The following is a 70,156-nucleotide window of genomic DNA, read 5'->3' as shown; positions in this document are numbered from 1 at the left end:
GTCGCGGGCTAGCGGCGTGGCACGGCTTGCGCGGGCGGTCGGGTGCCAAGGTCGTCGGTGCTATGCGGCGAGGCGATGCGGCAGCGCTCGAGCAGGCGTGGCGGGTGCGCGGGCTGGGGTGGAGCACGGCGCGCGGGGCGAGCGAGCAGAGGCCGGGCGCTCATGCGTGGGGGCGGCTGGTGGCGGGTCGAGCGACGTCGCGGCGCGCCGTGCCGAGCGCCGCGTTCGTGCGCGCGTGTGCGTGCACGGGGGGGCCGGGGGCGGTGCGCGTGGGCTGGGCAGGCGAGGTGGCGGCGAGCGGCGTGCATGACCGGAGCGGCGCGCGCGCAGGAGCGGGGTCCAAGGGGAGGCGTGCTCGAGTGGAGGGCGACGGGGCCGGCCAAGCGCGTGGGGAGGGTGGCGCGGCCGGGCGGCGCACGGGAGCAAAGAGGGAGGAGGGAAAGAAAAAGAAAAAGGGAGGAAGAAATGGAAAAAAGGAAAAAGAAAAGGAAAGAAAGGAGAGAGGGAGAAAGAGAGAGAGAGCGGGATTCGCGGCGTCACCGGCGCTCGGTCGGCCACGCGCGGCGCCTGTGCACGCGTGAGCGCGACGCGCGGGTCGAGGGAGTAACAGGGTGCTGGATACGGGTGTCGGGTCAGGTCCTTCGGGGATCGGAAGATTGGAACAGGGAGGTTCCCGGAAAGCTGGGGTTAGGGTTTTAAGGAGGAGTCGAGCTCAACGACGAGAGATAGTTTTAGCGCACGATTTAATTTAGTGAGTTTTCGGGATGTTACAGCTGGCCCGAGCGCCAGTTGCGCCGGGCTGGTGAAGCCGGAATGTCCGGGTTGCGTCTGGGCGAGAGGAGCTCCATGAGGTAACCATTGTCGGTTGCTCTGAACTCGAGACTCCCGAACCAGATCACGTATCCTGCTGGGAGCGGATCCGAAATGCCCATGGGGTACGGGTTGGATCTGCTCGCCATCCCTGGAGATCAAATGGGAACAAAGGAGAAAATGTCACGCAGCGAGCCCCTACCTGGCGCGCCAACTGTCGGTGTCCTGACCCGGCGGTTCGGATCCCAACTAGTAATGCTGTGTGTTTCCTCGTCCCAGATGTTGATGCAAGAGGCAACATAGTAACGCACGGGTTTATCCTAGTTCCGGCCACGGGGCCGTACGTCCAGCAAGGGGGTGTGCGAGGGCACTGTATTATCTTGCACCGGTGGTGCCTGTAGTAGGGGGATACAGGCATGGCGAGAGAGGGAGGGAAGCCCCTAGGTCTCTACTAGAGGAGACGTCGATTGAGGCGAGTGCCAATATCGAGTGCTGAGTGTCGTGTTTGCGTGATGATGATTGCGACGTCAAGGTGACGATCCCTCTTAAAGGAAGCACGTCTCCTCCTTTTATAGTCACAAGTAGGGATGGATCTAAACATCCGAATTCTTAGAACAAATTTGATATTTTAAAATAGATATATTTAAAATTTTATGCTAATCTTTTTTTATATTATCAAGCATATTATTACACATAAGAATAAAATTTTGTATAAATTTTTTTATGTATTATTTGCTCCCTATAATTAAAAAGGTGAAAAAAGATTCGTATCCGTATCCGATCCGTATTCGAATTTTTATATCTATTATTTGAGAATATATATGATGAATTTAAGGTTTAGTTTTTATGAATCTTTACAAGATCAATGTTAAATACAAGGTTATGAATTTACTATGTAAATTCTATATCTTATTTGTCCATAATCGAAGAAAAATGACCAAAAATCTGAGATTCGAATAGACATCCGAATCCATCCTTAGTCACAAGGAGGGGCGGTGTACATGAGCAGGGGATCGTGGAAGTCATCGTTTTCCCCCGAATCGCGGGGGTGCAGTGGTCGAATACCGTAGGAAGTACACTGTGGGGCATGGCGTCGGGCGTGGCAGTCGTCCTGGGTATCGTCCTTGGTCTTGTGGAGATCACGCCGGCATCCTGCCAGCCCCAACAGGCGGCGTGGTCGTCGATGTAGGGTGTACAATCCTCCAGATGTGGCGTGGTGGCGCTCCGTGGGCCCTGCAGGTCAAGGTCTTGCGTGCACCAGCGGTAGCGGGGTACGCGGCGGTCCCGGACCCCCCTGAACGGAGTGCTGGCGCGCGCACTAGGAGGTCCGGGAGACACACGGAGATCCCGGACCCCTCGAGGGGGGTCCGGGACTCCAGCTGCGAGTGCTGAGCGTCCCTCCTTGAGGGGCACGTGGCGACGCCGAACCCCTATCCGGGCAGGGGGCGGGTCCGGGGCCATACATGTGTTGAGGTGGAGTTCGGTCAGCCGAAGTTGGCAGAATAGTAACAGAAACTGTGCCGAGCACGTCTTATCCCGCGTCGCAGGTTCCCACAGTGCCGCCACAGCGTCCAGGATGGCGGAGCAGTGGCCGGAGTTGGCGGACGGGACTCCGGTCACAGCCACTGTGGGGAATGGCGGCCTGAGGCCGTCTATCCTGGGCACTGTGGAATAGTGGTTGGCATTTGTCGTGGGCTTTTTAGGGTACCCGCAGCCGGGTGGCGGAACGCACCCGTCTAATCCCAGAGGGGGAGTACTCGGGGAAGTGCTAAGCTATTAGGCCGATCTAGCTTCGGGGCAAGAACGCAAGAACACACGGTTTTGGAGTGGTTCGGGCCGCCGGAGCGTAATACCCTACGTCCACTGTGTGGTGTATTGCACTAGAAATGAATGAGTCTATCCTCTGCTTCCCAGTCCTCCTTTTCTTTTTTTTCCTCCCCCTTCCTCCAACGGGCGTCTCCTTTTATAGAGCAAGGAGGATGCGTACACAGGCGTCGGACCCTGACAGGTGGGCCCAACAAGGATGTATATTTTACTAGACAGTAGTGGTGCTACAGTGATGGAGAATCTCACGCCGGATACACTTCATCGTCCTGTAGACTCTCTGGCCGAGGGGGGTCTTCTCCTGTCTCATCGGCGAGGCACCCGTTGAGGCAGTGTAGGTTGCGGCGTAGACTGTTGGGTCTACCGTGTAGGCGTTATGATACTCCGTCGCCGAGTTGTCGCGTCTAACTGGTGTAGCAGACTGACGTGCGTGGCGTGACTTTCGCCAGCGGCTGCATAGTGTACCTTGGTAATGCGCGGTCAACAGTACAGCCTGGCGAAAGTCTCCTCGGGCTTTGCTGTGGCAGAGCGCTCTTAACGCCTCCCGCATTGAATGCGGTAGGTGGCCAAGTCTTCGCGAGGAAGCTTGGCAGCCGTGCGTGTATCCGCATTTGCGGACACGTGGCGGCTCCGGACCCCCCAGGTGGGGTGTCTGTTCCCTCCCTGCCGAGGGGTCCGGATAATATATGGGGTCCGGGACCCCGTGGGAGCTCCGGGACCCCCGGCTATTTTGTCTGAGTGCTTCCTTCTCCGGGACACGTGGTGACACCAGACCCGACCCCGAGCGAGATGCGGGTCCGAGACCGTTGGTCCGGTGAGATGGAGTCGGACCCCAGGGGTCCGGTTGCTCAGCTCCTTTGGGCGTAGTTACGGATAACTACGAGTCTTGACACAGCGAGAGGGGGTACCCTAGTCCAGAGGTACCGACAGCATTCAATGCCTCCGTACGACGGGCGGGTGAGCGGCAGGGACGTTTGTCTTCTTCATCGAGGGGTGGCCTCGAGCAAGGCAAAGGTTCGCTACCCTCGAGCGAGGCAGAGATGTTTTGCCCGCTCGAGGGTAGATTCGCTACCCTCGAGCGAGGTAGAGATGCGGGGCGTAGTCGAGGGTCCCGATGGGCGCAGATGGGCCGCATGCTGGGCTTCTTTGAGTTCTTTCCTTTCTTCCGGATTGGAAAGAGGCCGTGGGTCTTCGTGGGCTCAGTCGCCTTCATGGGCTCAGTCGCCTAACATGTATTTGCATTTTTTAGGGTGATCTTAGTACCCAGATTAGGGTGTCCCTAATGGTGGTGCCCGACACCTGCCATTGACGTGTGGGACCCACATGTCAGGGTTGTCTTCAACCTCATGCCACTCCCTTCCAGCTCATGGCCACCGCTGCAAATGTCCAGCAGCTTCTTCCTCGCCGCTGCAGATGCCCCGGAGCGCGCCCGCGTGCAGACCCACCTCCGCGGCGAGCTGATTCCGCCGGCGGTGAGGATGGCCGGCGACGGGGCGGCATGGAGTGAGAACGAGCGTGGAAAGTTAGTGAACACAGTGGAACGTGGAGAGCATCAGCTTTAGGAGATAACTTACAGTCGATTTGAGTCGTTGGGTTGGCGAAACGGTGGCCGGAGGATGGAGTTCGACGGTGAGAGCGGAGCTACTGTTCATGGCAGTCTGCAGCTTCGATTGCCGTTAATTGGCCCGAGAAGGAGTTCGGCTAGGGGTTGGAGAAGCTGGAGGAGGAGGTGGGGAACGTCTGGGCGCAAGAAATCGAGGCAAGGCGGCCAGAGGGAGGAGATCGATGGAAGGGGCGGCGGCGGTCTGCTCTGCTCGAGCGACTCTGTTCGGGTGGCTGCTAGTCGACCAAAGGAAGAAGGAGATAAGGTCGGGCCCGAGCGAGAGCAGAGAGAGACAACGCGGATAAGGCAACAGCGTGACGCGCTCCGCGGCCTCCTTCCCCTCCACGGCCGCGCATCGCCGGAATTCATGCATCATCACCCCGCGCCGCCGGCCGCCGGGGCCACGGACCGGCCGGCCTCCGTCGCCGCGCGCTGCTGCGTGCAGGTCAGTGCCGATGCGAACGCCGCACCGAAGTAGGCGCGCATGTGCCAGCTCTTCGCGTGCCGCCCCGTGTGTGCGCTGGCGGCCGGCCGCAGAGGCGCTCCTGCGCATGTGCAGCGGAGAACGGGGCAGGGAGGGGCAGCGGCAGTTGAGGGTGATGGCGCCCGCGGCTCGGTTGGGGCGGAGCTCAGGCGGAGAAGGCTCATCGACGATGGGGGTCAGGTCGTGGCTGAGGAGCGCGGGCGCCCCAGTCGCAGCTGAGGAGCGCTGCCTTTGGAGGAAGAAGGAGGTGGAAGAAGATGTGTGGATCCCACTGGTCATAGAGGTAGAAGGAGAGAGTGCACCGTGTATTGGTTTAAAGCAGGAGTAAGAAAGTCTTTTCGCTTGTCCTCTCCGCGCTGGCCAGCTGATCTGCCGTTGCCCTCGCCGCTCGGCTGCCCCCTCTTCACTTCTTCAGTTCCCACCGCAGCCGGCTCGCAAGAGCACCCCGCGGCGGTGGAGAGGTAAATCTCCTCCGGGCGCCAGCGGCGGCGGATCAGTCGAGGTAAGGCCTGCTCTGAGTTTTAATCATCGGATCAGATAGACGGCAAGAAACTGAGGATGCCATTGAACGCGGTAGTACGATTTATATGTGTAGAAGGGTTCTGGGGTTTAGTGCATGTTCCCAGATCTTGGTTCCATACTGCAATGGCTGACTGAAGGTGTAATTGGGTCTACTGACACTCATAGTCATAGGGTATTGGAGAAGAAATGGGAAGCAGAGAAAGGCGAGTGGTGTTTGTCACCGTAGGAACTACATGCTTCGATGCTCTTGTCAAGGCAGTAGATTCCGAGGAAGTGAAAGAAGCCTTACTGCGTAAGGGTTACACCGATCTCCTGATTCAAATGGGCCGAGGCACATACATGCCATCTAAGGTAACAATTTTCTCTGTACTCTTGGCAAGTTCTATTATATAATGGAATACTGATAGACTAACATTTTGTAGCCGATGAGTTGAGATTAGAGATCTTGTAGCTGATATCCTAGATGGTAGTTGTTCTTCACATGTGGAATCAAATTGCATTAAGACATTTTGATGATAAATTATGGCATCTGAGGAGAAAATGATGCGGAGAAAGACAGTAAATGCATTGGGATAAAAAAACGCCAGAGGAAATTCATTCATCCAGACTTTGATTATGTTGCATTGTTTTAGTTGAGTTTGTCACTGTTTAATCTTTATATTTTAGGTTTATAGATGACAAAATTGAATTGATGATCTGTTACATGGATAGCTGGTATATATAGCCATAGGACATGAAAGAACATATCTACCAGATTGGCAGATTCTCTGGATTGTTCTACACTAGGAGGTAAAAGTAAATTACTATGGGATATTGAAGGATTTGAAGGAGAAATGGCTTGCTCTTGTGATGTTTACTAGTTCTGATTGCGTATTAAAATTTTCCAGATGGCCTTAGTTCTTTGCAATCATAGAATTAGCTTGCAATAGTAAGTAGTAACATCATTTTTTTCAATTAATAAATAAGAAGAAGGCATACTTACCTGGTAATCCCCTTTGGCTGAATTATATTTTGCTAATCCATTGTTAGTCGTATTCATAAAAATGACTTCAGTATTTGACCATCTAAGGAGCTTCTATAAGTTCTATAGGCATTTATGCAACAAATATTTACAAATTAAAAATGCTAAAACCATCACCTTACAAATTAAAAATGCTAAAACCATCGTAATGTCGCTTTTCAAGCTGGTGGAGGAAAACTGTTGCTGCAGCTCCAATAGAAGCTCGCAAGGGCCTTAATTTCTTAATAATCTTGGTGGCTTGGGAGTTATGGAAACATCGTAATACTTGTGTTTTTGAAAAGAAGAGGCCAAGTATACAGGATGTTCTTAGGTCTGTTAGTATGGAAGGGAGCCTTTGGTGTTCTGCTGGGGCTTCCTGGCTCCAGGAGTTGGTGTCTAGGTCGTTGACCTCCTTGGCCTAAGCCTGGGGTCGTTGGGTTGTTTCCGGCATAACTTGTGGCGCAAATGTAATTAGTTGTAAGCGGCACTTTTATTGGTGTCGGGTGTGGTCTGTCTAGACCTTTGTTTTTTTTCTACCTTAATGAAATGACGCGCAGTTCTCCTGCGTGGTTTGAGAAAAAAAAATGCTAAAACCATCACCTTAGTGCTAAGTGCCACGCTATTGTAACTAGCATTCACAATTAAGTTTCTCAGCATTGTACAATGAGCATTCACAAATAAAAATGCTAAAACAACACATAAGTGCTAAGTGCCTTTGCTATTGTCAACTCTGGTATGGTAAACTGTGTGTGTACCGCATAATGAAACTGACTATTGTTTTTTTTGTCAAATTAGGCCTTTATATTTGAGAAAATTTTGTGTTTTTACAATTTTCTTTATTTTCAATACTGCTTACCTGTAAATCTTTTGCTGACTTAATTTTATTTTAAGTGGTGGCTTGTACGGCAATCCTATTGAGTCTGTAGGCTCATTGCGATTATATGCATGTAAAACTGTAAAAGTAATGAATTTCTTCTTATTAAATATAGGACTCAGGAAATTCAACTCTTCAAGTTGATTATTTCACCTTTTCACCAAGCATTGCTGACTACATAAGAGAAGCATCCTTAGTCATCAGTCATGCAGGTGATAATCAAATTATATAGTGGTTGTAACTTCTTAACCCATTGATGTATTATCTGATTGTGAATTGAGCTATTTATTTGGTTGTTCTACGAATATTGTAAGTAGATGTATAGCACTGAATGTTGATTTCTAGTCAGGTCAATGGTAACAAGCTTTATTTTAACAGGATCCGGAAGCATATTTGAGACCCTACGACTGGGAAAACCTCTAATTGTTGTTGTGAATGAAGATCTTATGGATAATCACCAGAGCGAGTTAGCGGAAGAACTTGCCGACAGGAAGCACCTTTTCTGTGCCCGTCCACAAACACTGCAAGAGACTGTTGAGTCAATGGACCTGAATAATCTCCTGCCTTACATGCCAGGAGATGCCAATCAAGTTGTTTCACTGATCAACAAATTTCTTGGTTTTCCAGTCGACTGATTGTCTCCATCATTGCTTACTCATCATGAAAATAGAGGGATCTTGTGCGCTAGTGATTTAGTCAGAAAGTGCTGGGAGAATGTCAGCTCTAAGCTAAGAGCATTGGACTGCGCACTGCTTTCATTTGATCATGATAAGCTGAAATGAACTGGCCAAAGAGCCATGCTGATATGAAATGGCCAGTATGGTGGATGGATCAACTGACCCTAACCCAGGGTACGGTGTGATCTGTTCTTTTGGTTCTACAATCCTGGCTCCTGGGAGCAATTGATGTAGCTTGGTGGAATCAGCAACCTTACCTATTGTTTCTATTTTGATATCCTTCATCTAACTACTTACCATCTCTCAGTACAAGGGAAATGTTTCCCAAATTGCATGAAATGTGCTTCCCCTTTTCTTTGGTATTGGAGGGTGCATAGGTAGCTGCTCTCCACAGGATTGGGATCCACTTGAAGGCATGGTTTCAGTTGCGATATATGAACTCAGTGCTGCATCGGAGAGTTGGTGAAAGCAAACCCATACGGGCCCTTTGATTGGTATTTGCTACATTCCAGAATGTAACTGATGTGAGGATCCATGTCATTAAACATAAGCATTGTGGTTTTGACCTTGATTGAGGGAAGCCCCGTTTAGCAATCTTGCTGGGATCAATATGCCATATGCTACCATTATTTCACTCCTTTTTGGACTCCCTGAAAGCCATCTTGGTGATGATGTGTGTTGTACTCCTGCACTACCATTGATTTCCATATTTCAGCTTTGTTTTAGGGGACAAACTATTAGTAGTGGATGTTTGAGGGAAACTCACTTTACTCCATTGATGAAGCATGCATGAGACCCACTTGACCTCTTAATTTTCTTTTGGATATTTAACCCTCTCTTCGTTGAATTCTTGGCAGAAATGATGCGGAGCCTGTCCTTGTGCTTCAACAGAGTTGTTTGCTTCTCCCAGCGCTTAATGCAGTCCATAGTCATATGAAGTGGTGTCAAGCCGTTGAGGCGGTGTAAATATCTTTTAGGGGGTTTTGTCTAATTCAAGCACACCTAAGTTTTTTTAAAAAAGAAAAAGAAAAAGCACACGCAAGTGGCTTTCATGACTTCTCAGCCTGCTTGATGACTTGGGGTCTTGCTATCTATTAGGACTTAGCTAAGCCTAGTATTAAGTAACTAACCTAATGGCCTAGGCCAAACGGCTTAAACTAACCCCTGTCGTAGTGTGGCTAAAGAAAATAAAATCTAATACAGAAGGGACAATTTAAAACATACCTTTACTTATATCTTCCTCCATGGTCACCAAGAGTGCAATCCTAATTTTTAGATAGACAACGACCATGTTCGTGCGTTGTTACGGGCAGAAAAATTATAGTACAACACAAAAGTAAATATCATGAAATATTGAATATTATGAAACTATATTATATATAAAGTAAGTATAAAGGTATACCACAAATAGTTCATCCAATTTGTATCACAGTTCTGCAGTTGGAAATTTCACAAACCCTTGCTCTTCTGTTGCCTGAAAATGAAGGATCAAAGATGTAATTTCTGGTAGGTGCTTTCGGAGAACTGTGTCCCATGCAAGTTCCAGAACTCAAAATATTTCACCAGTCTGCTTACATGTCCGAAGTCATGAAAGAAAAAATGAGAAGGGATAAGGCATGTTAGCTACAAAAATAATAACTGGAAGAAAATTATTTCCAGCGTTCCCAAGTATTCAAGGTCTAGTGTCAAAATTGTTTAAGTGTGGTTTTTCGGGGTGGGCTAGTTTATGGTCGCCCGTTAGTTGGCGTCCGTACGATCGATTTCCGACAACGTTAATATTTCCTTTTTTAGTAATTTTTTTGTCATTTTCTGCTAAATATTTTTTAGAGAAATTTTTCAGAGAGAGAGAAAAAAGTTTGATCAGACAAAATTTGACAGGAAAAGTTTTAAGATAAAATTTGAAGAAAATTTTTTTTCATCCAAAACAAAAACACTCAGGGTAAAAAAACTTTTGCAAAGAAGTTTTGAGATAAAAATTTGAAGAAATTGTTTTTCATCCAAAACAAAAAAACTCATGGTGAAAAAAAAAATTTGCATCTCCAAAAACTAAAAAAACTCTGGTCAAAATTTTTTGTTAAAAAAGTTGCATCAAAAAATTAAAAAAAAACTTACCTAGGGCTCGCCGCCTCCCTCCGGCGAGCTGCGCCGCCCCTCCCCGCTGCCAGCCCGCCGCGCCGCGGCGCCCCTCCCCGTCGTGCCGCCCTCCTCGCCTCCGCTCCCTTCCGCCACCACGGGCCCGCCGCACCGCCCCTCCCCGCCGCGCCGCGCGCCTCGCCTCCGCTCGCCTCCACCACTGCCGCTCCACCCCTCCCCGCTGACGGCCCGCCGCACCGCGCCGCCCCTTCTCGTCGTGCCGCCCGCCTCGCCTCCGCTCCCTTCCGCCGCCGCCGGCCCGCCGCGCCGCCCCTCCCGCAGCCATCGTGCCGCCCCTCCCGCAGCCATCGTGCCGCCCTCCCCTTCCGCCGCCGGCGCGTTGCGCCTCCCCTTCGCCACGGCGCGCCACCATGAAGCAGGAGGAAGGGTGGGGGAGATGAAAGAGAAAAAGAAAAGTAGAAGGGGAAAGAGACAGGTCACAGGAGGAAGGAAGGAGACGCCTCCTTCACGTGGGCATGGTCCCACCACGTGGAGTCGTCGCCCGTGAGTTCGCTTCCGTCCGGCGATTGGAAAATCAGCATTGGGTGGTTTTTCTAAAGCAGAGTCCTTTTGCACTGGCCATGTCAGGCCGCAGATTCCACTGAATGTGGATGGACAATTTGAAGAGCTGTTAACTGGTGTGTTAGATAAAAGAGAATGGCTATATAATGTTGTATTGTGTTACTTAGCAGAAGTAGATGATCTGAGTGCCCTGAATCTACTCAAACAAATTCTGAAGGCTGGAGAGGATTCTGATCATCTCAAAGAACTTGCCCTAGCTTCAAATGCTTACTGAAGGTGCTTCCTATGCACGGAGAGACATTGCCAATATGCAGAATGTGAACAAGTGGCTAGAGTTGCAGACTTGTTGCTTGGTGTCACGCTTTCTAATCAAGTTAGAAGTGTCTGAAACAGATAGAACTGCTTGGCAGTGTGAGGCACTGGGAGTGCTAGGGAAGGCTGACAAGAAGATGCACAGGAAAGATTTTTCAGTATTGTACAGTCTCAGCCTTGAAAATGCCGAGCAGAAGAATAACCTGCTTCTTTTATGCAAAGAAGCCGGAGAGGCCACGACAGGCGGCGAGGTAGGGCGCGACAGGCGCCGGAGGAGGCCGCGACTGGCGGCGAGGAAGGGCGCGACGGGCGACGAGCGCTGGAGGCCGCGACGGGCGGCGAGGTAGGGCTGCGCCGCGACAGTCGGCGGGGCAGAGTCGTACCGCGACGGCCGGCAGCGACGATGGATGGAGGCGACCGCTCCTCTCTGGGAGCCGCGACGTGCGGCAAAAACAGAGAAGGCGACGCGCGCGATGAAAAACAGGGGAGGCGACGGACGGCGGAAGGGTGGGAGGAAAAAAAATGGATCGGGATTGGATTAGTTTAGTCTAACCCTAACCCTAATTTTTGCTCTGATTCCATGTTACTAACCTTGGAGATTAGAGAAGACAATCTGCCATTAGGGATGGAGAGTCTCTATATTGAGCCAACATGGGCCATATGGGCCTTTGATATACTGTAACACTGAGGAGTTGCACTGGCTTCTTTTAGCTCAAATACTGAGTGCTCAGAAGCAGTTCACTGATGCTGAAACAATTGTTGGTGCTACTCTAGATCAGACTGGCAAATGGATTCAAGGGGATAACCAAAGCCAGAAATCAGGCTACATATGGGCAATTCGGAGATGCAGTTGAGACATACACCCAATTTCTTTGAAACATCTGCTTTTGAACATGGCATCTGTAAATTACATATTTTTGCTGATCTAAACATCAATAACATAGCATGGCAATGTGATAATGAATTCGCGCGCCTTTCAGAATTTGACACCCTTGCTGCGAATTATTCTATTTGTGTTTCTTCCTATTTTCTTTTTTCTCATTCATTTTTTATTTTCTTTTTCTTTTCCGGGGCAAGCGAAGTGACCAAACTACCCTTGCCTCTTATCCTCGGGACGCAAGGTTCACGGGAGCCCAGACCCCAGGGCACGGCGCTCTCGTCACAGGAAGAAGAGGCGGCGCCGGCCGCTCCCGCAACCAAGCCCAGCGCCGGCGACGGCCCTCTCGTCGCAGGAAGAAGAGGCGGCGTCGGCCCCTCCCGCCCCCAAGCCCAGCGCCGGCGACGGACGCCCCCGCCCCCAGCCAAGCGCCGACGACGGTCGCTCCCGCCCCAGCCGCGACTGGGCCCAAGCCGCCGCGCCGCAGCGGCTGAAGGGAAACGGGTAGGCTACGCTAGCATCACTACCGCATAAACCCAAGATACTTGCGAGTAGAAGATCATAGATCGTTACCACTAGACGCGCAGCGCAGCGGAAGAAGTCGCGCGTCGATGTAGAGGAAGTAGTCGATCACGTCCCACGAACCGAGCTCCTCGTACTTGATCCCAGCAGCCGATCAGCGCAGCAGTCGCAGCAGCGCCTCCACGGAGTCCACACGTACGGGGATGAAACACCGGGCGTCGGTGTGCTAGCACCGCACGCACGGCAAGGGCGGCGGCCGAGAGAGAGGGAGGGCGGCGGCTAGGGAGGTGGCGCGGCTCAGGTCATCGCCCCCCTAGCCCCTCCCTCATATATATAGGGCGTACTAATGGGCTTCTATCTCATAGGCCCATTAGTAACCCTAATCCCTCTTGGATCAATATCCACTTGGGCCTTTAAACCGTATTGCGATGATGGGCTCTTGGGCATATCACCAACAATCTCCCACTTGCACTAGAGACAATCATACATGCAAGCTTTCCAACATTCCAAACCCCTTAAGTGTGTGACCCGTTAGGTTCATGTGTAGGTGGTCGTGATCGGAAATCATTTCCGAATCACAAGTCAATAGCGGCACCTAGCAGGGCATAGTGACTCACAAATACACATAAAGATCATATCGGCCGAACCATAGATATACTCATACACCGATCCCTTTGCCACACGATATCAGTCAAGCTCAAAGCGAGATGCGTGCCACCTTTGTGATAGCTCGACCATTCTCTCGATCTAATAGTGGATTCTATTCATAACTAACCTTTAGTCATCATGATTAACTCTTTAATCACTTTGGCATGGCCATGCACTTTCAAATCCAACTATCTCGAGGGGCCCAGAGATATCTCTCCCGTTATCTAGGAGGGGCAAATTCCATCTTGATCCGCTCACATCCCATTCCATGTTTCATGACATACCTGTAAGCTGCTTTTGTAACTACCCAGTAATGGAGTAGCGTTTAGTAGCCCCAAGATGCACCACTACACACAGTGAGAAACAATGGTGATCTCAGGTCTAAGGATTCAGTAGGTATAACACTCAAGAACAACTGATGGCACATACAAAATAACAATCCCAACATTGTCTTGGAGTGGGTCAATCCAACACCATGTTCACCAACATGTGTCCACATCATTAATTCGATATCTCCATATCCATGATCCGTGAAACATGATCATCAATTAATGCATGTGCTAGTCTCAACGTCGTTGTTGTCCCACACAACGACATAAACTAGGGATAATTTAGAATCATATCATTTTCAACAAAGAGTTTCACGAACAAGTCACATACTTGATAATCAATGTAAAATAATCATCCATGGAACAAATAACAATTATTTATCATTACATAAACATACTCATGACACAAAATCTCCCACGCACACTAGAATCACTGATGTAAGTATCTAATACCCATAGATCTCATGTGCGCCTCATGCTTTGGTTGTGGGAGAGGCTTCGTCAACGGATCAGCAATGTTTGAATCCGTGTGCACCTTGCAAACCTTCACATCACCTCTCTCAACAAAGTTACGGATGAGGTGATACTTCTGCAGTATATGTCTGGACTTCTTAGTTGTTCTAGGCTCCTTTGCTAGTGCAACGGCACCACTATTATCACAATAGAGGTCCACTGGACTGGACGCACTAGGAACAACACCCAAGTCAGAAACAAACTTTCTGATCCAAACAGCTTCTTTTGCAGCTTCGGAAGCTGCAATATACTCGGCCTCTGTCGTCGAATCAGCCACCGTATCTTGCTTGGAACTCTTCCAGCTCACTGCCCCACCATTGAGGCAGAAAACAAAACCGGATTGCGATTTGGAGTCATCTTTGTCTGTTTGAAAACTAGCATCGGTGTAACCCTTTACAAGGAGCTCATCTTCGCCTCCAAATATTAGGAACATATCCTTAGTTCTTCTCAAGTACTTAAGGATACTCTTTACAATTGTCCAGTGAGGTTCACCGAAATCTGACTGATACCTGCTCGTAACACTTAGAGCAAAGGAAACATCTGGGCGCGTGCAAAGCATAGCATACATGATCGACCCTATGGCTGAAGCATAAGGAATCGTACTCATCCTCTTTTGCTCATCAGGTGTCGTAGCACACTGACTCTTGCTTAGAGTAATGCCATGTGACATTGGCAAGAAACCTTTCTTGGAATCTTGCATATTGAACCGATTCAATATCTTGTCAATGTACGTGTCTTGGCTCAATCCAATTAGCCTTTTTGATCTATCTCTATAGATCCTAATACCCAGAATATAAGCCGCCTCTCCTAAATCCTTCATCGAAAAACTCTTTTTCAATGAGGTTTTAACGGCTTCAAGCATTGGAATATCATTTCCGATCAGTAATATGTCATCCACATATAGGACCAGAAATACAAGTGCGCTCCCACTAGCCTTTTTGTAAACACAAGGCTCATCTTCATTCTTGATGAAGCCAAACCCTTTGACTACTTCATCAAAACGAATATTCCAACTCCGAGATGCTTGCTTCAATCCATAGATGGACCTCTGAAGCTTACATATTTTCCCAGCATTTTTAGGATCGACAAAACCTTCAGGCTGTGTCATATACACATCCTCACTTAGATGTCCATTAAGGAAAGCGGTTTTGACATCCATTTGCCATATCTCATAGTCATAATATGCGGCAATTGCTAGGAGAATCCGAACAGACTTTAGCATTGCGACGGGCAAAAAGGTTTCCTCATAGTCAACACCTTGAATTTGTCGGAAACCTTTCGCCACCAATCGTGCCTTATAGATGTGAACATTTCCATCAATGTCTAATTTTTTCTTAAAAATCCACTTACAGTCGACAGGTCTTACACTGTCAATCTAATCGACCAAGTTCCAAACTTGATTATCATGCATGGATTTTAACTCGGATTCCATGGCTTCAAGCCATTTGTCGGAGTCGGGTCCCATCATTGCTTCTTTGTAGGTCAAGGGCTCATCATTTTCCATCAATAATACATGGCGCTCCTCCGTAATAAGGAGGTTGAGCTTGTCAGTAGCGCGACGTGCCCTTATAGACCTTCGTGGGGCTGGTGCCTCAACTACGGGTTGTGCAACATCTTGCACATCCCGTGGATCTTCAGTGGGTGCTGAAACAGTTTCGGGTGTTTCCTGAATTTCTTCAAGTTGCACCTTGCTCCCACTAAATCCTTTTGAGAGAAACTCCTTTTCTAAGAAAACACCATTGCGAGCGACAAACACTTTGCCTTCCGCCTTATTGTAAAAATAATATCATTTGGTTTCCCTAGGATACCCCCACAAAGAAACATTTGTCTGACTTTGGAGTGAGCTTATCTGACATCAAACGTTTGACATAAGCCTCACATCCCCAAACTTTGAGAAAAGATAATCCGGGACGCTTCCCAGTCCATATCTCATATGGTGTCTTCTCAACAGACTTACTTGGAACCCTATTCAGTGTGAACGCAGCAGTTTCAAGAGCATAACCCCAAAATGACAATGGAAGATCAGCTTGGCTCATCATGGACCTAACCATGTCCAACAAGGTTCGGTTCCTCCGTTCGGATACCCCATTCCATTGAGGCGTTCCGGGCGGAGTTAGCTGCGGAATAATTCCACATTGCTTCAAATGATCACCAAATTCAAGGCTCAAATATTCTCCTCCACGATCAGATCGCAGAAATTTAATTGTCTTGCCTAATTGATTTTGTACTTCATTCTGAAATTCTTTGAACTTTTCAAACAATTCAGACTTGTGCCTCATTAAGTAGATATAGCCATATCTACTAAAGTCATCAGTGAAAGTAATGAAGTACTGAAAACCACCTCTGGCTATTGAGCTCATCGGTCCACATACATCGGTATGTACAAGTCCCAACAAGTCACTCGCCCTCTCACTCTGACCAGTGAAAGGCGCTTTGGTCATCTTTCCAAGCAAACAAGACTCACATGTGTCAAATGATTCAAAATCAAATGAGCTTAACAATCCATCTTTATGGAGTTGTTCAATGCGTTTCTTATTTATATGACCTAAGCGACAATGCCAAATAAAAGTGGGATTCAAATCATTTGGTCTAAGCCTCTTAGTATTAATGTTACAGACAGATTTATCCTCAAGATCAAGAACATATAATCCATTCACCAATGGACAATGAGCATAAAAAATACCATTGCAAAAGATAGAACAACGTTTGTTCTCAATTACAATCTTAAAATCACCAACTTCTTCCAAACATGAAGAAGAAATAATGTTCTTGCTCAAAGCAGGAATGCAATAACAATTATTTAATTCCAAAACTAATCCGGAGGGTAGAGACAAGTGGTAGGTGCCGACCGCCAACACCGCAACCTTTGCGCCATTGCCGACCCGAACGTCCAACTCGCCTCTTGCAAATCTTCTAGTCTCACTTAGACCCTACAACGATTTGCAAGTGTGAATCATCGATCCAGTATCAAATACCCATGATTCACTAGAAGATAATGCAATATTTATTTCTATAACATTTATACCTGAAGTGGAAGTCTCACTTCCCTTCTTCTTCTTCTTTTCTTCCAAGTACTTCTTGCAGTTCCTAGACCAATGTCCCTTTTCATGACAGTGGAAGCATTCATCTTCAGAAGTAGGGCCAGATTTGGCCTTAGGTGCTGGCTTTAGCTTAGAGCCCGAGGACTCACCACCGGAACTCTTTTCCTTGCCTTTACCTTTGGGATTAGGAGGCGTCCAACGCTTCCTCTTTTTGTTCCCCTTCTGAATCATCATCACATGATTGGGATTCTTCTTAATGCTCTCCTCTGCTGTTTTTAGCATCCCATGCAACTCACTCAATGTTTTATCCAAGCCATTCATCTGAAAGTTCATGATAAAAGGCTCATAGCTCGCCGGGAGCGACTGGAGAATAACATCAGTAGCCAAGTCTTGGTGAAGTTCAGAACCAAGTCTATCCAAAGTCTCAATGTAACCAATCATTTTGATCACATGAGGACTGACTGGGCTACCTTCTGCCAGCTTGCACGCAAACAAGGACTTTGAGATATTGAACCTCTCAGTCCTGGCTTGGTTCTGAAACATCCCACGCAGCCCCTCGATCATGGTATGAGCATCCGCATGCTCATACTGCTTCTGCAGATCAGGGGACATGGTGGCGAGCATCAGACAGCTGACATCAAGTGAGTCATTGCAGTGCTTCTCATAAGCTCTGCGATCAGCAGCAGTTGCATTGTCAGGGAGATCATCAGGATATGGCTGCTCAAGAACATACTCCTTTTTCTCTTGCCTGAGAACAATTCTCAGGTTGCGGTACCAATCAATAAAGTTTGTTCCATTCAACTTTTCTTTCTCAAGAACAGAACGCAAATTGAAAGCGGAATTGTTACTGGCAGACATGATCTACAACATTAAAGTAAAGCAAGATTTCAGCACTAAGTTTATGTAAAGACTTTCATTAACTGATTTAACAAAAGACAACCTACTATATCAAAGTCATCTTCCCTCTAATGACATATAGTGGTTCAAGATCCATAATCACTAAAATTCTAGTGAGCTTTAGCATCACGGCTAGAAAAGTAGTGATACAGGTAAGTAACAAATTACTAATCACATCTCTATGCGACTCTTGTTTGTTGGGTGGCATCCAATGCCCCGGCCCCAACCCTATGCCTTAAAGCCCAAAACTGTTTTGATAGCTTTGCTGAGTAAACCAATACTATACTTGTGAATGTCCAACATCCACCCTATACAAAAGTGATAGCTGAGGGTACTCTACTTTGGTAAACCTACCACACAACGATCAAAATTTATAGGTGCAGCTATTGGTAAAAGGCATCAAAAACTCAAACTTTTCTGAGGGAAGTTATTCTATCATGATTAAAGCATCCACCATATGTAAAAGCATGAAAGAATAGTATGACAGGAAAATAAACATCACAGGCATATAATCATATTATATTGTGAATAGTATGGCCTCTTGCATCACAATGGGCTCCATCGCCATGGCTCCAAGGTGACCTCCATTGCCATCCATCCTGTCTTGTGGTGATCATCATCGCCATCATGATTGAAACCTCCATGAAAAGATACTAAGCTACTACATCTAATAGCTAGTGAAATAATTACATGAGGATTCAAACATCACAAGTCGACACGCAGGTCATTATACAATAATGGTGCAACCTCAACCCGATTGTGTTAACTTGCGACACGCAGGCCGCACAAATCATCACATACATCATCACATGACATTGAGGCCATACCATTCACATCACACCCTGCAAAAACAAGTTAGGCGTACGACGTGTTCTACCAAAGTAGCGCTTGGGAAGCCGCTACAGCGAGAAAGCAACGGCGGTCCCGCTGCCCTGAAAACCTCATGGAATTACACAGATCGCATCTATGGAATCCCTATGAAAATCTCATCAGAGTGATCGCATCACCTCAAATCCGAGCCATTCATAATGCCTCAATTTTCACTAGGTCAATCACCTTGACCGTGCAAACTTTGCACTTGAGAAGACTGCATCTACACATGACCTTGATCTGTTGGTTCAATCTGCTGACTATGCACACAGTTAGTCCCGATGGTGATTCCAGCCGGTAGGGACATATCGTATGCATAACAGAGAAAGAACACAAACTAATCTTTTGTCACATGCCGCGCAATCAACTCGCTCCAGTTTTAACCCCTTATGACCAATTGATCTAATCAAACCGTGCAAAAGTAATAGATCCAATCTACTACAACAACATATCACCTATATGCAAAAGATCCAGACCAAAAACTACGCAAGATGGCTCTGGTACCACTGAAGGGAAACGGGTAGGCTACGCTAGCATCACTACCGCATAAACCCAAGATACTTGCGAGTAGAAGATCATAGATCATTACCACTAGACGCGCAGCGCAGCGGAAGAAGTCGCGCGTCGATGTAGAGGAAGTAGTCGATCACGTCCCACGAACCGAGCTCCTCGTACTTGATCCCAGCAGCCGATCAGCGCAGCAGTCGCAGCAGCGCCTCCACGGAGTCCACACGTACGGGGATGAAACACCGGGCGTCGGTGTGCTGGCACCGCACGCACGGCAAGGGCGGCGGCCGAGAGAGAGGGAGGGCGGCGGCTAGGGAGGTGGCGCGGCTCAGGTCATCGCCCCCCTAGCCCCTCCCTCATATATATAGGGCGTACTAATGGGCTTCTATCTCATAGGCCCATTAATAACCCTAATCCCTCTTGGATCAATATCCACTTGGGCCTTTAAACCGTATTGCGATGATGGGCTCTTGGGCATATCACCAACAGCGGCCCCCTACGGGAGGCGCCCCCAGGTACCCGCGGTGCACCAACGGGTCGGAGCCGTCGGTGCCCTCGGGCCCGAGGATCCCCGCCGCGGAGGTGAGCGCGAGCTTGAGGTCGACCACCCACTCGAGCGCGCGCTGCGTGCCGCGCCACGCCACGACGATGTCCCTGTGGCCGAGCGCGGCGGCGCCCTCATCCCTGGCCACGGCCACGTACCCCATCCATTTGCACTCCCTGGCGCGGCCCCGGCGGCAGAGCGGGCGGAGCAGCACCTTGCCGCGCAGGCCCTCCCAGTGCCTGCTGCCGTGCAGCTCCCTCCGCCGCCCAGCCATATCGCCGCCGGGGGACATTGCCGCTGCAGCGTGGCAGCCGATCTCACACAAGGGTATCTCACAAGGGTGGGGTGGGGACGGGTGGGCATCACCATACCGGCACCCTACGTCGCGAGCTGAGAACGGCAGAGAACAGAGAGAACAGTGTACCCCAGGGGTGGTTTGGTTATTTCAGGTGCTTTGGAAAAGAAAAAGAAAAGGGAAAATGGATGAAAAGAGAGAGAATGTGAAGAAACACCTGAAATAGAACAATTCACAATAAGAGTGTCAAATTCCGAAAGGCGCGCAAACTGAGTCCCTAATTCAGTGAGGCGCGCGTATTAGAACCTAAATTTTGAAATTCCTCATGAAATACAGCCATGTAAAGCATATAAAAAACATTAAGAAAAAGGGAGCCTCCAGGAGAACCCTTACGTCTAACTCTTCAAGAACTTCCTGGCAAATCACCTGAAATAGCAGCACCAAAGGCTGGGATCAGGGATGGCCCGCGATGGCATAGCCTCTGGCTTGAAAGCAAGTGCCAATACCTGAAAGCCTGAAACCGGGAGCTGCGACGCCAGTTCATGATCCCAACTCCCGTCGCAGCGACGCCAGCAACAAGCCGTGGAGCTGCGACGCCCGAACAGAGAAGCGGAGACGTCTTCGCCGACGCCGGGGAAGGAGCAGCGGACGATGCAGGGAATGGAGCGGACCTGGGCGGCGGCGGCGATGCGGTCCGGGCCGCCGGCGTCGATGAGGACCGGGGTGCCGGCGGCAATGCGGACCTGGGCGCCGTGGGTGATCTGGACCGGGACCCGGATCGGGACGGAGCGGACCGGGGGGGGGGGGGGGCGGCGGCGATGCGAACCGGCGCGGCGTGGGTGATCCGGACCGCGGTGCCGGCGGGGATGCGGACCGGGGCTGCGATGCGGACGACGTGCTCCATGCAGCGGAGCAGATGTGCCGGCGGCAATGCGGACCGGGGCGGCAATGGGGACGACGTCGCCCAGGATCACGGCCTGCGCAGATCACGGCAGGATGCAGGCGCGCTTTATACGCGTTTTTGAATTCGAATTGGACTGTCGCACGATGGAACTCCGATCGGACGCCGCACGGAGCACACAAGCTGGACTAATGCTGATCGGACGCATGGGATGGGATGACGAAAGACAACGTGTGGATCACACGACCTGGACAGACGACGGAAGGTGGCGTCCCGCTTAGGGGATTTTTAGTAGAAGAAAAAATAGGTAGATAGGTAGAGAAGAGATAGAGATTAGTAGTGTGTAAAATGACCTTGGTATCCTCATTTATTGACTGAATGAGCTACGCCAAATGAGTAGTTTTGACCAAACTCCTGCCAAAACTTCCTCTATTCGGGGTGGTACTCTATCATCATGAATTTTAAAGTAGTTGTCACTTCATCTGCCACGTCGGTCTCTCTACCAGATCATACCTCTCTACTTTAAGAGATCCACCCTCTGTCCCTCTTTTGTCGATATGGGTACCACCTGCTTGTTAGACCAGTCGCGCCGCCGTGCGCCTCTATTCACACTAGTGATGCATGCGCGCAAATAAATGCACACAAATAAGTGTTACATGGAAGGTGGTTATCGTGAAGATGATACGTGAAAGGTGAATATATTTATGAGGTACCGAGTAATGGCAATATATTACATATACAGACAACATGTTTTCTAATACAGATAACAATATTTGTATACTTTCTCCGTCCAAAAAATAAATCATCCTAAGAATTTTAGGATAAATTAACAAGAAGATAAAATGATCATATTTGCCCCCTATTTAATTTATTACCTATATTTAGCACTAATTGAATCTTGCAAGCACATAAATTTCTAAATAGAGTAAGATAATTTATTTTTGGGACAAATTTTGAATCATAGAATGACTTATTACGCATAAAAAGATTATAAAAAAGTAAAGCACGAAGCGGGGAACCCTAGCTTCAACAGCAACCATAATAGAAAGTGTCAGCGTACGAAGCAAGAGAAGTTGGAACATGGTGCATCAAATTGCTAACGCGAACAGAGTTAGGAAAAAAGCCAAGAGCGGAGCGACGCCAAAGGAAAGCCACGCGGCACGGACGGAGAGCAGCAAAGCAATAGAAGAGCATGCGGCGCTTGAAAATCGAACGTACGCAACGGCCAGTGACGCATCCGATGGAGATCGCTCGGACGGCAGCTTTCCTGCTGACGTGTCCTGTCCGGGCGGCCGCCGAGCCCGCCACTAATGTTAGGCCTTGTTTAGATCCAAAACGCAAAATGCAATTTTTTTATAAATCACTTGTATGGTGTACTAAATGTAATAAATCGCATTATACAAATAGACTGTAAATCGCGAGACGAATCTAATGAGCCTAATTATGATGTAATTAGACACTAAATTGCTACAGTAATGCTGCAGTAAATATGCTCTAATGATGAATTAATTAGGCTTATTAGATTCGTCTCGTAGTTTACAAACGAGATCTGTAATTAATTTTATGATTAGTCTATATTTAATACTTCAAATATTGAAAAATACAAAATGCAAAGTGATCTAAACACACCCGTAGTGTAGATTTCCCAGGAGCACTACAAAATGCAAAGTGATCTAAACACACCCGTAGTGTAGATTTCCCAGGAGCACTACAAAATGCAAAGTGATCTAAACACACCTGTAGTATAGATTTCCCAGGAGCACCAATCATCTCCACCAGGCGCGTGGCTTCATCGCTACCTCTATCCACCGTTGTATGCCATCTAATTATTTTCTCTTTTTGTTTTCAAATCTAGTGTCACTTTTTTTAATCCGAAGGCAATTGAGCCTCCTCTCTAGCCCCGACCATTTTCGAGGAAGAAGTAGAAAGAAAAGGGAGAGAAAGAGGAAAGGTAGGGGAAAGAAGGAAGAGACGGAGAATGAGCCCCTTTTTAATCCTTACCTCCAACTAGTAAAGTGCCTGTGCTAACGCCACGGATAAAATGTAGATTACGAAAAAATACGGGTTCCAAATATCCAACCGTTACTACCCATGAGTCCATGACTGGCGGAAATGTTAGCATTGCAATGTAAGTCGATTAATCTAGTTCCTTTCGTGAGACACACGGGCCGTGATCGACATCACCCACGAATCCTATACCAAGAAACAGAATAGTAGATTCATGCTTCATTATCAAGCCAATCTCAAAAGAAAGAATACGTGGAGAGCCTAATTACTCTACATTTTGGGTATGCAAGCTACACTTTGGGCACGCAAATTACAGATAAAAGTGGTTATCTCAGTTTCCATGTGATTTTTAAATGATAAAAGTTCAGCCATCCTGCATCATTACTTGAAACCCGGTGGCTTTTTCAGGCATGCTTCATCAAAATTAAACTTTGAAAGACAAGGCAGCAAAAAAATAGTGCTTTGTGAGCCACTACAGTGAGATATGTGTGTAAAACTCTGAAAGCTAAAAATGAAACGGCACTACATAGAGATTACAGAGATCTCATCTTCCAGTTGCACCGGCCAATAGAAAGATTATATTAGTATTATTTTCTAGGCAGACAAATAGAAACAGTAGACATATATCCATCATCACTAAACAATCTGAATCATAAAACAATTGCAAAAATTCAGGTTGACAGAAAAAATCAGTAACAACATGTTGATTATTATGTCTCACATTGCCATAGCTTACAGATCAATTTCTGAATATCAACAGATCAATGCTCCTATTAACTGAGAAGTAAGTGCGCCCGTGCTAACGCCACGAGTAAGCAAAGAAATGCAGCAATGGCTAATATGGAGCAACTGTAGTGGAAGATATTTGGTCCAACTTAACCATATGCTTTTCTTACTTACAAGGACAACACCACTGGTTAAATTGTTAAATCATGGTAATTTTAAAAACTCACCTCCTATGGTACGAGAGTGCAATCAGATTGTTGACAGCCATCCACAATCCCCTTGATAACCTTCATAATCATAAAGATGTTTTGAGCAGAATTAAAATAGCCATGAGCAAAAAAGCAGCACAATAAAATTCTGATCAAAGTACACCTAGATTGCCAACCTTGATTACCTTTCCTTTGTTGTTTCCTGATAGAGATTCCTTGCAGACTAAATTCTGATCAAAGTACACCTAGAAAAATCGATTAAAATGTTCAGTTCTTGGCAAGAGGATGTGAAGTAAATCTTGCAAGACCACACACAAATTCCTACGGATGTAAACAGATGAAATGAGCTGCATGAGATAATTACATGCCGTTTATTTTTGTGGCCTGGACGCAGCACTTCATCAGACCGAAATGTCAGCAAAGTTTCAGTTGGTTCGGTGCCATATATTCCATTGCCTTGATGGTAGAGGAACAAAGGAGCAGCATATGCTCCTGGAAAAAAAGGAGCAGCATATGCAATACTACACCATACACCAAAAAGTTTTAAAATAATGCAGCCATCACATGAATGTTCTATTGGAAATTCATATTCATATAGCGGGATGCATTGAACAAACAAGCTTCTTACTAATTATCACAGCAAAACTCGCATGTGGAATGTGTAAGTCACTCCGCCATAGAAACATCAAGAAAACCACCACAAGAAAAATCAATAAGTTCAGCACCTGGAGTTCAAAATGTATCCATCTGGCATTACGTCTGCTAGATCGTGGAGCACCCCACGTCCTGGCTACAGTTCGATATCCCACAGGGAATGTGGAATTATACTTCTATTTAACAAGTCTGTAAAATTGTTTTACCATTCAAGCATTTCAATGGTTACTTAGTAAGGAAGCCTTCTTAAGTTCTCTGATCAATGAAGAACTTTCATGTGACACCAGCAGGAGTTGAGCATATCAGTATTAAATCTAAAGCTACCTAGACATTATTGGATCTAGCATTCTCGCTTGCACATTTATTCACTTCAGTCAATCCAACTTCACATTTATGACATGCTCATCTTACACAAATAAAGTTAAATTTATGACATGCTCAGAATGGAATGACACTTTGCAAAAAAAAGTTAAATTTATGACATGCTCATCTTACACAAATAAATCATAAGAAAGCCACAAATATCTCAAGATATTCTGAACTGTAATGATACTTACAGAATGAAAAATCCATCTTGATGTCATCCTGCGATGCATCCCTAGGAACACCAAGAATTTTGTAATAATCTTTTTCAATCAAACAACAGCGACCTGACAGAAGCACCAATAATAAATGTTAAATTGCCTTAGACATTGCAAAAGTAATTATGACAAGAAGAATAGTTTAAACCGAGCATATTAACCTGTAGCATGAAAACTCCTGCTCGATATAAATGATGACAGCATGAATTGGCTATAGTACTTATCACCAATATACATGCCAGTAGAGCTGCAAGCTGCAGAACTCCAGATGAAAACAAAATCAACAAGGATAAGGAACAGAGTAGTGACAAGTAGAAAATGGTACTCTAAGATAATAGAGCAACACTTTGGAATTGATTGCTACCAGTAAATGTATATTTGATGTAAACGTACATCTGTCAACTGCAGATATCAAAAGTTATCTTGTATCTGTAGCATATATAATGTTCCCCAACGATATACATCGAAACACACCTAATATAGCCTAAGAAGTTGTTCCTATCCAAAACATTTACCAGAAATGCACAAGTATGAATTGGTTATGCTATGCAGTGGGACTGGAGGCGGGAGTGGTAGGAGGCGGACTTCGCGCTTCCGGTCGGCGTAGCGCTTGAACTGGCGCGCCTCCATCTGCGCGACGACTTCTCCCGTTGCAGGCGCTCAATCATGAGCATGGCCTCGCTGGCCGCCGTCTCCGCGGAGGGCTCCACGGCCTCCTCCCCCGCAGCCGCGCCACCGCCGCCGCCTCCAACTCCTCCACCCGCCGGATCAGTTCCTCCCCTGCCGCCGCCACCCCTTCTCCCGCCTTCGGCGATAGCTCCGGCGACTGTGCGGGCGGCCGCTGCTTGAGCGACTGCCGTGACGGCGAGGGATCCGCGGCCGAATCCATGGAGGCATGTAGCACGCCGCTCCCTAGTCCCAGCCTCGGATCCCGCTATCGCCGTCGGCATCTAACGTCTTCCGCGGGCGCTAGGGTATGCGGCGGCCAAGCTAGTTGCAGCCGCACGTCCCGGCGGCGGCGGCCGAGGTGGGTTCACCGGCGCGTGTTGGGGGGGGGGGGTTCGGCGAGGGGGCCAACGCAGGGGAGGCTTCAGTGCTGGACGCGGCCGCCGGCACAGGGGGGGGTCGGTGGGGGTTGCGGCGGCCGGCGCAGGGCGCTTTCGGCGGGAGGTGAGGTTCGGGAGAGGCGCGCGGGAGGGAAAATTGTTTTTGCTGCGTTCGCTGGGGTTCGAACATTGGCTGGAGAGTTGTTGCATCTGGCGGTCCGCGGGTGGAGGTGGGACGGGGTGTTGAAGCCGCGGATCCATATAACATGGACCGTCCGATGCATTGATGTTTGGCCAGTTGGATTTTGAGCCATCGTTTTCAATGGAGTAGAAAATCTGGGTACAATTTGTTAGGTGAAGTGCTTTCCAGCTCTCTCAGCGGGGTGCAATTTTGTTGGTGGCTTTAAGAAAACTTATTTAGTGCTTTAGGGGTAGATATTATCGTAACATCGTAATACAAGTAATCCGTTCGTCTAACCCGGGTCTTAATAGTGTCGGAGCATGGTTTATCCTCGAATTTTTTTATTACTTTCTTCTGGTGATGGAGTTACTTTCTCCCATATATTTTTTGAAAATAATGAGAAGAGAACATATCAGGTGCAAAACCTTTTCATGCAAATCGTGCAAACTTTAATCAGAGCCACCAGGTCAACATCAAGAGGCATGGGGATTGGGTAATTTTATAATTAACCGTCTGTCTCTAATAACACTTTTGCAAATTCCCTCTCCCACTCCCTTGCGCATCCGATTAGATGTTGATCCGGTGATCCAAATTTAAATTTGCATAGTTTGCCCAAAGATATTGGTTTGCATTTGATATGTTCGCTAATAAAAAATCTCGATTTACCATTAAATCGAGAGGCCGCGTAGCTTATTTTTGTTCGCCCGCAGGTGGCCTGCGGTTGCAGGGAGGGATGAAAACGGACGGGAATGGGCGGGAAAACCCTTCAACCGTTTTGTTTCCATATTTTTATTACAGAAAACTGGAGAAGGAGCAGAATAACCGGGAACGGGGTGAAAACAGGATATACCGGTTCCGGAAATGGGCGGGAACCGGAAAATTTACCGGAAGACGTTATTGTTTAATCTTCATTCACTTTATATGAATATAACACTATAAACTCCTTTATGCAAGTTATTTTATTTTAAAAAATATGATTAAGACTTCATGTTTCCTATATTTAAATATGAAGTGCACCAATTGATGTTGTGGAACGAGAGAGGATATATGATGTGCCTAATAATTTTTTTCGGATTTTATAAATATGAAATTAATATAAAATCATCCTGGTTAAAAAATGAGATCTCGTAAATACGGACACGATATACCCTACTCAATTTCGGTTTTATTTTCGTATTTATCCGTAAATACGGAAATAGACAAAAAAATATAGAAATATGCGTGTGGCCGTGTGGGGGAGCTGTAGCCCCGTGAGCGAATATCTGCGGAGCTGGCCCACCTATTTCACCCCAAAGTAGGGCTCGACCGCTCGAGAGTACAGCTCGCCGCCGCCGCCGCCGCCGCCGCCGCTTCCGCCCTCCCCCTCCACCGCTCCCGTCCGCGGCGGCAGGCAGCGGCCGGCTGTGGAGGGCGGCCTGGAGCAGAATCATCGACAACGCCGTACTACCTACCGGTAGGGAATCGAAGAAATGATTTCCTCCATCTCAATTAATTCCGCATCGCCCTCTCTGTGTGATTAATCTGCAGTTTTTGATGGTTCATCTTGATTCCAGGGAGATTCGGGAGAAATGAGTAAACTCGCCAACATGTTTGCGGTTCTTAATCTGGACGCCGAGGACGACCGAGAGGAAGCGGAGAAACCAGCATCCAGCAAAGCCGAAGCTGATGCTGCCCACAGAAAGCCTGGTAAGAGCGCCCTTTCCTCTTCCCCAGCCAGAGGCTGCCAGCATGCCCTGAATGGACTTTATCGAGCAAAGTATTTCGGGGGCCTTGCTGCTCTCCACCATGCTTCGCAGTTTGTGAATTAACACGTCCATAACGTTACAAAATCCTGATCGCCTCACCGTTATCTGTTTACTGATTAGTGTCTGCCTTAGCCACCATCCTTCTGATAGGCTAAGCCTTCAGGAGAAAATAATCTCCCTAAAAGGTTTGTTACTGAACTTTAATCTAACCGAACCAGGCGAAATAATATCACCAAATTGTGTTTCAGTTTTAGGAGAATTAACTGGTAGTTATATCCTCACAACTAATAGTCTCCATCCTGATCTACTGGGTCAGTAATGGAATCATCAAAGTCCAAGTGAATCTGTCCTGCAGGTTACTAGATAATTGAACAAAGTAGTAAAATGGTACGTGAACCTCAGCTGTGTTCCACTTTATGTCAGAACTAAAAAGTATGTTTGTTTCCTTCTTTTCTAAATGGATTTGCTAATTTGGCTACTGTTCACTTGAATATATTTAATAATCAATTCCATTTTTCAGAGAAAAGCAGCCAGAGTAAAGCAATGGTTGTAAATTATGATGGAGAAAACATTGCTTCATCATCAAGTGATTACAGGATGCCATTGGTATGGATAGACTTGGAAATGACTGGTGAGTCTTTCATCCCTCCTATTATAAATCACATGTTGGCTGGAGTAATGTACCTGCTTCTATTTTAGCTGCTGCACTTCTGCAAAATAGTCGGTCCAGATTTATACTGTTACAGTGTATGATATCTGCTCTATGTCTCTACCTAAACAATACTCCCTCTGATTCCAAATGAAAGTTGTTTGGGGCATTAACACAGTCTTTAATATGACACAAATAGAGAAAGTTAGATACCATGATTATCTAGTTATATGAACCATGTTTTGTCATATTCAATACATGTAACTTTTCTATATTTTAATGGGCCAAGTTAAATAACTTTGACTGACTAGAATCCTAGAACAACCTACATCTGGAATTGGATGGAGTAACTGCAAATTATTGATTTCCTTGGTAAGTTGGTGTAATTAGCAATGGAAACATTTTTTCTATGTTCCCACGTGGCCACGTGAACTTTGTCTTCTTGGGATTTACTTGTTGCTGCTGCTGCTGCTACTGTTATCTACATTTATTTCTAGATACATCAAAACTATAGTTGTGCAGCGTCTGTTCAAACTTGTACTGATTTTACGTCATGTTAAAATAATGACTGATAGACCACAGTACTGGTTTTTCATTGTCTAGGTTTGGACATCACTAAAGATCGCATACTGGAGATTGCTTGCATTATAACAGATGGTAAACTTACCAAACGAATAGAGGTTGCTATTGAAACAAAGTATTTCAGTTGGTTTGAATGTTATGATTATTTCTCTGTTTTTTATTTATTTTTTGCACTCAGAGACATCATTTGGCTGTATGTACTTGGTTTTTAAGTTTTGAGGGTGAGCACCTTAGGATATCTGTCTTTAAAGCTGATTTGTTGAAGGAGCACAATCTATAATCCTTAATTAGCAGGCTGAGTTGTTGACTCATAATAGGAATAATGAAATTGCTTTGTCTCCTTAATCAGCAGGCAGAGATTTTGTTGACCCATAGCTTATTTGAAATTAAGCTCAAGGGCATTGAAGCAGCTCGAACCAGTTAAATAAGATTTCCAGGAAGTCCACTAGGGCTCTGACTGTTAAGCTAATTTGCTTCTTACAAAGTATCTGGTTTAAGAGTTTGTGCAAATATAAAAAAGGGCAATTAGATTATGATGGAATGCTATTTGATTTAAGCTATGTGTTTATTTGGGGCTATGAATATAGTGTTGCTTCATCATTTGCTTGTTTCCAACCATATGGTTATTGTAGAGAGAGAATTGTGCAACACCACACACAAAATGAGGTGGGGTGATATTATATATATATAGCCGATGGGCTTTGTATACAAGGAAAGGAATCACAGTATACATGTACAGCACAATTACAGCTATATCTAATAGTTATCTTCTGTTGGCATCTCATCCCAGGCAGATCAACATAACTAATGTTACCTATTTGTTTTGTAGGGTCCAGACTTGGTTATAAGACAGAGTAAGGAATGCTTAGATGACATGAATGAATGGTGTCAAGTCCATCATGTGGCAAGTGGTAAATATCTTATCATTCTGAAAGAGTCATATATATCTGTTGTAAAAATCCGTCATCTGGCAAGTGGAATGCTTAAATCTGTTGATATTTCCAATTTAGGACTCGCAGAACAAGTACTAAAGAGTGAGATTTCTGAGCGTGATGCAGAGAAACAAGTATGTTATTCTTCTCCTTTTGTTACCTTTATAGTCTGAACTCTCTGAATGTGCCCACTCTATTATTAATTAGCCTAAACATTAAAGTTTTATTTTGTTCTCTTTATTTCAGGCAGCATATTGGTTACTTCAAATCTTGAGTAAAATGCACTAGGGGTCCTTAAACTAGTTGGTCTGTTCTTAGGTCCATGAACTTCGAAAATGCATTTATAGGTCCACAATCTATTCAAGTGTGTCATCTAGGTCCAATTCAGCCACGCCATACCCTAGAAGCTGATGTGGCAGGTTGACTGTGCGGTGACGTGGATCCTTACATGTGGGGCCCTTATGTCGGCCTCCTCCCTTCTTCTTCCTCCCCCGGCCTGCGCGAGCCCCTGCGCGGCGGCGGGACGGCGGCCATGGCGCGCGGGTGCACGGCGGGGTGACCACGGCGGCGAGGCGGAGCTCCGCGCGTGCGCGGGCTGGCGCTAGCCCCTGCCCCCGGCGGCGGAGCTCGCGGTGCCCGCTCCTGCCCCCCGGCGGCTTGGCTCCTCAAGCGAGCGGCTTGCGCGGATGGCGTTCGCAGAGGGCGGCGGGGAGGGCGGCGCGGACAGGATCCCGCGGGATCCGGCGCTCCTACCTCCTCGGCGGGGATCCGGTGGCGCCACCTCCTGCCTTGGCCGGCGCCCCTCCTCGCGGCTCGGCGGCCTGCGACGGGGGCGCCCCCTCGCTGCTCTCACGGCGGGCTGGAGCAGAGGGAGGCCCGCCGCCGCCTCCTTGACACCGCCGTCTTCCGCACCTCCTCTGCGCCGCCGGTGCCAGCGCGTGGGCCAGCTCGAGGTGGGGAGGGGCGGCGCGGCTCACTGCTCTGCGTGAGCAGGGAGGACGCTCGCCCGCCGCGCGTGCCCGGCCCTGCTCGCCACGGAGTAGGGGCCGCGGCGGCGCCCTGCTCTGCCCCCCCCCCCCCCCCGTGAGCTCGAGCGGGAGGGAGAGGGAGGGAGAGGGAGAGGGAGGGAGGAGGGAGGAGGGAGGGAGAGGGAGAGGGAGGGAGGAGGGGCCGCTGTTGCCATGGCCGCGCCATGACCCGCCATGGCCGGCTGCCAGAGAGACGGCCCGAGCTCGGTCCGCGCTGCCAGGGGCGGGGCAACGCCGCGCCGCGCGTGGATCCGGCCGGCGGCGGGGCGCCTCCGTGGCGAGGGAGGAGGAGGAGGACCGGGGCGGCGCGGCGAGGGAGGAGGGGAGAGGCCGCGGCAGCGTGGAGCTGAGGCCGGAGGAGGAAGAAGAAGGGAGGAGGCCGACATAGGGGCCCCACATGTAAGGATCCACGTCACCGCACAGTCAACCTGCCACATCAGCTTCTAGGGTATGGCGTGGCTGAATTGGACCTAGATGACACACTTGAATAGATTGTGGACCTATAAATGCATTTTCGAAGTTCATGGACCTAAACAGAACAGACCAACTAGTTTAAGGACCCCCAGTGCATTTTACTCTCAAATCTTTATTCTTTGCCTGTATGGCATGTTTATTGCCCTTTTTTATGCGCCAAAACCTATCCTGGTGCTTGTGCTTCCTGTGCATATATGCCTGTATGTGCATGTGCAGGAGTGTGTTTGTGATGCTAATAGTTGTTAGTATTATGATAATTGAAGGTCCTTTTTGCTGTTCTCTCTATATCTTTATATGGACATTAGTATTATGTTCCTGAGAAACATCCTATGTATGTGTTCTGATTCCTTTGGTTTTCAGCTATCTAATGAAACATTTCCTAACAGGTTTCTTGTGTTAGCCATTTTCAGGTGTTAGACTTTATTAAGAGGTATATAGGTTCTGCTACTCCATTGATAGCTGGGAATTCTGTGTATATGGATTTACTATTTTTGAAGGTTAGTAAGAATCAGGTTCTGTTATCTTTTTGATGAATCTTAAATGGTCTTATATGATTTGATTTAGATTAGAGGCTTTGAGATGCTGCAATTTAGGGGCACGTCTAAGCTGGGACTTTACTCTGCATCTGGCAAGTGGAATATATTTGGAGTCAAACAATATAATGTTTTTCATTGTTATGTTGTTTTATCAGCAAAGAATGAGGAAATGAGAATACCTGGCACACTGCTTATTCTGTTATGATGTAGGTCTCACTAGTTTTTTTTAGAGAAGTACATTTTCCACTACGTACTCAATAGTCAGTTTCTTACTGTTAGTGCATTGGCATATTCTGTTGTACATAGGATTATAGAATAAATAGCATCATTTATTTACTGTCTTTTTGCTGACATTTCTCTCTTTTTTTGTCCTCCAGAAGTATATGCCACAACTTGCAGGCATATTCTCTCATGTGATAGTTGATGTGAGCAGTATAACAGCTTTGTGCAGCCGCTGGTTCCCGAAAGGTAGCTATTCTTGTTACTAAACCACATTGCTGAGTTATCATTTGATTCCTCTGCATTTCTTTATCACTTCTATGTGTCTCATTTTTATCCTTCGCCTAAACTTGCAAGCAAGGCTAGCATTAGTCCAGACTTGATAAGCATGCATGCCTGTTTCAGTAGTCTAGACTTGCTTTTGTAGCAGCAGATATAGTGATATACACAAACTTTTAGTGCCCAGCAGCAAAGATCAGTTTCCTGGGCGTCTTTTAGCAGAAGTGACACGTTTTGGGTGTCCAGTTGCAAATCATATAGTTGAATAAGAATAATAATGTTTTATAGATGACTTGACCTTAGCTAAAACGCTCAGTAGTCTAAATATATGAATCATCTCCAGCACTTTACTGCAAGTTTACTCAAGTATTTTTTATTTGAATTTAATTTAAAGATAAGACGGTAGTTAGTGGCTTTATATGGCAACTTTTTCCAAGTAGTGGTCATCTTTAGTTTTAAACACCCCTTGCTCAATTGGAGCATATAGGCGAGCCTTCACAACATTGCCAAACAATTGGGTTTGTAATATGATTTAGTATAGGGTTGGGATGTTTTCTTCACTGCAGGGAATAAATGCTTAAATTGGGATGGGTAGTATGAATGTAAAATAGTGTAAAAAAACTAAGAATGAGTAGACCAAAAATTCATTTCCCTGTTTAGAAGAATTCTTAAGTATGAAATATAGCACTGTTCATTAAAAGGTTAAATTATTTCAAATCAGCATCTCATCTTCAGATCTGCTGCTCCACAATTTTGTACATAATGGTATCAACTGGTGAAGCATCATTGAATAATGCATGATTATCTTGCCTTCCTTATCCTCTGTCGTTAGCCTAGATAGATGTTGGTATTTTGCAGCAAAATATCCAAGGGCATAAAAGTGTTCAGGATCATAGCCAATAATTCTGTTTTCACTCTTAGGCACAAGCACAAAATTCCGAATGACATGACTTTGCTGATGTTTGGCTGCATACAGAAAAGAAAGCTGCTCCAAGAAAGGAGAAAAACCATAGAGCGTTGGACGATATCAGAGAAAGCATCAAGGAGCTACAATACTACAAGGAGAACATTTTCAAGTCACGGAGATCTTAGTAGCTTATTGTGGTGGATTGTGAACGCATCCTCTAGTCATGTAACTTGGTGATTTGCTGAAAGTTTGTGTATGGGGAGCTGGTGTAAAGTTGTCGATAATTCCATGCTAGGGCCAATTAAAATTTTTAGTTTAGTCAATGTATGATTATTGACCTTTGTTACGCATATTATTAAAAGAGTATCCTGGACTAAAAATTGTCATCTGACCATCGCGTAACTGCAGAATGCATGTTGTCATAGCTCTCTTTCGCAGTGACAAACGGCTGATGCTGCTGCGCTGTCTAAGGTTGTATCATCTTGGGCGCTCATTCATATATATCTACATCCATATCGCTGAACCAAACCGTGGCCTGCAGAGCCATGTGTTACTGTTACCACGTGGGCCTGTGGCATGTGCTCTACATCCATATCGCTGAACCAAACCGTGGCCTGCGGAGCCATGTGTTACTGTTACCACGTGGGCCTGTGGCATGTGCTGGCTGCCATCACACGTCATCCTTCCAACGAACGTGTCGCCTCCGTGTTCTGCCGAGCAGAGGTTGCGTCCATCCTAAGCGGAAGCCTGCGCGGCGTTCTTCACTGCCAGAAAATCGATCACGCCAGGTTATCTAGCCGGACGTCCTCACCTCGCGGTCGACGACGCTGTCGTAGCTGCAGTCCCCCTTCCGCTCCGACAGGTTGTAAGTTGCAACTGCAATGCTCTACATGTTCTGGTCGGTGATTTAAGCCATCTCCAGCAAGCGAGCCATCAGCAGCAACCCCGGCATTGCTGATTCACGTTGCTATCGTCTCCTCTGCCAGAGGCGATTCGCTCGCAACCTCCTGCGGCAGCTACTCTCCACACGCCTCGCCGTCGCCGGAGATGGTCCGTCTCAATTCTGCTAATCAGGTCTGAACCACCTGACCATATTTGTTCCTCACGCGTGAGTGTCAATTCTGGGTACAGCTAGCTCCCCTCTCTCCTTAAATGGTGTAGTAGTGGATTGAAACCATTCATGTACCCTCTTTTCTATCCCAAATTCATCGGCGACTACTACTTGTAGCCTTTTGTGTGCTTATGACTATAGGTGTCGAGCAACCAGCACGCAACCAATCCCAGTGAGGCATCACGGGTGGTGAATTGACCTGCAAAACAACAGAAATGTAGTCAAGTGAAAGAGCATGTTACAACATATTACAGGTAGGCTATCTATGCACTATAAAACAACTAAATTCTTTCGATTCAAAGATATTGGTCTTCCAATTGTCTTATTATCATCATGGTATAAATGTGTCATTTTCATATTCCTAAGGTTCTAAAATCAGTTTCTTTTTTCTTAATAACTGAGGATGTATATGGTACGTTGTTTTACTCTGAAACCTACCATAAATGTTGCACCTCAATTCTTATACTTTGCACATCACCTCATATAAAATCATTTTTGACTTTGCTGTCAATATTGGGAAATCATCTGAATAATTTAGCCCACATTTGCATGCTAAACAGGCTATATAGTTTAGCTATGAAAGCTATTTACTTCATTGTTGTTAATTTTCTTTCCCGTCAAGTTGCTTTGATCCCTGTAATCTCATTTACCTCTGCTTACCCAGATGGAACAGGGACCACCAACATCGACATAAGAGAAAGTTACATGTATCAATTTTTTCCATAGTTGAGTAGATCGTGCTTTGACTTGAGCTTATTTTGATTTCCATTGAGTCTTTTCTTTGTTAACATACTTTGACATATATTGCAGCTCTTTGTGCTATTCAATGTTCTGAAAAAGCGTTACAGGTCTAATTCTATCTCAATCTGTGGTACCCAATGTTCTGAAGTGTTCTAAAGTTGGCATATATGATTTTAGTATACTAGAACTTCATAACATAAAAAGGTACATCAGTTTAGTTTAAGCATATATACTCAAAGTGTTTTTCCTTCAGAATTCACATTTCAAACCATGCATGATAAGTCTGTTCACCCCCAGTAGTACCAGATTATTTGTTTAAAACATTGGATTCAGAATGTTGCTCAAGGCACCCAACAAGGCATCAACCATATGTAGCGATGTGCTTTTTTCTTACTATTGATTACTAAATTAAGGGGTTATTGATTTCATCTACCGATATTCCTTTATAGACTTTACCCCATGAATTGTAATTCCAAAGAGTGACAACCATGAATATACTTTTTTTCTATTTTAAAATTTTAGGTGCAATCATGAAATTGCTATGTAGTGATAGTTTCGCCTTTGATTCTAAAGGTTTGGTCCTTTGGGTGATAGGTTTCTTTTGTTTTCTCATTGCTGGCTTTTCTTGCATGTTTTTTTGGTCCTATGAATTACGGTAGTAATATTAGTTCTTGATATTTGAACGGTTACATATCTCTCACAATTCCATAGTTTTTCCTCTCATGTTGTCTCCTTGCTGAAAGTATTGATGTCAAGATAAAATAATGTGTCGGCTCTTCAACAAATTGAGTACTAATTCATTTTCAGTTATCAGTTTAAAAGTGGGCAGCCGACAACCGGTGGCCACTATCTTGCACAAGCTGCTCAGAGCCTCAGATGACCCACTACATATATGCAGTTATTTGTGCTTTATCATTAACATTTGTCATTGTCCTATCTTTATTTTATATCTTTGTAATGAATGATTGCATGCCGTGGCCAGTTCTTGACTTCTATGCTTTGGCGTTACTTGATACCTGTGTACTGTGTATTACTTTGCCGGCCGTTAAAAAAGGTCTTTCTTTTTGTTGTATAGACTGGACAAGATACACACCAGCGCTCACAAGCAGCACCGGCGCGGCGAAGCGCGCCAATCTTGCTAGTTTGGGATATGAAGAAGAGATTGCAAGGATTGTGATATCTTCACAGCTCAATTCTGTGAGTAGATCGGTGGATCAGTGGCTGACATCCGTTATACAGCCATGTCGCCCCAGCTGTGCAATGGACGGTAGAGACAGTTTGGATCAGTTAGGTGGGATGTTCATTGGTGTGAGAACCGCCCAATTTGCACTCGGTTTAGGTGAAATTATTGATTAATCCTTTAAGTTGAGGGCTAGCACGTGTCCGTCTCTCGACACGTCACGCGCTAATCCACACCATAGAGGCACTTAATCAACACAAATCACCTAGAACGAGAGCAAACCCGGTAGTCCCGGTACGTGTTTGCCACTTGCCCAGGATTAAGCACACGTACCGTTGTACAAGCGCGTACATTGCCGATGATCCACAAAGAGCACTTTTACACACTTAAAATTTCAAGTTTGATATAGGAGGGTTCAGCTAACTTCCATTACAAGCCTGGGGCTCACGAAAGCCATCTTCTAAATAAAGAAATTTAAAGATTATTATATTTACCTGCTCTCACGGAGTTCGATTACGATAAAACATACCTAAGATAATGATGCCTTGCTCAAGGACATCATCACAGCCACAACGACCTACTCCTCCCCCGCATTAGGATCGGCGGGGTAGAAGTGGCCGAACACCACTTTCGGCTCATCTGCAACTAGGTTTAGAAAGCAACCTGAGTACAAAAGGTCCTCGCAAGATTTACGCGATTAAATAAACAAGTATCATGTAATGGCTCAAGTAAAAGCTTTAAGGTTAAGTATTTATTGCATAAGCATTAGCTCCCTACACTATCACCTATCAGGATTAATTAATCTTGTCCAACCCCAAACACTTTTAGTTGATTAAGAGAGTAATATAATCCATAACTGATCATAGCTGTAACATGGACCATTCTCATCATAAACGAAATTCTACGAGGAGTTCATGGGATAATGAGCTTGCTCATAACCGAGAGCGCGGCAATTCGAATTGATTATAACCTTGCAAAGGTGTACTACTTTACCCACACGACGCGAGGACCATGCGACTCATCCAACTGGCCAGAGTTGGATAAGGGGATACTCGCGTCAGCCGTTTCCAACAAGGCTCGATCATTGAACCTCACACCTAGCTTACGAGTAGAGACTTAGTTCCACCAAGGGCATCTCTAAACTTTCCTACACATAGGTCCATCTGGGGACACACTAAGCCTCTTTGCATAGCCCGTAGCCACGTAGCTAGGACTGCACATCAATGATCAAGTCAAAGAAGGTAATTGGCTTATCCGTACCATTATATTGGATATGTGGTAGCACGGAAAGGTTCTCAAAACCAACGTCGTCCACTCGGTCCTTAATCGATCTAAGCGGACTATGCCCATGTGACTTCATTCTCTAGGCCCTAACATTCCACTCGAATCTCGGTATTCCCACTTCATCACCACCCAAATCGAACCAGTGCGATCAAGAATTATCGGTAAGTGTGATCCTCCAAACCATTCCTGTCTAGCGAGCAATAGAAGTATTCTAAGCAGGGCTAAGCATCTAGTCAAGTTAAGTAATTCACTAACTAACTAGTGTCAAAAATAAGGATAACAAATCAAGGAAGGATTATGCATAAAGATAAGTATAAAAATGCAATACATACATACTATACATATATAGCCCACAATACCCAAGTGGAATAGCTAAATTAAATCAGATTAGACATGTGCAAGGAATATGCTTAGCTGCTTGTCTTGGTTAACTTCGGGCTCGACCACGAACGGGACTCCGGGTTCAGGCTCGACGGACTTGGCAGGCTCAACGGGTTCGTTTTCCGACGGTTCAGTCACTATAATGCATGAATGAGATGCCAGAATTAGCATGATGCCATGATTGTGCAAGAAATGCTATGCATGAAATGAGATGCATGCATTAGTGTGATACCCTAGACTATGCAAGGGTGATAATTCATGCATAATGAATGACACATATGCGATGATGCACAAACGTAACACACGCGACGACAAACAATCACTATCGTACACACGAACAGAAAAGCTAGATCAAGAATTAGCTAATAAACTTATACAACAAGCATAAATCACAAATTAAATTGAACATGCAGAGGACATTACAAGGAACTCATGAAAATTGGATTTACAGCAAAAGCATTTTCCTAGAATTAACTATTAATGTTACAAGTTTCAGCTGTCCTATACAAGTAAATTCGGAAAAGTTATGCAAACTTAACTGAACAAATCTACAAAAATTACCACAGAAGCTAGACAAGAAAACAAAGCTAACAAAACTTGTTTCACCATTTTATCATTTTTGTGCAAGAAGTTACACATTAAACAAGCTTTTGGACAGAGCATATGAAATCACACTAAAACCTTAACAAACAGCAGGGAAACATATGAGCAAGTTGCACCACTGGAAACTACACTTCACAAGGAGTCTAGTAAAATTTGGTTTGACATTTTTAGAACAGTACACAACTAACTAAGCATTTATCTCACTTTTTCAACATTAAAGCATAAGTAAACCTACAGCAAAGTAACATACAAAACAATATTTTTCCTGAGTAGATCTAAACTAGAGGAATCCAACAAAATAAGTTTCACATTTTTCGGAGCTATGCACGATTTTGTACTCATTTTGCAAATTTGCAGCATAAATAAACTCGTTTGAAAACGCTAGACGTACATTGCAGGGCCAGCCCAGGCGCCGACAGGCGGGCCCCATGGGCAGGGGCTCCCCAGGCCAGGTCAAGGCAGGCCGGGTGGCCTTGACCCGGGGTGCGCACGGCCAAAGCGCGCCGTGGGCGCGGCCACAGCGTGCACGCGGTGCGACGCGCGCGCGCACAGGCGCGCGGCGGCGGCGGCGGCGCGAGGCGGCGCGGAGAGGCGGGGCCGGAGTGGGGGAAGGGAAGGCGCGCACGGGGTGGAGGGAACGGCGGCGAGCCTCACCGGCGGCAGCACAGGCGAGGAGCGGCGACGGACGGGCGGCGGCGGACGGCGAGCTCCGCCGAGAGCCCAGCAGGGAGGGGGAGGAGGCCGGGTGAGGGCCCAAATCGGTCGAGGATGGGGAGGGCTTGGTGATGCGCGCGCTAGATTTGGGAGTACCTCACCGGCGGCGGCGAAGCTCGGGGGCGGCGGCCATGGTGGTTTGGGGCTAGGGTTTGAGGGGGAGCGGGGGCCGGCCTCGATAGAGGATAGGGCGAGCGAGCGGATAAGGAAGTGTGGGGGAGGACGAGCGTGACACGACGCCCAAGGATGGCCGGCGCGTGTCTCGGAGATGGCCGGCGGCGGGGCGACGCGTGTGGTGCCGAAACAGAGCAGGGAGGAGGAAGAGAAGGGAGGCTGACGGGTGGGCCCGGCTAGGGATTTTTTTCTTTTCTCTTTTTTTTTGGGCTGTGACAACTCTCCCCCCCCCCCCCCATTAAGAAAATCTCGTCCCGAGATTTAGGTAAGCAAGAGGGGAAGGATAGAATTCAGACTAGATTGGCCATATTCACCTAGACAGGGTAAATATTTAAGAGATGTTGCACAAAGGCAGGGATGATGTGGTGTGATGAGACAATCCTAGGGCTTCCGTGATGGTGATTGTGTCCACATATATAACATTTAGAACTATGAACTTCATCAAGGAAGTGGGGGAGGTGGTAGAAAGAAAACTTACTCATCGGAGAAGAATTCTAGGTATTCTTGACGTAATCGATCCTCACGCTTCCAAGTGATTTCATTTTCAGAATGATTGCTCCATTGAACCTTGACAAACTTCACCATACTACGCTTCACCTTTCTTTCATCATGACCAAAAATGGCAATTGAGTGTTCTTCGTAGGTAAGACCCGGTTGAATATCAAGTGACTCCAAGTCGATGGCGTCGGTTGGAACATAGAGACACTTCTTTACTTGAGAGATATGGAAGACATTGTGTACGGTGGAGAGTGATTGAGGAAGTTCCAATTGATAAGCCACTGCTCCAACTTTCTTGGTAATCCGAAAAGGTCCCACATAGCGTGGCGCTAGCTTTCCTATTATTTGGAAACGATGAGTGCCCTTAAATGGGGAAACCTTGAGATAAACATAATCACCAATTTTGAGGGGGAGTTCTCGGCGACGACGATCAGCATAAGTCTTCTGGCGAGATTGAGCAATGCGAAGATTCTCACGAATAATTCTAACTTGGGTTGAAAACAAAAATCATGGCTATACAAGGTGAATTTCAAGGAGCTCGGAAAAACTGAAAAGAAAGGGCATCAAGGCAAGTTTTTCTCAAGAACATTCTTGCTCGATATTGTTTATTAATTGAGTTGCATGATGCAAGATGCACAGGTTGACATGCCAGTTAGTGTACTAATACCCCTAGAAACTCAAAACTAAGACAACCCATTCGTATCGTTATTCGTCTAGGGCCTACCCCCTAAAAAAAAGATGAGGTAGAGAAAAAAAACATTTTAAGAGTTGCATGAAATGATAGTTGCAGTAGTTCATATCCACACGTACTTAAGCACCAGCGCGCACCCAGTGGCACGGTCGTATGGCTGCAGTCCATACGATGCCCTAGGTTCCGTCGCGGCACTATAGTTCGTGGAACAATCACCACTACACAAGAAAATCATAGGGAGCAATCCAAGTAGCACAAATTGAGAGAAAAGTTTTTCAAATTTCAAAAACATCAAAAGCGTTACGTAGACATACGGAACACATAAAATTAGTTAGTCTATCACACGGATTTCACTATGTTAGACTCACACCCAAACAACATGTGATTATGCAATGCAACAAATATGCGACCTTATTCATGTTTATTTGAGCAAGAATGTAAACAGATCGGAGTTAGGTGTATGAATCAAAGCGATTAGAAATGAACGAATATGAACACTAGAAGAACAACATGATGCTTCTAGTCATCAAGAATGATCGGGATGGATTATCGTCGAGCATTCGAATGTATGACCGAGAGACAAGGATGACCTGTAGATTTCTCCAAAATGTCCTTGAAGCTAACATTTATGATGGCAAGAAATGTCAGAAAAGGTTATAGAACCTTAGAAAGTGAAACTTAGATTCGAAACTCTGCACGTCCTACGTTTCTAACCATACTAGGTCTATCAAAAGTGAGATGTGCAAATGTGTGAAGAGACTTATACGAAAATATTAGCAAACACCCAAAGCAACACAATATGTATGATATGATGCATGCATGCGAAATATGAATGCAACATGACGTCTCCTCACATCGTGAGCACGCCTTAACGTTCTAGCACTCACTCACGACCCAAAACAACTGCATTGTCCAGCAGCGCTACAACCCTCCTAATAGCACTTTAGACAATGGGTGATTCCCTCCCTCTCAACCCCGGTAGATAGCTCAACAGGTTTCCAGCAGGTGAAAGGGTTTTCCTACGCGCCCACTACTCATAAAGACAAGAGGAGTTAAGTACATTTTAATTAAACGAGTGAAGCAATAAGGGAGAGTCAGCTCTAAGACGAAGGAAGAAAGGTAGCATGTCACCTTAGGTTCAAATTTTTAACAAAAGTAAATCTTAGTGCAAGTGATCAAATTTTATTTGACTCTCACCCCACTAAGCAAATTTTAGATTCACTTCATGGAACCTCAGCTCTGATACCCGTTGTGAGAACCGCCCAATTTGCACTCGGTTTAGGTGAAATTATTGATTAATCCTTTAAGTTGAAGGCTAGCACGTGTCCGTCTCTCGACACGTCACGCGCTAATCCACACCATAGAGGCACTTAATCAACACAAATCACCTAGAACGAGAGCAAACCCGGTAGTCCCGGTACGTGTTTGCCACTTGCCCAGGATTAAGCACACGTACCGTTATACAAGCGCGTACATTGCCGATGATCCACAAAGAGCACTTTTACACACTTAAAATTTCAAGTTTGATATAGGAGGGTTCAGCTAACTTCCATTACAAGCCTGGGGCTCACGGAAGCCATCTTCTAAATAAAGAAATTTAAAGATTATTATATTTACCTGCTCTCACGGAGTTCGATTATGATAAAACATACCTAAGATAATGATGCCTTGCTCAAGGACATCATCACAGCCACAACAACCTACTCCTCCCCCGCATTTGGATCGGCGGGGTAGAAGTGGCCGAACACCACTTTCGGCTCATCTGCAACTAGGTTTAGAAAGCAACCTGAGTACAAAAGGTCCTCGCAAGACTTACGCGATTAAATAAACAAGGATCATGCAATGGCTCATGTAAAAGCTTTAAGGTTAAGTATTTATTGCATAAGCATTAGCTCCCTACACTATCACCTATCAGGATTAATTAATCTTGTCCAACCCCAAACACTTTTAGTTGATTAAGAGAGTAATATAATCCATAACTGATCATAGCTGTAACATGGACCATTCTCATCATAAACGAAATTCTACGAGGAGTTCATGGGATAATGAGCTTGCTCATAACCGAGAGCGCGGTAATTCGAATTGATTATAACCTTGCAAGGGTGTACTACTTTACCCACACGACGCGAGGACCATGCGAATTATCCAACCGGCCAGAGTTGGATAAGGGGATACTCGCGTCAGCCGTTTCCAACAAAGCTCGATCATTGAACCTCACACCTAGCTTACGAGTACAGACTTAGTTCCACCAGGGGCATCTCTAAACTTTCCTACACATAGGTCCATCTGGGGACACACTAAGCCTCTCTGCATAGCCCGTAGCCACGTAGCTAGGACTGCACATCAATGATCAAGTCAAAGAAGGTAATTGGCTTATCCGTACCATTATGTTGGATATGTGGTAGCACGGAAAGGTGCTCAAAACCAACGTCGTCCACTCGGTCCTTAATCGATCCAAGCGGACTATGCCCATGTGACTTCATTCTCTAGGCCCTAACATTCCACTCGAATCTCGGTATTCCCACTTCATCACCACCCAAATCGAACCAGTGCGATCAAGAATTATCGGCAAGTGTGATCCTCCAAACCATTCCTGTCTAGCGAGCAATAGAAGTATTCTAAACAGGGCTAAGCATCTAGTCAAGTTAAGTAATTAACTAACTAACTAGTGCCAAGAATAAGGATAACAAATCAAGGAAGGATTATGCATAAAGATAGGTATAAAAATACAATACATACATACTATACATATATAGCCCACAATACCCAAGTGGAATAGCTAAACTAAATCAGATTAGACAGGTGCAAGGAATATGCTTAGCTGCTTGCCTTGGTTAACTTCGGGCTCGACCACGAACGGGACTCCGGGTTCAGGCTCGACGGACTTGGCAGGCTCAACGGGTTCGTTTTCCGACGGTTCAGTCACTATAATGCATGAATGAGATGCCAGAATTAGCATGATGCCATGATTGTGCAAGAAATGCTATGCATGAAATGAGATGCATGCATTAGTGTGATACCCTAGACTATGCAAGGGTGATAATTCATGCATAATGAATGGCACATATGCGATGATGCACAAACGTAACACACGCGACGACAAACAATCACTATCGTACACACGAACAGAAAAGCTAGATCAAGAATTAGCTAATAAACTTATACAACAAGCATAAATCACAAATTAAATTGAACATGCAGAGGACATTACAAGGAACTCATGAAAATTGGATTTACAGCAAAAGCATTTTCCTAGAATTAACTATTAATGTTACAAGTTTCAGCTGTCCTATACAAGTAAATTCGGAAAAGTTATGCAAACTTAACTGAACAAATCTACAAAAATTACCACAGATGATAGACAAGAAAACAAAGCTAACAAAACTGGTTTCACCATTTTATCATTTTTCTGCAAGAAGTTACACATTAAACAAGCTTTTGGACAGAGCATATGAAATCACACTAAAACCGTAACAAACAGCAGGGAAACATATGAAAAGTTGCACCACTGGAAACTACACTTCACAAGGAGTCTAGTAAAATTTGGTTTGATATTTTTAGAACAGTACACAACTAACTAAGCATTTATCTCACTTTTTCAACATTAAAGCATAAGTAAATCTACAGCAAAGTAACATACAAAACAATATTTTTCCTGAGTAGATCTAAACTAGAGGAATCCAACAAAACAAGTTTCACATTTTTCGGAGCTATGCACGATTTTCTACGCATTTTGCAAATTTGCAGCACAAATAAACTCGTTTGAAAACGCAAGACGTACCCTGCAGGGCCAACCCAGGCGCCGACAGGCGGGCCCCATGGGCAGGGACTCCCCGGGCCAGGTCAAGGCAGGCCGGGTGGCCTTGACCCGGGGTGCGCACGGCCAAAGCGCACCGTGGGCGCGGCCACAGCGTGCACGCGGCGCGACGCGCGCGCGCACACGCGCGGCGGTGGCGGCGCGAGGCGGCGCGGAGAGGTGGGGCCGGAGTGGGGGAAGGGAAGGCGCGCACGGGGTGGAGGGAACGGCAGCGAGCCTCACCGGCGGCGGCACAGGCGAGGAGTGGCGACGGACGGGCGGCGCGGCGGCGTTGGGCGGCGGCGGGCGGTGAGCTCCGCCGAGAGCCCAGCAGGGAGGGGGAGGAGGCCGGGTGAGGGCCCAAATCGGTCGAGGATGGGGAGGGCTAGGTGATGCACGCGCTAGATTTGGGAGCACCTCACCGGCGGCGGCGGCGAAGCTCGGGGGCGGTGGCCATGGTGGTTTGGGGCTAGGGTTTGAGGGAGAGCGGGGGCCGGCCTCGATAGAGGATAGGGCGAGCGAGCGGATAAGGAAGTGTGGGGGAGGACGAGCGTGGCACGACGCCCAAGGATGGCCGGCGCGTGTCTCGGAGATGGCCGGCGGCGGGGTGACGCGTGTGGCGCCGAAACAGAGCAGGGAGGAGGAAGAGAAGGGGAGGCTAACGGGTGGGCCCGGCGAGGGATTTTTTTTCTTTTCTCTTTTTTTTTTTGGATGTGACAATTGGAGCCCAAGCTTGTCATGCTAGACATCGCAATTTAGTCTAAAATTGATTGCCATTTTGTTGGATACCCAAATGGTGAAAAGTTGCAGAATTGGCAGCTAATTTGGCCATCCGACTTTTGAATGTCTGCGCCTTTGTTTACCTTTTTATGGTTACTTTTTGATGTGATTCGCTGGGTACGGACGCGCGTCTATGATCCTCAGATGGGTGTAAGAATAACCACTGCATGCTATGGGCCTGGTTGGGGGCACATGTAACCAACTAATCACGTCCTAAGTTATTCATCACGGTTCACACAGACATGAAGCAACAGCAGTTCTGTTAGCATAGCTGCTCTCGATCTTTCATCAAAATGGAATGCCTACGAGTGATGGCTACATACAACTTACAACATGACCTAACTACCAACTACATAGCTTCATTACAGAAAATGCCAAACTTACAATTTGCTAGTTCATGTAATCCATCAAGATTCGTCTATCAAATTCCAATTGAATTTCAGTACAAGAAAATAAATGCAAATAAAATATCCTGCAAGCACATAGGTCACACAAAAAGTGAACTACTAGATGCAAATAATGACATCAAAATTCTGTGAGATTATTGCCAGAAGTTGGAAACAAAAATCTTAGACAGTTGCTCTACTTGTGTAGTTTAATCATTTTCAGGGATGGGTACACGACATAAGACTTGGTGAAACAAACAGGTGTTCGTCAACAAAGATTTATGACACTCTAGCACCCTTTAGTGATTTGCAGAAAACTGGGCCTGCAGATGTACGCATTGTATGCTCACCGAGAATCGCTATGCACTTATCCGTTGTTTTAAGATGCGGCTGGACAGATTCCCAAATTTTCTTCTTTTGTACCTTAACGAAAAAGAACGATGCATTAGCCGTTGCTCACAATTAATTTCAGCAATAAGAACCCTAGTTTTCTTAGTAGAACTAGTCCCACACAGTGAATACAGAGCTTCAAGCTAACTCTATTATCTTCAATAGGATTAACATAATGCACCCATGTCACTACTATGTATAGTTTAAATTGCTAGAAAACTCAGAATGTAAATAATCGCTTGAACAGTTACTAGAATTTTTTTTTAAAAAAAAGAACATACACAGACATACTAAATAAATAGTTTGGTAATGGACAAGGACGGCCAAATGAAATCAGGCGCAATAGTATGCATATCATGTAGAAGCATCAACACAATTGCCTAGACAAACAACTTAAATCTGCGTTGTGAAGTGATACCTGATTTGGTGATGCAGGGTCTGATTGACGATCCTTTTCTTCTTCCAAACCAAACCATACTCTTTCACCAGGAACAGATCCTTCCGGAGGTGTGAGCAGCTCAACATTCTCATGTGAAGCATCAGAAGCAGCCATGAGCATGCCATTCGACTTGATGCCACGCATGTTCCTTGGTTTGAGGTTAGCAAGAACAATCACACTGCTGTCCTGCACGGATCATGTGCCATGGCTAGCACCATAAGTAACCATGAAAAAAGTAATAATTATAAGTTATCTTATAACATGGATATAACCATGAAAACTCCATATGCTCTACTTGTTGGACAGGCCCGTATATTATGCAGTGCAACTGGAACTGCTGCGCCGGCCCCCAAAAATGAGGGGCCTCCTAATCAGTACTTATCTAATTAGCCTATATACTGCAATACAAACTTCCAAAGGCCACAGGCGCTTGAATCAACAGAATTGAACGGACATAACAGCGGCAATGTACAGACTTGGACAAACGAGTACGCGAAGCAGACGCCTTGCCTTCGCCCCTCGACAGAGCCACACAGGACCGGCAGGGCACACCGTGATCGCTGCTGGCATTGACACCGCGAACCTTTCCAAATTCGAGTGGAAGCTGGCACGAAAGTAGATCTGTGGATGCTTAGACTTTGTTTCAATTAACCCTCATGCCATCATATTTTGTATTAAAGTTCGACTAAAATCAAATTTTCTTATTTTTTTTTAGTATGAAAGATTCATCCTTTTACTCTTTAGCATCACTGGTCACTGCTTATGGTACTTCTTAGTATTGCTGTTAAGTCATATAATAAAATTCAAAAATATTTTTGGATATTTTTATTTTCTACATATAGGGCCACATTTTGCATTTCGTACCCGGGCCTCAAAAACTTGACTTTGGTTCGGGCGTGTTGTTGGATCAACTTAATGCCCAAATTCTCAGGATGTTGACGGATCAGTCTGAACTGGCCATAATTGAGTTCGAATTTAGTGTCTTGGGCTATGTTCTTCATCTCTTGTCTGATGCATAATCTCAGTAATATGTAACATATAACAATCAAACATAAGCAGATATCATCCGACATGGACGCATTTCGCAACGCAATGTACCTGGAGCTCTTCGATTGGGATGAAGTTGACAAGGCCGCTGCAGATGGTGCGGGGCTCCGCCTCGCCTACGTCCACCTCCTCGACGTAGAGCGTGTCCGCCTCCGGGTGCCTCCACGCCTTCACCACCCGCCCCACACGGATGTCCAGCAGCCCCGCCAGCTCCTCCACGGTCGGCTCCGCCTTCTCCCCGCCCGGGGCCGACGGCTTCGTCTCCTCCGCCGCGGCCTGCGGGGACGGCGGCGCTACGGCGGCGTCCGCCGGCGAAGGCGTCGAGGAAGAGCAGAAGAGCGCGAGGTTACGCGAGGACCTTGCGGCCGCCGACGGCGACGGTGCGGGAGCCAAGAACGAGACGGCGCCGGCGCGGGCCCTCACTAAGGCGAGGGTCGAGGGAGAGGATGGGAGCAAGCGGGCGCAGGAGGCGAACGCCATTCTCGCCGCGGCAAGCATCACGGAGGCGCTGGTCGGCGGGTGCGGCTGGGGCGTCGGCCGCCGTTCTATCGGATGGGTAGGGGGAGGGAAGGATGATGGGCCTCACCACACACTACACAAGGCCCAACTGGCCGCCTGTATGTTGTTTCCTTTGTTTTACTACAGCAACGAACTACAAATTCTTCTTTTTGGGTAAAACTACATATTCTTTGGGGGGTAAAACTACAAATTTCTTTAAAATTACATAGAATTCTCACAAGAATAACTTAGAAACTATTGCTGGGGTTAATCCGAATGCAGACACTTCCAAGTAGTTCCTATGCATCTCGTGTTCATATATACGAACTCTAGACACCATGGTTCCTAATGATTCATGTCTATCTATTGCATAGATAATTAATGTGCACTTGATTCTCTTTTTCCTCTATCAATCATATTTGTTCATCCTATATAATGGAGACATTATTCTCTTCTAACGTAAAAGTTAATAGTATATATGTAATGTATAGATTTTTGCATTAAAATTAAGTCTCGCATAAGACCGAATTCTCCTTTTCTCCATTCTCTCCCTCTCATTTAATATTAGAAACTCTAGTCGCGGCCTTCACGAGTTGAGCCAGTGCCTGCCACCTTCTGTGTACTGTATACAGATCCTCTTGCTAGTGGTGACTCTTGAGTGCCTGCCACCTTCTGTGTACTGTATACAGATCCTCTTGCTAGTGGTGACTCTTGAGTCACACTCTCCCACGTGGAGTGCTCACACGAGATCTAGCACTCGACCTGGCCGGACCACTTGATGCTCTTCACACCTCGATTCAACTAGAGTTGCTCTTTGCATCTCCCGCAGGGCGAGCACAACACCCCTCAATCACGGTCCCGGAGCCTTGCACAATCTTCTTGCAAGCTTCACGGAGACACCACCACCACCAAACCATCGAGGAGGTGGTAACCTCCAAGAGTAATAAGCACCACGAGCTTGCAACTCAATCACCTAGTGCCAATCTTTTGCAAACTCTCAATGCAACTCAATAGAATCACTGTCTCACTTAGCGGATGTAAATTGCTCTAATCACAAGTGAGTTGGAATGGGAGCTGCTGTAATCGCCCTTCGCCTGTAAGGTAATCCACGGTTGTGTAAGTGCTTGGGGTTTCCCGAAAGGGAAAGCCGTATGTAAGTTTGCGCTGTGGAAATGGATTAAGCTTTCCTGTGAATTTCCCTGCTTTCCTTTGAGCTCGAGCACACGGGGTGATGTCTCTACGCTAGGGACCCTAGAGGAGAAACCTCTGCGTTGAGTTGCTCTCGTTTAGCCCATGGAGAGGCGTCTGAGAGAGCCTGTGTCCGCAGAGAAGTGTTCCCTTCGGGTGGAACTGCCTGGGGGAGACGGTAGGGCCTGAGTCCTGTGTACGCGTGGACGGGGTTAGTTCGGGAGAAGACCGGGTAGGCCTGGTTCTGAAGCAAGTTAGCGATGCATGTGGTGAGTACCAAGTAGGATTTACACAAGCATAAGACACTCCACCGGCTGAAATTTTGGTTTCGCCAACCTGCCAAGATCCTGAGAAGCACGCATACTCTGCATATTCGATAATCACGCTCAAATAATCACGCACTCACAAGAGGTCGCTATCGTCCAATAGTTGGTGCTTGAATATTAGCTGTGAAATATTACCCTACTAATTACCCGCATAACAATCACGCACTCATATCCACCACCCACGCAAGTCGCTATCGTTGAATAGCATCGCACACCCATACTGCGTAATCAAGTACCATATAATTTGCATAATCACAAGAAGTGCTCTGCATAGTGCACCGAATAGTAAGTGAATTTGGGTGCCCGAGCCACTCAGTTGAAGTGCTCGAGCGCTATTCATATTCTGAATTTGAATAGTACCTGATATTTTAATAGTGCCACGAATTTGAATTGTAACAGCTGAATTTGAATAGTGTTGTAAATAGTAACTTGTGATTTTGAATTTGTGATATATTTTAGAGTACAAGAATCAGTAGAATATCTCAGTTGAGTTTAAAATGGATGATTTAGAAAATGAAATTAAGCAGTATGAGTTTAAACTAAGTAAAATTCCTGATGAATATAATACTTCTATGTTATGTGAGTGGTCTGCTATTAGAGAAAAAGAAATTTATTTCATTAGAAAGATAGCTTATTTAAAAAAGATATCTAAAGAGAGAGAGCTAAATGATAAGAAATATAAAGCGTCAGTTGTGATAAAGAAGTGGGAAGATGAGTCAACCCCAAAAGATGTGCAGAATCATAAAGCAAAAAAGAATCCAGACACTCATAAAGGTAATATTATAGATAATATGTTAAAAGAGGACAGACAACCAGAGTTGATGATTAAGCTTTTAGAAAATTATGAAGACGAAGAAAATAATGCCCAACAATACGGAGACTTTATAGACTCTCTAGATGATGAAAGTTTATATAATTTGGATAATGCTATGGATGCATTAGAAATAAATAGTGAAAGAATTAATACCTTAGAGGAGGTTAAAACTGAATTAATGGATCAAGGAAATTGCGATTTCAAGGAAGAGGTGACTATAATATTAAATGTGCTTTCTGCATTTATTATCCTAGTCAAGAAAATAGATTTACTTGTAGTATACGCTTAAAGCAAGCATGTGCTTCATGTTTAAAGGCTGGAAATCAAAGATGGAGATAGAAAGTAGAATTAGAAGAAGAAGATAAATTATTAACCAGAAGAGTTAGAAATTTAGAAAATAGAATAAATAGTTTAGAAGTGGAACTAGAAGAACTAAGAAGTAAGTTAGAACTTAGTGAGGTACAAAAGGCTGAAGAAAAGGCTGGTAAGAATATTGAGTTAAAGATCAGACGATAATAAGCAACAAGGATAATAGTGCAATACAGTCAAGTAATAAAGATAATAGTACCATATAGTTAAAGGATGCTATAATAAACTTTGGTAGCAAATATATAGTCAAATTGCCATTTAAAGAAATTGTAGGAATAAGAATACATGTGAAAGTAAAACTAACACCTACTATCACTTACAAAATTTTATCATTAGTTGATACTGGCTGTACTAAAAATATTATGCATGATAAATATTTTGCGAGATGCCCAGAAATAGTTCATACAATAGATCAAGAAAAGACAGATATATCCACTGACATGTCTGGAATAAAGAAGCTTCATAATCAGTTAGCCTACAATATTGAGGTACAAATAAATAATACTAAATATATTATGGATGAGATTACAATAAGAGACCTATCTGTGATACATTATGATATGATTTTAGGTCTAAGGTTTTTACAATTCTCGTTGCAAACAACGATCATACATGAGCAAGGAATTACATTTATTCTTTATCAAGATAATATCCCATACATAATAGAAGTGCGTAAGACTATAAGTACCAATACCAGAAAGTCCAATTTAGAACTCCAAGGAGCTGATGATGATGACCTTGATGATCATACAGATGAGGAATTAGGTAAAAATATAGAAGAGTTTCATATGGCAAACTCATGTATATAATGTTTTAGTTTACAATCTTTTGCACCCAATTGGTATAGAGATATAAAATCTAAAAAAAATATAGATAAAATTGTGCAAAGATTAGAAGATATTCAAATAATTGGAGAAATACCAATGAAATATTGGGATAAGAATGGTATTGTGTGTAAAATCAATATAATAAATCCTAACTACATAATTAAGACAAGTCCTATTGAAGCTACACCTAAGGATATAGAAGAATTCAAGATGCATATTGAAGAGCTACTAAAATTAAAATCCATAAGAGAAAGCAAAAGTCCTCATAGGTCAGCTGCATTTATAGTAAGAAATCATGCAGAAATAGTTAGAGGAAAATCAAGAATGGTTATTAATTATAAAAGATTGAATGATAACACTATAGATGATGGTTATAACATCCCTAATAAGCAAGAATGGATTAATAGAATACAATAAAGTAAATATTTCTCAAAGTTTGATTTAAAAGCTGGGTTTTGGCAAGTAAAGATGGCAGAAGAATCAATAGAGTGGACAGCTTTTACGTGTCCTCAAGACCATTTTGAGTGGCTAGTTATGCCTTTAGGATTAAAGAATGCTCCTGCTTTATTTCAAAGAAAAATGCAGAATATCTTTAATGAAAACCAAGAATTTATACTGGTCTATATTGACGATTTGTTAATCATTTCAAAATCCTATAAAGAACATATAGCTCATTTAGAAACATTTTTTAGAAAGGTAGAGCAGCATGGATTAATACTTTCTAAAAAGAAAATGGAAATATATAAAGAAAAGATAAATTTTTTAGGTCATGAAATTGGGGAAGGAAAATTTTATTTACAAGATCATATTGCAAAGAAAATTTTACAGTTTCCTGATGTTATGAATGACAAGAAGACATTGCAACAGTTTTTAGGAATAGTAAATTATGCTAGAAATTATATTAAAAACTTAGCCAAGTTGGCTGGACCATTGTATGCAAAGTTAAGAAAAAATGGGCAGAAACATTTTAATTCTGAAGATATAAGATTAGTAAGAGTTATAAAAGAAAAGGTCAAAGAATTAAAACCTTTAGAATTACCTCTAGATGACTATTATTTTATAATAGAGACAGATGCATCTGAAAATAGGATGGGGAGCTATATTAAAACAAAAGCTGAACAAGTACTCTCCAAAAACAGAAGAAAGAATATGTAGGTACGCTTCAGAGAAATATAAGTTAAAGGCTATAAATAACACTGATAGAGAAATATTAGCTGTAATAAATGCAATAAATAATTTTAGATTATATTTAGGATTCAAAGAGTTCACAGTAAGGACAGACTGTGAAGCTATATGTAAATATCATAATAAAGTCAATAGTAAGAAAAGTTCAACTAGGAGATGGGTTTTATTTGAAGATATCATTACAGGAAATGGTTATAAAGTAATCTTCGAGCATATAAAAGGTAAAGATAATACCTTGCCTGATATATTTTCACGATCATCTATTTTGCAGGAATGAAGAGAGGAATGAGTCCTACTGATGGTGAAAGTTTCAGCTTTGGAACTGAAAACAGATTGAGAATCTTTCCACCAAATACTTATAAATTTAAGCCTAAAGACCATATTGTCTTAGATGAAATGCAAGAATGTGTTTTAGATAATTTTTGGTTCCAATATAATAATAAGAGAGATGATAGAGGTTATATGCTTGCAATATTAAATAGTTTAGCTGAATATTTTCATATGATCAATGGGAAGATACAGCCAAAAGATCTATCGAGCAATATAGAAAAGAAACCCATATATGTCATATATAGGAGAAAGACACCAGGAATATATGTAACATTTGAAGAAGTTATAGCTCAGCAAATAGAAAGAGAAAAAGATGGAGGAATATCATGGAAAAATACCTAGATATTGATCAAGCCCTATCATATGCAAGAAATATTTTAGGAATAAATTATTTCCTAGAGCCTGCAGCAAAAGAATATATTCAAAAATACAGAAAGACAAATGAGGTAAAGACAAACTTGCCTGGAATAAATATAAGAGAAGATGGACCTTCAAGAATACCCACATATAAGGATGCTGTAAAAAAAGAAACATCAAATGAAGAATATGTTGAAAAGAAGATCAAAGAAAGGCTAGATTCAATAATTCCTCAATTGAAGAAAGATATAAAAGAAGAAATATGGCAAGAAGTGAAGCATGAAATAAAGAAAAATTTTGATGCCATAAAGAAGGACTATGAAGAAAATATAAAGAAGGATTATGAATTAAAAATGAATATGCTAATATCTGATGATGATATGCTGGATATTCGTGGTCATGGGCAGCAACAAGAGTATTAAGAATTATAAATTATGAAAATTAAATATGTGTTAATATTTAAGATACCTGCCAGTGTTGATAAGGAGTTATCAACAATTTCACCGTGGGATAAGGATAAACATGCCAGAGTGTTTGCTTGATGTCTGCGACATCAATCATTTAGGCGTGGAAGACTATACACACCGAATATATTCTCGAATATATCCAGAGAATATCACATGAAGGAAGTGGACAAGGCAAAAAGAATAAACAGTAATTCCAACAGTAAGCAGGACAATTATTGAAGCCGGCGTTATCGTCCAGCTGTCCAGACAACAGTAAAGGAGGATAATTGAAGACGCCGGGTGTCCAGCGCTTCCTGAAGCCTGGAAGCTCCTCCCGTCTATAAAAGGAGAAGCCAGACTAGACCTGGGCATGGGTCACCCGACCCGAACAACCCGACCCAACCCGCCCGAAAAAAACCCGACCCGACCCGACCCGAGCTACGTGGCGGGTGGGCGCGGGCCGTATTTTTTGACCCAAAACCCGACCCAACCCGAAAAACCCGACCCAAAGGCCAAAAAACCTGACCCAACCCGAAAAAACCCGACCCGACACGCCCGCGCAGGGTGCACGGGCCAACCCGACCCGACCCGACCCGGTGATAGGTACGGGTCGGGCGCGGGCCGTCCTATGCGACCCGTGACCCGACCTTGACCCGACCCGAACCCGACCCGACGTTTGCCCAGGTCTAAGCCAGACGCACGCATTCGACACAACCACCAGAAGACGGCGCGCAGAACCGAAAGCCACCGAAGACATCCGCCACTCTACTCCACCTAATTAGTAGCCATCTCACTCCCATTGTAATATAGAAATAAGGGAGAAGCTCTAATCGCCCTTCGCCTGTAAGGTAATCCACGGTTGTGTAAGTGCTTGGGGTTTCCCGAAAGGGAAAGTCGTATGTAAGTTTGCTGTGGAAATGGATTAAGCTTTCCTGTGAATTTCCCTGCTTTCCTTTGAGCTCGTGCACACGAGGTGGTGTCTTTACGCTAGGGACCCTAGAGGAGAAACCTCTGCGTTGAGTTGCTCTCGTTTAGCCCATGGAGAGGCATCTGAGAGAGCCTGTGTCCGCAGAGAAGTGTTCCCTTCGGGTGTAACTGCCTGGGGAGACGGTAGGGCCTGAGTCCTGTGTACGCGTGGCCGGGGTTAGTTCGGGAGAAGACCGGGTAGGCCTGGTTCTGAAGCAAGCTAGCGATGCATGCGGTGAGTACCGAGTAGGATTTACACAAGCATAAGACACTCCACTGGCTGAAATTTTGGTTTCGCCAACCTGCCAAGATCCTGAGAAGCACGCATACCATACTCTGCATATTCACTAATCACGCGCAAATAATCACGCACTCATATCCACCACCCACGCAAGTCGCTATCGTAGAATAGTGTAGAATTTGGGTGCCTGAGCCACTCTCTGGTGAGTGCTCGTGCACTGTTTATTTTCTTAATTAAGAGTCAAGCGCATACTTAGCCAATTTATATTGCCAGAATACGGCTACAAATAGTAGCGTGAAAGAGACACTCTGCTCGCTGAGTTGCTAAATACTCCCTAATTATTTTTCCAAATATTGTGCATAAAGAGAGACCCCCTGAAGTGGTTCATCCACCTTGTGAGTGGGATTCTCCTATTCATATTCAGAATTTGAATAGTACCTGATATTTTGAATAGTGCCACAAATTTGAATAGTAACTGCTGAATTTGAATTGTATCATGGATAGTAACTTGTGATTTTGAATTTGAATATATATATATATATATTGTTGAACCCTCCTTAAAATCCTACTCCACATTCACTCCAATTTTAGTTTTGAATGAATTGTTTTTCATATGAATGCGTGATATTTATATGTAATTCTCGGGTAAGCTTTCGGGTATGGGTTACCCGTCGGGTACAAATTACCCGCACGGGTACGGGTATGGAAGCATTTTCCTACCCGTGTACAGGTACGGGTAACCCGACGGGTAAAGCTTAGTCTTGGCGGGTACGGGTATGGGTGGCCAATACCCGTCGGGTATGTACCCGTTGCCATCTCAACTTCACCCATTTGAGCTGGTCTCCTCTCTCTCTCACTCTTTGCTTTGAGGGTGCATTTTTGTGAGCGCGAGAGCTTCCTTAGTGTATTGCATCAAGAGTTTGAGCTTTGTGGCACTAGGGAATCTTCAAGCAAGCATCATCGACTTGTTACTCTTGGGAGTTGCCGCTTTCTAGACAGCTTGGAGAATGTGATTTCGTGGAGCCCTTCAAGAAGATTGTAGAGGTGCCCCGAAATTTGTTGTGAGAGGTTCTTGTGCTCACCTCACCGGAGTGGTGAAAAGCAACTCTAATGGAATCGAGGTTTGGAGAAGTTCATTGATTCAAACCGGCTCAAGATCAAGAGATTTCTTGATAGAGGAGCAGTTGACTCTTTGGGTCCACCTCAACATGGAGTAGGGGTGACCGACAAGTCATTGACATTACGGGAAAAATTTCTTGTGTCAAGCTTGGTTATTTCTCTTGCTCATTTCTATTCTTGCAATTTACTTTGAGCACTTTACTTTCTTCGAGCTTGAATTGCCTCTTGTCACCCTAGGTTGCAAATCACACTAGTGTTAGTTTTTGCTAGACATAGGAGCTCTCTTGTGTTATTAATTAAATTTCTCTAGTGTTTGTGCTTTTAGTTTTAAACCGCCTATTCACCCCCCCTCTAGTCGGTGTCCTAGATCCTACACCGCCCCTAGGGGCCGGAACGCCCGCCCTTCAACAAGATGTCCAGACATCCAAACCAATTGGTGACTGTGGCTCAAACCAGTTCCTGTAAGGTAGCAGACTGTCTATGCTGCCTGAACGGACTGTCCGCCTATGAAAAAGTTCGAACATCCGAACCTTTTATAGGTTCGAACATTCGATCGCGCGGACTGTCCGCCCACTCAAGGCCGGAACGTCCGCGGGTCCAATTCCAGCAAAACGCTCCTTGGTTAAACCGCTCATAACTTTTAACTCCAAACAAATTAGATAATCTTGGACTCCGTGGAAAGTTTATTTAGAGGAATACACAACCCAACTGAATAAAGGATCCAAAACAAAATGGATCAACCCAGAAATCTATTCCAAGATCCAACCCATAGATAGGAGCACACCAAACATCATTTTTCCAAAGCATGCCAACTCCAAATGATCTCCCACAGGATGATCAACACCTTTAAGCTTTAGTTAGCATTTTTCAAATCATAATTGAATAACTCTTAACGCCACTCGATCCTAGCAACATACGCAAAGTTAGTTCGCTCAAGTGGCACTAGATGACCGATATGCAAACAAGTTTGCCCCTCTTGATAGTACGACCATCTATCCTAAATCCGAATGACCAGTGAAATGAAATGCCCTATAAGTCATACGTTTGCTTTGCGCATTCCATTTCATTTTCTCAAATGTTAATGCCACATAAGCACCAACCTCCATCAAACTTTTTGATTATCATCATAAGTCAACACTTGGCTTGATCTTCCTTGAATGATATGATCCACTTCATATCATCACGTGACTTTATTAGGTCATTGATCACAACTTAACTTTCTCTTCACAGTTGCCTTAATCCATCGGTGCTTACTCTATACAGAAAATTATTCTTATGCATATGATTAGGGGGAATTTACAAGCTAAATATTAAATTTTTGGAACTTTACGTACTGAAAATACATATGATTAGGGGGAAGTTAGAAACTGAATATTAAATTTTCTTTACATAATGTGATGCTTCTAAACTAAAATTTCTTGAATCATGTGCTTCTGTCGCTGAATGAACTTTTCTAGTTTCATTTGTACAAAAATATTTGCACCCTCAAACCTACTCTTTAAATAGTTGATTTTTTTTAAGAAATTGCTTGACACTAAAATATGTATGTTCCAATAGTATTTCCGACATTTCTTTGATATGCACAAGTTCCGTTCATTGTGATAGGTATGCTGTGGGCACAACACTAATGCATAAAGATTGAATAAAATATGTGCATCATGTATTTGATATAACAAATTTGTGTTGAACATGTACGTCATGGTGCATTGAGATATTTTGTAAATTTTATTATGTAATAGAAGAATTACATGTGTGTGAATGAATATTTTTAAACAAGGGACGCCTTCTATATGAATGAACTTGAGCATTCTGAACATTTCGTCCATCCGACCTAGATATTAAAATAACCTATTTTTACTGTTCAAGATTCCTAAGGTACGATGTGTTGTTCCTGTTCAAAGCAGCTGTCCTTTCCCCAATACTCAGCTGCTCTCCTCGGTACTCGCTCCATGTAAAAAAGAACACGTTACTACTATTTATAGATACATTCAAAATACTACAACTGTACCTGTCGTTCACGAATCTTAGCGCAATCGTGTCTGCACAGTTATCCGGCGCACCTGCCGCCCGCGGCTGAAAATCCGCTCCGAGAAAACGACGAACCCCCTCGTCCAAAACCCACCGCGTGCTCTCGTCTCGCCACACGGCGCGCGGGCGCGGGCGCCGCCGAACCCCCAGTCCCCACCACCTTTGACCTCTCTGACCTCTCCACCGCCTCGCCACGCGCCGCGCCCAAGCCCAAGCCCAAGCCCACACGGCACGCCGCCTGCCCAGCCCCACCACGACTAGACGCCAACCGGAAACTCCCCACCACCCCGACGACAGCGGCGCCACCTCCTCCTCCCCCGCCTTCCCATCCGCCATCGCCTTCTCAAACCGTCGCCTTCGCGGCGCTTCTCCCGGCTTCCACGCACGCGCCAAGACGACTCGTCCACGGTCTATCACGGCCGAGCAAGCTAGCTGGCCCAGCCACAGCCCACAGCCCGTTCTGGCAGGCGTTCGCCCGCAAAGCCACAGCGGCACCGATAACAACCCGGCCGGCAGCGCCGGTATGCGGCCGCGCCGGCTGCCCCCGTGCCTGGCAGTGGCGGCGCTGCTGTTCCTGCTCCTGCTCCTCTGCGCCTCCTCATCCTCCCCTGTCCTCTTCGCCTGGCGGTCCTCCGCCGCGTCCCGCCCCGCGCCGCCGCGGGCGGAGTGGGGGCCCGGCCGCCCGCCCTCCTTCGCGTACTGGATCTCCGGCACGCGCGGGGACGCGCGCCGCGTGCTTCGCCTGCTCCGGGCGGTCTACCACCCGCGCAACCGCTACCTGCTGCACCTCGACGCCGGGGCGGCCGCCGGGGAGCGGGAGGCGCTGGCGCGGGCGGTCAGGCAGGACGAGCCCGCGTGGAGGGAGTTCCGGAACGTCGACATCGTGGGGGAAGCCTACGCGGTCGACCGGACCGGGTCGTCGGCGCTCGCCGCCGTGCTGCACGGGGCGGCAGTCCTGCCCAGGATCGGGGCCCACTGGGACTGGCTCATCACGCTCAGCGCAGAGGACTACCCGCTGGTCACGCAGGAGGGTAAGAAAAATAGCCCGCTCCTTCCATCATGGATTTTATTATTAAAACATGGGAATGCATTTTTTTTCAATTATCTATTAAGAAAATAATTGTTCAGAAAAAGGATAATCTTCATGAAAATGTTCAATTGCACGCAAAAAAGAAGAATCATAGTTTCCTCCGATGGTAGGCCGAAAAGGCGATTCGCTAATCGCCGTGATCAATCAGAATGTGATTCATTGTCATTGCGTCGTGTTCAAGTAAGTGTGATGGATGATGCCCTGCTTGCGATTTACGACTACTTTCTAGAATAGAGTGGGGGGCGTGCGTGATGCCAGTGTGGTTGGGTGGCTCCCTGAGAGGGACATTTCCTGGTCGATTTGATGTTGGGAGCTGGGCAGCCCCGTTGCAGGCTTGCAGCCCTTACAATGAGTTGGCACGAAATCCTGCTTCTTGTGTTTTGATGCTCCTGGTGTTGATCGTCCTCGTCCTGGTGGTCCTTCAAACTTTGGGGGCACTAGATGCACCTTTGGCAACTGTCAACTTTTGATTTTTGTTTGTTCCAATACTGTACCAACCTAGATGTTCTTGTTTAGCTATGCTTATGGATCAAATCGGCCTATAGGTTCTTTTTGTACCGGCTGTTGTCCGTAATACTAGCTGAATAATCAATGTTACCACAACTTTCAGTGTCAATAGTTCCAATACTGTACCCACATGGTGTTGTTGGACCAAGTTGGCCTTGTACCTGTAGTCGTCAGTGGTACTCACCGTGTTTGGTTTGGGCTGAAAAAAATTTCGCGAAAACTTTTTGCACATTTGACCACTAATTTATAGTATTAAATAAAGTCTAATTACAAAACTACCTGCAGGACCCCTGGTAAATTCGCGAGACCAATCTAATGAGGTCTTTGGCTGCACGATTAGAGGATGGTTACTGTAGCATCACTATAGCAAATCATAGCTTAATTACCGTCACTAGATTCGTCTCAAAAAATTACATCCATCCGTGAAAAAATTTTGCAAATAAACTTCGTTTAGTACTCCATGCATGCATTCGTCTTTTTTGAAAAAAATTTCGTAGTCTCAACCAAACACGAATTATTCAATACCGTTGAGCAGTTAATGTGTGCTCCTGGTGACCAGTAAGAGCTGTAACCGGAGAAAGATGCTAGAAAACCTAAATACAACCCTGTTGGTTGGCAGGACAAATTAGTGACTTCGGTGTATATGACAGTAATGGCAGATGGTGGTTCGTTCGTTGTATATGATAGCATGGCAGATTGGTTAGCAATTCGTGAAACACTTATTTGGATAGTTACGCAATGAAATTTGGAATTGCAAGGGAAAATATTTGTCCATTTTCCTTGATGGTAGGTAGGAGGGAAGGCGATTAATTAGCTGATTGCTGTGACCATAACATGATTCAGTGTGTGGTGTGGTGACCAGGATACGTGTGATGGATGCCCTGCTTCCACTGCATGGTACAATAGGCCTACTGCTGTCGTGGCATTGACAGTCTGGTTGGGGCCTGGTCGATTCTATGTTGGTAGCTGGGGCATCAATGTAGGTACGTTCGGCTTGGTGGATGGCTTTAGAATGAATTGGCACGGAATCCTACTTAATGCTCCAGTTATTAATCGTCCTGGCGGTCCTTGAAACTGCCAATTATGACATGTGCCTTTGTCAACTTCTGATTTTTGTTGTTCCTATATAGTCTGATCCATTCGGTGTTTTTTTTTCTCGAACTCGCAGGAGAGCTGCGCATCAATATATTAAAAAGGAAAAAGAAAGGGGAAAGAGCCCCCAAAACCAAAAAGTTACAGGGTAAAGGGTCTGTAACACACCCTAAAATAAAAAAAATCTCTCTTAAACAAAAGATACCACTAAACGGACCAGATCACACCACCTGACTAGTGCAGTTAGGAGGGAGGAGCAAGGGCAAAGAGATATGAAACTCCTGGAGCCCTGCTACAGACCACTGCTGGACATCTTCCCTAAAGGCTGTCACGACCCTGGTTAAATTAGGGGCTCCCCAATTAAACACACAGTGGTTACGGTGCTTCCAAACTAACCAAGACCCCAAGATAATAATAATGGAATTAACTCCCTTTTTGACCTGACCAGAGAATCTGCTGCTGGCACCAGCCCACCAGTCAACAAAACTGTGATCTTCTAACTGTGGTGCGATAGCTTGCATACCAAACTGCTGCAGGATGCTGAACCAAAACTGCCGGGTGAAAACACAAGAGACCAACAGGTGATCAATTGTTTCTCCAACCTGATCACAAAGTGGGCATTTCGGTGGGTGGTTATGGCCTTTTTTAGCAAGTCTATCTGCTGTCCAACACCGATTATGGGCCACAGTCCACATGAAGAACTTGCATTGTCCTGGAGCCCAGCTCTTCCAAATTCTTTTCCATGAATCAAACTGAGTGGCCCCAATGAATAAAGCCTCATAAGCTGATTTAGTGGAATAAACTCCAGAGGTTGTGAACTTCCAAATATGTATGTCCTCCACCTCTGGCTGTAGCTCAACATTGGAAAGAAGCTCCCACAAGTGAAGGTATTCAATCATGACCTGCACACTTAAAGCTCCTCTAATATCTGAAATCCATCTTCCACCAGTGCTAGCATCATAAACCGTTCTTTATCTTGCTCTTACTGCTATTGCATTGAACAAATGTGGCAGGGCCCATTCGGTGTTATTAATCCTCACATATGTTGTTGAGTTCTGCTTATGGACCAAATTGATGAGAACCTGAAAAAAATAGCAATCATATTTTCATGACCTAGATTTTCAGTCTGATCCATTCGGTGCGAGTCAACTGAAGATAAACTCTAGTTCTGTTAGCTCACGAGCAATATACGGTTAACATGTTAGTACATACTATTTATTGTTTATTTATCAGAAATTCTGTTTGACAGCTTCTTACCACTTTGTTACTTTTTTTCCATTGAAATAACACATCTTGTTTTTTCATGTAGATCTCCTTTATGCCTTTTCTTTTGTGCCAAGGGACCTCAACTTTATTGATCACACAAGTGAGCTTGGATGGAAAAGGTAAGTTGTGCTGGTAGGGTAATTTCTAGATTCTTCCTAACACTGTTCTGTTTTCCCCCCTAAAGTTCCTTTTCTATTCTCCGTTGCAGGCATGAAAGATTTGAAAAGATTATTGTTGATCCAAGTCTATATACGGACAGAAACACTGAACCCTTCCCTTCAAAAGAAATAAGACAAATGCCTGATACATTCCAGATATTCACAGGTGTGCCTGGCATTATTTTTTGTTCAGACTTATTTGGACAGCCGGGGAATTTACAAAAAAATGCATTATTCTGTTTTGTTCAGTAAGTCCTGAAACTCTAGATAGTTTGAGCCCCAAAGTTATTCAATTCTGTGCTATCAAGCCCTTCAGATATGTGATAATGTTATTAGAGCCATCCTACCATTTTTTATGTTCAATGAAAGCTTTGCTACTTTCCAGGTAATAACATAGATATTAATTTGAGCGAATGGTGATTAAGAACGAAAATTTATAAGGTAATTTGTTATCATCTAGACTATTAATCTTTTCAGGAGACGAATTTCATAAATGAACAGTAGACGTGCCAAGAAAATAATTCTGTATTCAAAGATCTCTAATATATCATTTACTAGAAAGCATCTCTTATATAAGATTATAATGTTTCAATAATAGTTTATATTTCTTTAGTAAGTACTTTGGAGTTAAGGATAAAAAATGACATGCTACTTAAGAGTTAAAGGGCTCATTTCTTTGGTAATCATGTAAGCAAAAGGACCTGATTAGATTTCAATAGTTTAAGCTTCGAAATGAAACAAAATATGTAAGGGATTCCCATCAACACAATCAAACTAGAGTTAAAGGGCTTGATTACATAAAGTTGAAAACAATTTTGGGGGCTTTACAGTGCTGTTTTGTCAAAAATGGGATTACGATTTAGTTATCGCCTTGCTGCATGTTAGCCTTCTCTCTGTCCATCTACACTCTAGAGAGTAAGGTCCTCTTCCTATGATGACTACAATGCCACTGTTATCAGATTGCTGGGCCAAACAAGTATTTACAATTACATCTAGCTATATGCGATCAATAAATTTTTTGTCTCGTGTACAGTTATAGGAAATTTTTGTGTGCTCCACAAAGTTGTATTATGTTTCTAATTTGTATTATTTTCTGTCTTGCAGGTTCTCCCTGGGTAATTCTGAGCAGGAACTTTGCTGAACACTGTGTGCATGGTTGGGACAACCTACCCCGCAAACTACTGATGTACTTTGCCAACACAGCTTATTCCGTGGAGTCCTACTTCCAGACTCTCATCTGCAACTCTTCCGACTTCCTGAACACAATTGTCAATGGCGATCTGCGGTACTTTGTCTGGGATGATCCTCCAGGCCTCGATCCACTTGTTCTCAATGAATCACACTTCGAGAACATGTTGAACAGCAGTGCTGCCTTTGCGAGGCGGTTTGAGGAGGACACGCCGGTGCTGAAGAAGATGGATGATGAACTACTAAACCGGTCTCCTGTCCAGTTGGTTCCAGGGGTATGGTGTCCGAACTTGGGCAAAGAACAGAATGGGACAGATGTGGACTTGTGCTCAAAATGGGGTGATATCAATACTGTCAGACCTGGACGTGGGGGGGAGCGGCTCAGGCAGTTTATTTCTGAGATCAGTCAGGCAAGAGGGTGCCACTAGCTGAATCAGTATTGGTGTCAATTTCTCAGGAGGTAAAGTTTCGGGTAGTGTTTTGTGGAGCGAATATTGGCTGGAGTGAGGTACGTGATGGAATCCATCACAACTATATGGATTTCTCCTTCGCGTTGAAGAAAACAGAAGGCACATGACGGAGTCATATGGAACTGGCCAAAAAGTTTCAGATTCAGGTGATGGGCGCCCGATACTGCATTGTCCAAATATACAGATTAGGTATACTGTATACTGGCCGTTGCTGCTTTGCCCTGTTTTTGATCGTGTAGGTAGGTAGGACACAGAAATAGGATCCGCTCATATACCTTGTTGCAGCACCTTTGTATGGATGATACATAAGTATTATACACGTCAGCATTGGCGCAGCTAGCTCAGAAAATGACCTAGGGCGGAATTCTATGTTAAATTTTTTGCACGGCCAGAGCGACGCATCGAGGCTTGCTGTCCGGCTGCAGGCGCCCGCAGCGGCGGTGCAAGGGATCCGCTGGCGTGGCTGGCGGGTGCCGAGGCGGGGCTGTAGCACGGATGGGCGTGGAGCACCGTCGCATAACGGCAGCGACGCGCAGGAGGTGGATGGTGAACTACCGAAGTCACCAGCGGTGTTTGCTGGCAAAAAGACGCATCGCTTGGCTGGTGAGCGAGGCTGAACGGCTTAAGAGGCTGCAATCCACTCGACCAAACGGTCCACGAGACCACGAAGCCTCTCGCCCAATGCCCCAATGCTCGATGGTAGAGGACCGTCGTCCTCACGTTCAAACGGCGCCGCCGCACCATCATGAGCCCCTGCCGGAGTTGAGAATGTGGGATATCGTCAGCACCCACGAACCGGAGGAAGCATCTATTACTGTGGGCCGCCGCACCAGGAAGTCTAGTGTCGGTTTTGACAGCAATGAACGAGTTCGCTAGATGTGCTTGCGCGTATGTATTAGGCCCAACCCATGTAAACGCAAGAGTCACTGGTTAAATACTTAGTGTGTGCGATAAAGAAGGGTATCAAACAACTTGTATGAACTCGATCTTACTCCTTTCTCAAGAATAACTTGTCCTCTAAAAGGCAATTCTATGTTCTCCTCTATTCTTTTTCTCAAGAATAACTTGTCCTCTGAAAAGCAATTCTATGTTCTCCTATGTTCTTTCTATGTTTCTGCTTTGCTATTAACAGATATGTTACAAATATGCTCTGAACGTTTCCTAGAGGGACCTAGGGCGGCCGCCCTGGCTCGCCCTAGTGGTGGCTCCGCCACTGCACGTCAGTATTATATTGATACTGATAATACAACTCTTCGGTGTGCTCGTCTCATCGCATGAGCTCTTTGTAAGACGAAAAATGGTGAAACATTGATCTGCAAAAACTCTTCTGCGCTGGCGGAATGATTCCGCCGGCGCTACTCTAGAAATGAAAAGAAAAGCAAAAACAGGCAAATTAGGAATGTTCTTTGTGAAGTTACCGCTTGAATTAACTGTCACAAGCTTGTCAAAGAAAGAGAATGGGGCAATGGGCTTAGAAAGAGCCTGTTCAGCAGGGCATGAAAGGCAGCAAGGGACCGTGTAATATATGGGCCACTTTCTTGAACTAACCTTCCACTCAGCCAAAGTAGAGTAACAAACTTAACAAGATTACAAATTTACAATGCTCATCAAGTTCAAGTTTGGAGGCCATGTGATTGTGATAACATGCTGGAGCAGTGGGACAGAGTTAACTATTTTGAGGGTTCGTCTCAAAACGAAGGGCCTTGAATCAACTCAGAAAGGATTCCATATGCTGAGCATGCATTTGGCCAAATATCAGAGTCCAGGGGGCTCAATGCATAGCATAGGCTGTAAAACCTTTGGACTTTGGTAGTACATGTATAAACAAGCTAAAATGACCAAACCGCACTAGTATTTCTTTTTAACTTCCCAACCAAAACATGCTCAACAGACCATGAAACATATATTGAGAATGTGGTAATCTGAGTTTGAATTATATTTTAAGAATGCATTAGTACTAACAAAATAGAGCATTGTGAATGGAACGATGAATGCGTACATCATTTTTAAGTACTACTAGGTTCATGCCCGTGCGTTGCCACAGGAAAAAAAAATCATGAACAAAAACATCAAAAACCGAGATAACTATAAGTGCTCAAATATTGCTTGTGTTTGTTAGCAGCTAAAAACAATATATGGATAGATGCATCTTAGCAACACCACCAATTTCATAAATACGGATGATTTGAACAAATATAATTTTCACAAATACGACTGAATCAACCATTTCTCAGACATTAAGGTTCACGGACACATGATCACATGCATTAAGGTTCGCAGACAAGCACAATTGTTTTATCGGCACAACCTAGAGTCTTAAAAGTTCTCTGCACCAGATCACCTAAACAATACGAGCACATCATGTTACAGTAAATTCTATTTTATATCCCATCCATTGATGCGGCTAAGATAATTTTTTACTTCGATAGGAAGCAGTTTTCGATAAGCGTTCACGTCTGATGACAACACATCGATGATGAAGTTCTACCGCATAATAACGCGATCCTGTGAACAATTCAGACACATAAGTAAACATCCCAGATGTGTTCGATAGCAACAATTATTGATAATCACAAGAAATCGCTTTCACAATGCACTATACTCATCTTACAAATCTCCATGCTCTGGGTACTTTTCCACCAAGACATATACTGCAGAACCAGGTAGCCTGTAGAATACCTGGGGAAGCTTTCATATTAATCATATTGTTGTATAGTATAAATAAAAGCTATTAATGATTATTCATCTATAATAAATTACCCTTGCTCATCATCTTCAACATTACCCTTCTCATGGGTGAACGACCACCGATAGATATCCTGGTTCCAATTGGGACTATTTATGTTCATTGAAGCTATATATTTCTTGTAGAAATGTGTAATCGTAATTCTGTATGGATTATCTTCACACCACTTGGGAACACGTGAGGGATCAATCACGATAAGCTTTTTGTCCACATGATCCAAGATATATAGCATGAAATTTTTCCCGGTAAAAAATTTCCCGGTGAACCATGACAGGAGGAACTACCAAAAATAATTTGTAGTAAATACAATAATAATATTTAAAATTAAGGCTTCGGTAGACTTACGTATTTGCAATGTAAGTGGCTGTAGTTTAGAATTGACCATCCCCCAATTGCTGCACCGAGCTGATCATTAGTATAGACTTCACGAAATTTCGGATCTCGTGTTAAATCACATCTTCTACAATATAGAAAAATTAAGACGTGATCAGTAGTCCATATGGATAATTTAAAATTTTTAAAGAATAAGATTAGTGATATATTATGTCATGAAATAAAAACTATATAACTACCCACTTACACAGAATCGTAGATCCATGAAATGCTTTGAGATTGCGGTATTATTATATTTCAACCTCCGGTATTGACGATAAGCATAACAACGAACACCTAGATTGAAACAGTCCACCGGTATGCCTTTGTTTAATGTTAAGCACTTTTGCAGATCTCTGATAGTTAATGTAATATTGTAAGGTTCAAAGCTTCATACCCAAGACTTGCTGTTAAAACAAATGAGTAGGGAAGATGCCAAATTAGTCATTAATAATCTAGACTGATAGGCAGAATTGTGATTCAGAAGTATACTTTGCAACATTGCTCAAAGAAATAGGAAGTGAAAAGCTTACTCCAAGGTAACTGCATCATCAATCGACGTGATGTAGTCGCATAATATCCCTATCATCTCTTTTTTGTCCAGATTCAAGTTCCGATTTGATATAGAGTCTAAAAAACTATCTTTGGATCGGTCACGATGACTCCATGTAGAGTTTTGCTGCATTAATATGATGTCAGTAGTCCCATGCTGGTCCACTATAGAGTTACCGTCTCTATCACGCTTTCCCTTGATTGGAGTTGTGTTTCGTTGTTTAGGATCCTCTATTTCCACTACATCATTTGGACTTCCAGGTCCATCATCATTACTCGGAAATAATGGACGTCCTCTCCGGACACTGAGATAAGATATCAAAATAGCAGCCAATTTCAACCTGAATCCTTTCATATCTCGCTACACAGTGGATATAAAATGGATACTGGTTAATAAATTTGTTAACAAAGGATGATAACTTTTCTGGTAAGCTAACTTCATCACCTGTCTTATGGTGTCGGATAGCACATCACCAGTCCAGTACTCCACAAAATTGATTAAAAATAGCCCGCACGAACAACTACAATGTATACAATAAGCAAAGGGTGAGATTCACACACATTTGACTTATACATGCATAATATTATGCGCATACCTATCTGTTAGCAGCTGATCCTTCAAAATCTCTTCAAATGGCCAAGAAGCTACATTAAGGTCTGGCCATACATTTTTTTTCTACCGTAACAAGCTTGTGTATGAATTTTACTTCTTTTTCCAAACCTTTCAGCTATTATATGTAAAAAGATTACATAAAACTATTGTTAGGTTCGGAAATAATCCCTGAATTATGCGTGGTTAGGCAATACTCACAACAACATGGAGGTCACTGCGTCCCAAGAGTGTACACAACGAATCGAGCACTTGTATCCGACGCTTTGGAGCATTGACAACAGCAAGATACCAATGTGTTTTCTCAATATTAATTGGTAGAAAAACCTAATTAATCATCAAGTACAAGAAAATATCAGATGCAACTGATAAAATTGGTAGAAACCATGTAATGACAATTAAGATAGTATAGAGTTAATATGAGTTACCATTTCATGGGCCAAATATTCTAACACCCGATGGCCCTCACGAGAAATTTTAGAAACTTCAGCCCTTGGATATAAATTCTTTAGGGAAGCTTCATCTACCCCGTCCCGCTTCATATGAGGTCATAATAGTACTCCCTCCGTACTCATATTAGTTGTCGTTCTGGACCTGTACGTCGATTTCGCAAAGGCTGTCGTTGTTGCGCTGGCGCGCGCAGTATGGACGCATTTGCCCCTGCGAACTCTTCAGCTGCCACAGGAGCAGCAGCCAACCAGCAGCGCCATGCAAAAAAAGCGCGCATGCAGGGAATCGAAACATCGCCCCTCTGCCTCGGGCCGCAACATGCTAACCACTCAAGCTACGCGATATTCTTTTGAAACTAGCAGCCGCCGGGCTATTTAATAAGGGCAAAGGAGGAAAAATACCCGTCAATTAATGCCTCCTTGGTAAGCACAATCATGTCCTAAACGACAACTAATTCAGGTATGGAGGGAGTATTTTCTATGTAGGCTTTACCACCAGGCCTATCTATCCTATAATCCTGCCAACTTAATAAAGCAAAGTATGCATTTATGACCTGCATAGATTCCGTAATGACAATAGTTAGATATAAACACAACTGAATAGTTAATTTTGTTGTGAAGTGATTACCTCATCATACACATGCTCGTTGGTTTGAGCGGTGCCATATATGCATTCAGACAACATAACTCAAATGTTGATTCAATTAGGAAAAGCAAAATAGTAGTCTGCACGGGATCCGTTGGGCACGTCCACCACAAGCAACTAATTTCATATCATTACTGAACTAATATACAAAACTATTCTGGCACCATTACTCAAATGGTGATTCAATTATGAAAAGCAAAACAGTAATCTGCACGGGATCAGTTGGACACGTCCACCACAAGCATCTAATTTTATGTCATTACTGAACAAATAAACTAAACTATTATGCATCCTGGATTAGACTATTATGCATAAGAACTGCATGATATGCAAGTCAGTGTTTGTTTATCAGATGGACACAAACACTGCAACAGATGTTTACATAGCATACTATTAGGGGGGTGATCGATGGTTGGAGCAGTGCTAGAGATGCATTCTACATGGTCATCAGCTGCTGCAATATCAGAGAACATGTTCAAATACAGGCATGCATAAATAATGGTGCATATATGGGTCCAATCAAAACACCCACCTGATGAAATTATCGCGCCGCCCTGGCTTACGTCCTTCTTCATCCGATAAGCTTCACGACTCTTCTTGTTCCTTTCAAGCCCTTTATCATCTGAATTCAAGGCACTTAG

The 70,156-nt window shown here is 44.8% G+C and overlaps 5 protein-coding genes and 3 long non-coding RNA genes across 14 annotated transcripts in view; 4 read left to right on the top strand and 4 right to left on the bottom strand.

Annotated features, from left to right (window-relative positions):
• The first annotated feature begins 5,090 nt into the window (after positions 1–5,090).
• On the top strand, positions 5,091–8,606 carry LOC120682570 (UDP-N-acetylglucosamine transferase subunit ALG13 homolog). Of its 2 annotated transcripts, none has more exons than XM_039964530.1 (4): positions 5,091–5,223; positions 5,409–5,594; positions 7,233–7,329; positions 7,496–8,606. In XM_039964530.1, the coding sequence occupies exons 2-4, from the start codon at positions 5,430–5,432 to the stop codon at positions 7,750–7,752; spliced, it is 519 nt and encodes a 172-aa protein (XP_039820464.1). In that variant the 5' UTR covers positions 5,091–5,223; positions 5,409–5,429; the 3' UTR covers positions 7,753–8,606. The 2 variants fall into 2 exon arrangements, with proteins under 2 accessions (XP_039820464.1, XP_039820463.1); XM_039964529.1 differs by having other exon boundaries at positions 5,097–5,223; positions 5,415–5,594.
• A 16,815-nt stretch (positions 8,607–25,421) lies between these two features.
• On the bottom strand, positions 25,422–25,832 carry LOC120681010 (twist-related protein 1-like). The gene has a single exon (XM_039962570.1). The coding sequence runs from the start codon at positions 25,830–25,832 to the stop codon at positions 25,422–25,424; it is 411 nt and encodes a 136-aa protein (XP_039818504.1).
• A 1,555-nt stretch (positions 25,833–27,387) lies between these two features.
• On the top strand, positions 27,388–33,848 carry LOC120681442 (oligoribonuclease-like). Of its 2 annotated transcripts, none has more exons than XM_039962937.1 (9): positions 27,388–27,562; positions 27,663–27,795; positions 28,375–28,485; positions 29,107–29,183; positions 29,915–29,996; positions 30,096–30,151; positions 31,930–32,016; positions 32,433–32,523; positions 33,530–33,848. In XM_039962937.1, exons 2-9 carry the CDS (start codon positions 27,678–27,680, stop codon positions 33,643–33,645), a joined length of 738 nt encoding a protein of 245 aa, XP_039818871.1. In that variant the 5' UTR covers positions 27,388–27,562; positions 27,663–27,677; the 3' UTR covers positions 33,646–33,848. The 2 variants fall into 2 exon arrangements, with proteins under 2 accessions (XP_039818871.1, XP_039818870.1); XM_039962936.1 differs by having other exon boundaries at positions 27,399–27,562; positions 31,906–32,016.
• Positions 33,849–34,123: 275 nt separating this feature from the next.
• On the top strand, positions 34,124–36,328 carry LOC120681441. Its single transcript, XR_005677872.1, has 3 exons — positions 34,124–34,534; positions 34,713–34,825; positions 35,236–36,328. It is a non-coding gene; the product is annotated as an uncharacterized LOC120681441 (long non-coding RNA).
• A 9,424-nt stretch (positions 36,329–45,752) lies between these two features.
• On the bottom strand, positions 45,753–48,250 carry LOC120681440 (tyrosine--tRNA ligase, cytoplasmic-like). The gene is made up of 3 exons (XM_039962935.1): positions 47,727–48,250; positions 46,608–46,814; positions 45,753–46,222 (listed from the first exon to the last, which is right to left on the bottom strand). Exons 1-3 carry the CDS (start codon positions 48,171–48,173, stop codon positions 46,079–46,081), a joined length of 798 nt encoding a protein of 265 aa, XP_039818869.1. The 5' UTR covers positions 48,174–48,250; the 3' UTR covers positions 45,753–46,078.
• A 10,510-nt stretch (positions 48,251–58,760) lies between these two features.
• On the top strand, positions 58,761–64,492 carry LOC120682441 (beta-glucuronosyltransferase GlcAT14A-like). Its single transcript, XM_039964356.1, has 4 exons — positions 58,761–59,400; positions 62,368–62,443; positions 62,533–62,648; positions 63,587–64,492. Exons 1-4 carry the CDS (start codon positions 58,893–58,895, stop codon positions 64,096–64,098), a joined length of 1,212 nt encoding a protein of 403 aa, XP_039820290.1. The 5' UTR covers positions 58,761–58,892; the 3' UTR covers positions 64,099–64,492.
• A 1,798-nt stretch (positions 64,493–66,290) lies between these two features.
• Positions 66,291–68,171, bottom strand: LOC120682401. Of its 2 annotated transcripts, none has more exons than XR_005678435.1 (5): positions 67,792–68,171; positions 67,467–67,665; positions 67,232–67,346; positions 66,901–67,166; positions 66,291–66,819 (listed from the first exon to the last, which is right to left on the bottom strand). It is a non-coding gene; the product is annotated as an uncharacterized LOC120682401 (long non-coding RNA). The 2 variants fall into 2 exon arrangements; XR_005678434.1 differs by having other exon boundaries at positions 66,901–66,959.
• Positions 68,172–69,260: 1,089 nt separating this feature from the next.
• Positions 69,261–70,156, bottom strand: part of LOC120682402 — a 4,819-nt gene continuing 3,923 nt past the window's right edge. For 2 of the 4 annotated variants that reach the window (XR_005678437.1, XR_005678436.1), the window contains exons 6-7: positions 70,048–70,156; positions 69,610–69,969 (exon numbers count right to left, since the gene is read on the bottom strand). The exon at positions 70,048–70,156 is cut by the window's right edge and continues 30 nt beyond it. This is a non-coding gene — a long non-coding RNA (uncharacterized LOC120682402). Of the gene's footprint in view, positions 69,424–69,609; positions 69,970–70,047 lie in introns of those variants that run through there. The other 2 variants (XR_005678439.1, XR_005678438.1) reach the window with 2 other exon arrangements.

The sequence above is a fragment of the Panicum virgatum genome, chromosome 7N (genome assembly GCF_016808335.1).
Source record: "Panicum virgatum strain AP13 chromosome 7N, P.virgatum_v5, whole genome shotgun sequence".
Classification (NCBI taxonomy): Eukaryota; Viridiplantae; Streptophyta; class Magnoliopsida; order Poales; family Poaceae; genus Panicum; species Panicum virgatum.
This window is presented reverse-complemented; position numbering and strand designations above follow the sequence as displayed.

Excerpts from the sequence above, each read along its gene's own strand:
- LOC120682570 (XM_039964530.1), top strand. The coding sequence starts at position 5,430 with ATGGGAAGCAGAGAAAGGCGAGTGGTGTTTGTCACCGTAGGAACTACA. Across the intron at positions 5,595-7,232 it reads GCACATACATGCCATCTAAG|GACTCAGGAAATTCAACTCT; the intron begins GTAACAATTTTC and ends TATTAAATATAG. Across the intron at positions 7,330-7,495 it reads CTTAGTCATCAGTCATGCAG|GATCCGGAAGCATATTTGAG; the intron begins GTGATAATCAAA and ends TTATTTTAACAG.
- LOC120681010 (XM_039962570.1), bottom strand. The coding sequence starts at position 25,832 with ATGCCGACGGCGATAGCGGGATCCGAGGCTGGGACTAGGGAGCGGCGT.
- LOC120681442 (XM_039962936.1), top strand. The coding sequence starts at position 27,678 with ATGAGTAAACTCGCCAACATGTTTGCGGTTCTTAATCTGGACGCCGAG. Across the intron at positions 28,486-29,106 it reads GATAGACTTGGAAATGACTG|GTTTGGACATCACTAAAGAT; the intron begins GTGAGTCTTTCA and ends TTCATTGTCTAG. Across the intron at positions 32,524-33,529 it reads CAGCCGCTGGTTCCCGAAAG|AAAAGAAAGCTGCTCCAAGA; the intron begins GTAGCTATTCTT and ends GGCTGCATACAG.
- LOC120681440 (XM_039962935.1), bottom strand. The coding sequence starts at position 48,173 with ATGCTTGCCGCGGCGAGAATGGCGTTCGCCTCCTGCGCCCGCTTGCTC. Across the intron at positions 46,815-47,726 it reads TCCCAATCGAAGAGCTCCAG|GACAGCAGTGTGATTGTTCT; the intron begins GTACATTGCGTT and ends TGATCCGTGCAG. Across the intron at positions 46,223-46,607 it reads ACCCTGCATCACCAAATCAG|GTACAAAAGAAGAAAATTTG; the intron begins GTATCACTTCAC and ends TTTTTCGTTAAG.
- LOC120682441 (XM_039964356.1), top strand. The coding sequence starts at position 58,893 with ATGCGGCCGCGCCGGCTGCCCCCGTGCCTGGCAGTGGCGGCGCTGCTG. Across the intron at positions 59,401-62,367 it reads CCCGCTGGTCACGCAGGAGG|ATCTCCTTTATGCCTTTTCT; the intron begins GTAAGAAAAATA and ends TTTTTCATGTAG. Across the intron at positions 62,444-62,532 it reads AGTGAGCTTGGATGGAAAAG|GCATGAAAGATTTGAAAAGA; the intron begins GTAAGTTGTGCT and ends TCTCCGTTGCAG.